At 40.9% G+C, this 72,089-nt stretch overlaps 2 protein-coding genes across 4 annotated transcripts; one reads left to right on the top strand and one right to left on the bottom strand.

The window, feature by feature from the left end:
- Positions 1–12,392: 12,392 nt before the first annotated feature.
- On the bottom strand, positions 12,393–66,583 carry LOC306996823 (uncharacterized protein). Of its 3 annotated transcripts, none has more exons than XM_079609725.1 (3): positions 66,514–66,583; positions 64,762–65,080; positions 12,393–14,791 (listed from the first exon to the last, which is right to left on the bottom strand). In XM_079609725.1, the coding sequence occupies exons 2-3, from the start codon at positions 64,793–64,795 to the stop codon at positions 13,332–13,334; spliced, it is 1,494 nt and encodes a 497-aa protein (XP_079465851.1). In that variant the 5' UTR covers positions 64,796–65,080; positions 66,514–66,583; the 3' UTR covers positions 12,393–13,331. The 3 variants fall into 3 exon arrangements, with proteins under 3 accessions (XP_079465851.1, XP_079465852.1, XP_079465853.1); XM_079609726.1 differs by having other exon boundaries at positions 12,393–14,761; XM_079609727.1 differs by having other exon boundaries at positions 12,393–14,761; positions 66,250–66,535.
- On the top strand, positions 57,258–58,744 carry LOC307002743 (piggyBac transposable element-derived protein 4-like; the record flags this gene model as incomplete). Its single annotated transcript, XM_079620654.1, has 2 exons — positions 57,258–58,529; positions 58,646–58,744. The coding sequence occupies 2 exons, from the start codon at positions 57,258–57,260 to the stop codon at positions 58,742–58,744; spliced, it is 1,371 nt and encodes a 456-aa protein (XP_079476780.1).
- Positions 66,584–72,089: the final 5,506 nt, after the last annotated feature.

Here is a 72,089-nt window from a genome sequence, read left to right as displayed (position 1 = left end):
GCGCGCGGCCACACATGAGAGGACAACGAACAAACATGTCGACTGCACCGACCGCTTTACATGTGCTTCATGAGGCACACGCGCGCAGTCTCTTGCTCTCTCTCCCTCTCTGCTGTGCAGTCTCTGTCTCGCGGGCGCGCTCGCTCTAGATTCCTGGAGATTTTAACTAATTTGCGGACTTCAGTGAGCATATCAATATGCGGGAGACTCCCGTAACTTCATGTATTTCTATAAAATTCAATAATATTGCACTATTTAATATCATTTTTACAATATAATTTTAGATTTTTCATTAGGCTATTTTTTGGTGCCCACTCAGCACTCAGTGCTTACCCCTCATTTACACTGCACATGTCTGCGGCACATTACGACTCCGACAAGGTTTTATTCCGTCCTCCAAGCAGTGCCAACTCACACCAGGAGCATTTCAGAAGCGAAGCGCGAGACCACGTGATTTGCCTGTCCGACGTGTTTTCTCTTGATTTTAGGGTTTCTACCTTACAGTCTATGATTTCTACCAAGGATATTGGTGTGCAATACAATTGGGAGTCTGCACAGGGTGTTTATTTAGAAATTGACAGGTTTTTTTAACTTTTATTTTGTATTTACGGTGCGACTTGGACGCGCGTCCGTCAAAAATAGACTAGGCGCCTATATTTAGCGAAGCGGCGCGGAGAGCCATTTCTGGGAAGCTTCTGAAACGCGCCACTTCATTTACACTGCACACGTCTACGGCGCATTACGGCTGCAACACGGCTACCGGAGCTGATCGCGCCAATTCTAGTTAATGCTTGTGTTTACACCGGCCGCGATGCGGCGCGCTTCAGAAGCTACCCAGAAGCGGCTCTCCGCGCCACATCGCTAAATGTAGGCGCCTAGTCTATTTTTGACGGACGCGCGTCCAAGTCGCACCGGAAATACAAAATGAAGTTCCTAAACGTAAGTTAGGGAGGAGTAAGCCAATCTAATCTTTCAATCATCAGCCGAGTACAGTATATAAGCAGCCGCTTACCTCTCCCCATAGCATCAGCTGTTCCAGTATCCCTCCACCTCCCCAAACTCCACCTTCATCTTAGGTACCTTGCCCCTTAATTAGCATATCCTACATTTTAGCCACTGGGGGGGTATATCAGAGCTCGAGTTGAAGCTGCTTCATCGAGCCCCTCTCCAGTGGACAGCAAGCCAAATAAGTTTAACCTAATATCTTAAAGATTTTATGGGCAAACAAACTCGTTAAATAAAAGTAGGAAAACCCTGTCAATTTCAAAATAAACACCCTTTGCAGACTCCCAATTGTATTACATACCAATATATCCTTGGTAGAAACCCAAAAATCAAGAAAAAACACGTCGGACAGGCAAATCACGTGGTCTCGCGCATCCAGTCGCTTCGCTTCTGAAATTCTCCTGGTGTGAGTTGTCACACCAACAACTCGGAATAAAGAGGACGGAATAAAACCATGTCGGAGCCATGATGCGCCGCACACGTATGCAGTGTAAATGAGGGTTTACGCACAGCGCGTGGGAGCGGCGGCACTGCCAGTAAACCACGCGCGTGTGTGTGTGAGAGTGAGTGCAAAAGTGAGTTTTGTTTCATTATATACCAAAATCAAAGCTGATACTGTATGCTAATAGATAACGGAGTCATAATAACGTAGTACATGCTTTGAATTCCTATATATAGCTATGCAGTGTTCTAAGCAGCCTGGATGGGCCGCTGTATGTGATGCAACACTTATTATAACCAGAGACTTATTAAAATAAAGAGACTTGAGACTTGACTTGGACTCTAGCTCAGAGACTTGAGACTTGACTTGGACTCTAGCTCAGAGACTTGAACTTGACTTGGCCTCTAGCTCAGAGACTTGAACTTGACTTGGACTCGAGCTCAGAGACTTGAGACTTGACTTGGACTCTAGCTAAGAGACTTGGACTTGAACTTGACTTGGACTCTAGCTCAGAGACTTGAGACTTGACTTGGACTCTAGCTCAGAGACTTGAGACTTGAACTTGACTTGGACTCTAGCTCAGAGACTTGGACTTGAACTTGACTTGGACTCTAGCTCAGAGACTTGAGACTTGACTTGGACTCTAGCTCAGAGACTTGAGACTTGACTTGGACTCTAGCTCAGAGACTTGAGACTTGACTTGGACTCTAGCTCAGAGACTTGAGACTTGACTTGGACTCTAGCTCAGAGACTTGAGACTTGACTTGGACTCTAGCTCAGAGACTTGGACTTGACTTGGACTCTAGCTCAGAGACTTGAGACTTGACTTGGACTCTAGCTCAGAGACTTGGACTTGAACTTGACTTGGACTCTAGCTCAGAGACTTGAGACTTGACTTGGACTTTAGCTCAGAGACTTGAGACTTGACTTGGACTCGAGCTCAGAGACTTGAGACTTGACTTGGACTCAAGCTCAGAGACTTGAGACTGGACTTGGACTCAAGGTCAAAGACTTGAACTTGACTTGGACTCTAGCTCAGAGACTTGAGACTTGACTTGGAATCGAGCTCAGAGACTTGAGACTTGACTTGGACTCTAGCTCAGAGACTTGAGACTTGACTTGGACTCTAGCTCAGAGACTTGGACTTGACTTGGACTCTAGCTCAGAGACTTGAGACTTGACTTGGACTCTAGCTCAGAGACTTGAGACTTGACTTGGACTTTAGCTCAGAGACTTGAGACTTGACTTGGACTCGAGCTCAGAGACTTGAGACTTGACTTGGACTCTAGCTCAGAGACTTGAGACTGGACTTGGACTCAAGGTCAAAGACTTGAGACTTGACTTGGACTCAAGGTCAAAGACTTGAACTTGACTTGGACTCTAGCTCAGAGACTTGAGACTTGACTTGGAATCGAGCTCAGAGACTTGAACTTGACTTGGACTCTAGCTCAGAGACTTGAGACTTGACTTGGACTCAAGCTCAGAGACTTGAGACTGGACTTGGACTCAAGGTCAAAGACTTGAACTTGACTTGGACTCTAGCTCAGAGACTTGAGACTTGACTTGGAATCGAGCTCAGAGACTTGAGACTTGACTTGGACTCTAGCTCAGAGACTTGAGACTTGACTTGGACTCTAGCTCAGAGACTTGGACTTGAACTTGACTTGGACTCTAGCTCAGAGACTTGACTTGGACTCTAGCTCAGAGACTTGAGACTTGACTTGGACTCGAGCTCAGAGACTTGAGACTTGACTTGGACTCTAGCTCAGAGACTTGAGACTTGACTTGGACTCAAGGTCAAAGACTTGAACTTTGATTTGGACTCTAGCTCAGAGACTTGAGACTTGACTTGGACTCGAGCTCAGAGACTTGAGACTTGACTTGGACTCTAGCTCAGAGACTTGGACTTGAACTTGACTCGGACTCTAGCTCAGAGACTTGAGACTTGACTTGGACTCTAGCTCAGAGACTTGAGACTTGACTTGGACTCTAGCTCAGAGACTTAAGACTTGACTTGGACTCGAGCTCAGAGACTTGAGACTTGACTTGGACTCTAGCTCAGAGACTTGAGACTTGACTTGGACTCAAGGTCAAAGACTTGAGACTTGACTTGGACTCGAGCTCAGAGACTTGAGACTTGACTTGGACTCAAGGTCAAAGACTTGAGACTTGACTTGGACTCTAGCTCAGAGACTTGAGACTTGACTTGGACTCTAGCTCAGAGACTTGGACTTGAACTTGACTTGGACTCTAGCTCAGAGACTTGAGACTTGACTTGGACTCGAACTCAGAGACTTGAGACTTGACTTGGACTCGAACTCAGAGACTTGAGACTTGACTTGGACTCGAGCTCAGAGACTTGAGACTTGACTTGGACTCAAGGTCAAAGACTTGAACTTGACATGGACTCTAGCTCAGAGACTTGTGAGCATCTCTGACGGACAATGATGTACCTGATTTAAGGTCTAAGTCTGATAAGACCCAAGCAGCAGATTTCACAGCGATCTAGATTTGTCACTAGACGCAATCCAGCTCCTGAAATAACCTCTATGCTAAGTTCCATGTATATTTCTGATGATGACGAAAAAAAGTGATGATGACGATGACGATGATAAAAGCTGTGGATTGAAGGTTAATGTTGTACAAACAATGCACACAGAAATTGATTAACTAAAGGTGGATTTATTGGCCCTTAGTTCAAAAGTACAGTCTAATGAACAGGATGTTAAACAGTCTGTGGAAAGTTCACTTAATCGTAAAACAAATTTCAGCGAAGCAGTGGACGCTGGTTTGGCAGATTTGCAAGATTATTTTTTTTTGTAATCCCTAAGGTGTCTAGAAAATGAATTTTGATGTTCCCCACACAAATTATTGCCCCATATGTGATTTTTTGTATCATCTTTTTCGTCCGTGCTTGATTTTCGGCTGTGAAAAATTAAAACTTTAAATCTACATAGAATCTGAACAATACATCCTAGACACAATCCACCCCATTTTATCTTCATCTTTGCATTGATAGATATGAGGATTGTCATGATTAGATGATGTATAGTGCATAAAAACTCAAATAAACACCAAACAATTTAAAAAAATGGTGACATTGGATCACTTGAACTCCTCCCCTATGGACCCTATTAATATATGTTTTCTAACTTTTGTATTTTTAGGCTGTAAGATGTCTAATAAACAAACGTTGATGATCCCCAACTGAAATATTATCACATGTATGTCTTTTCTGGCTATATTGTTTGCCTCCCTGGATTTCCAAAAAACAAAAAAGAACATTTACATAATCTTTACATAATTACTTGACTCTGTACATTATGTAATGACAAATGTCTTTTTCAAACTGTTATATATTTGTAATGCTTTAGGTGTCTGATAAACATATTCCCCACTTTAAAATATTGTGCCAAGTTTTTAATTTAGATTTGAATCAATTTGAAACTTAGAGCAATAAGTGTGGTCGAGTCAATAACACTGAAGGCCATCAGAAAGTCCAGACTTAGCAAGCCTGTTGTGGCAAAAACTTTGTCTTTAATCATCATCACTGCGTAAGAGACACTCCGAGTCAAATTGTCTTTTATAAAAGTATTTATTCTCGCAAGAAGTTCCCCGTTACCACACATAAATTACGATGTGAAGTGAGTGAGACCCAAATAGCCTAAAGCAGGGGTCGGCAAGTAACTTTGGCCGCGGGCCAATATTTTTTTTATCCAGTAGATGGCGGGCCAGCTACATGGAATAGGCCTATTCGTTACGGTGAAATCACATAATATAATGCACACAAACGTGTCCCTACCACTTGATATACAACCACTGATGAGCATAATCGGTTTTGATGAAGAAGAAAAAACAAAACAAAAAAAAAACTATACAAATGCAGATTAGAACCCAGAACCTTTTACACACTTGACGAAAGTTCTACCACTGGACCATTTAAGCACACAAGAAAATGCCCACTTAAACCCCATGTACTATTTAAATCGATTGTTGGACATGTTATTGTACATATATCTGATTTAGCATTGTATTACCAATGGACTGTACAACTTTTGAACTTTATTCCTTTTTTAAAATTATTATTTATTCGGGACACAAGAGGTCTGCGCGGGACTGTTTTTTTCCGTCCCGCTCCCACAAGGTTCAATTCAGCAACCGCTTAAAATACTTAAAAGTAAAAGCTTAAAAGTGTTCACCTGCTTTAAAAATTTAGATTTCGTTTTCAGAATCTCAAATCTCAAAAACAAGTCGTTTTTCATTTTTTTATTTTTTATTTTAATTTGGGGGGGAAAAAACGATTGAACGAATGATACACGGCAGTGATGCGCGGGTCAATGTATAAACAACCCGCACCCGACCGACGTTTTCAACCCGCCCGCAACTCGGACCGCAAACAAAAGAAAGAAAATTGTACCCGACCCGCTTCCTGGCCCGCATATTGGGCCATAGACGGAGGAACTAGGGGTGCGCATTTTTCTGAATCCTGTGTTTTGTAATAAAGGCTTGATTTATTCATTTATTTCGTTTAATTTTCTTAACAATTAAGATGCTGCATGTGTTTATCCAGTCTAATCGACGTGTGCGTCTCTCCTCCGAATTTCCCAACAAAAATCCCGCCCCCTCTCAGAAAATACATAAAACTCGCATTACTGAGCTATATACGTTTAAAAGTAGCCTATTAAAATGGCACAATGGCATTGCTCAGTTCAACGTTTTGGGAAATCGGGCATTTTGTCCCGATTCAGCTCTTATTCAAAAGTTAATAACGCGCTCAACATTCAAAAGGTAAATAAGGATTTCCCACTGTCATCTCTGCAGACTGAGCTCGTGCGTCATCCTCGCGCAGTTATTCAGCCAATAAAGTGTAGACCTATGTATTTCATAGAACATTATGTCTAGTACTATATAAATTACAAAGGTTTAATTGGCATCTTTATTTCAAACGACCCGACCGACCGCGACCCGAATATCATTAAAAATATTTTTGGATGACTCGTAACCGCGGGTGACCGCAGGCACTCGTCGCTCATTTTGGATCATCCCGCGCATTACTTATTCACGGGGCCTATTTGTAAAGCGTTATAGTAAAAACGGACTTCCAAAATAATCCGGCGGGCCAGAAAATATTGCTGGCGGGCCAGTTTTGGCCCACGGGCCGCCAGTTGCCGACCCCTGGCCTAAAGTATACACTCAACCCAAGATCCCTGTGTCAAAAGAGAACCTACTCACTCACCATGATCTTGAAAAATGGCCTTATTTGAATGAAATCGAACTGAAAAGAATCAACGCTGACATTGAAATCTTGTTTGGAATTAAAATATTTAAGATCTGCTTATCAGGCAATATAATCATGACTTTCCTGAAAAGGATGAGGAGAAAATAATATGTTTATAATAGGTAAATGTCAGCTGAAGACTAAATATTCAGGGGGCTTAAGGATCAGCTAGCAATAAATCAAAGCTAGCAGTAATGGGTTCTTGGTCTGTGGAAAACTACTAGGAAGAGCAACTGAAGACCTTGAAATGGGTATAAAATGTGCGCAGTCCTGTGAGCTCATAGCTTGTTCTCAGAAGAATTTCAGTTCTTTGGCATTCAGCTGATTCATGAGATTCTCAGTGCAGAACGTCACCAAACTGCCTGGATCAAGAAAGACGTACGTTTTGATGATCTTATTGCCTTTAGCAACTTTAACTTGGACTGGCACGATTTCTAGTGCACGTTCCCAACTGGCCCCTGTTGCACGATCAGCTGATAATAGTCCACTATTGACTGGCGTTTCTTTTGGTTCTGTGAAGTTCGGGTTTGCAAAATCTGCTTTTTTGAATTTCCATTGACAATAGCCGCGTTTCCACCGAAATTACCCGGAACAATTTGTCCCATGAACTTTTTTTGCCCCAGACCGGTTGCTTTCTGCGTTTACACCGCGGTCTAAAGTACCGGAAAGATTATAAACTGCGCGCGTCTGCTCCTCCCAGTCTGCGACGGACAGTAATCAGTTTTGAGCGCCACATTTATAATAAGTATGGAGGAGATTAAAATTGTGCTGCAGTTGTGTTTGTGATGTATTGCGGACATGAATATGAGATGGCTGGGACGAACGTGCAGAAAATTTCCTGTTACACAAATACGTAACCTCGTCGTCGGTCCAGCGGAGTTTAAAAAAAATAATTAAATTCCATATTTGCAGACGGACAACTTCATCGCGCATGAAGCCACGAACCGCAATAGATTTTTAAAAATGCCGGTTAAAATAGAATGCTGCGTGGAGTCATCCAGTCAAAATGCGGCGTGAACACAACCAATCAGCATGTTCAGCGCACAAGTCCCGCCCCCGAAAGTTCCTGAACTTTGAAAAAGTACTACCTCGCCAATAGGGACTTTCTGAGGGGGAAATATTTACCCGGAACTTCATTTAGACCCTGGTTCCTGCGGTGTAAACACACCGAGTACCACCCCAAAGTTCCTAGTTCCTGGGGAAAGTTCCCGCGGTGGAAACGCGGCTAATGGTAAAGATGTATGTGCATAGATGTACTGGTTTGTCAACATCTAATCCTCAACCTCGATCAGAAGGTTTGTAAGCAAGAAGAGTTCATGACAGCTTCAATTCCCACGCATTGATTTATTCCAATCAATCCACAAGTAGTTTCTTTCAAATGTAGATTTATGTGTATGTGTGTGTATTTTGCAGTCAGTTAGTGCATGGTTACCTTTGCAAAAACTACATGAGGTCAAAACAGCAACATGGGTGCCTGCTTGCAGATACACTTTAGATGCCTCTCTGCTAGTTTGGTCATCGTCTCGTTTCACTGTAGTAACGAAGCTGCTGCCCCTTGTAGGTATCCTCACGCTGGTTGCTCTGATTTTTACAACTGTACCTTTAGCAGGAGTAGGATCTTTGATATCTCCGAAGACTGGATGGCGTAAAATCTCAGACTGATTTTCCAGAAATTCTACAAGATTTAGAAATCTAATATGAGTATTCATTCTTTGGAATGACTCAAAAGTTACTGTCCGCCACCTTTGCGGAGCTTGTATGGGAGTTTGGATACAATCAATTTCAAGTTTGATACAAGGTCCAGTTCAACCATGTACAGGTGCTGGTCATGAAATTAGAATATCATCAAAAAGTTGATTTATTTCAAGAATTCAACTTAACAGGTGAAACTAATATATTATATTCATTACATGCAAAGTGAGATATTTCAAGCCTTTATTTGTTATTTTGATGTTTATGGCTTACAGTTTATGAAACCCACGAAATGAAAATCCCAGAAAATTAGAATATTACATGAAATCACACAGTACTTACACAGTAATACCATGGTCATTGAACCAGGTTTTAGTTCTTTGGGCAGTGTGGGCAGGTGCAAATCCTGCTGGAAAATGAAGGAAGCATGAAGTGCTGTGAAAATGTCCTGGTTGACGGCTGCGTTGACTCTGGATTTAATAAAGCACAGTGGACCACAGTTCTCTTTTCTGATGAGAGCAAATTTTGCATCTCATTTGGAAACCAAGGTCCCAGAGTCCGGAGGAAGAATAGAGAGGCACACAATCCACGTTGCTTGAAGTCCAGTGTAAAGTTTCCACAGTCAGTGACTGTGACTGTTCCTGCACACAGTGCCAAAGCTACCAGTACCTGATGGTTTAAGGACCATGGTATCCCTGTTCTTACATTTACATTTACATTTAGTCATTTAGCAGACGCCTTTATCCAAAGCGACTTACAACTGAGGACTACAACAAGCGAGTCATCGTGAAGAAGCAAAAATAACGCAAGAAGTGCTCAAAATACAAAGTTCTGGAATTGTTTAGAGTAGCATAAGCCAAAACAAGGGAGGGTAAAGGAGAGGTTTTTTTTTTATTTTTTTTTTATTTTTTCTTTTATGTCAAGTGCTCACGGAAGAGATGAGTTTTCAGTTGTCTTTTGAATGTGGTCAGGGATTCTGCATTCCGGACGAGGGTAGGGAGATCATTCCACCAGCAAGGAACCGTGAATGAGAATGTTCTGGAGAGTGATTTTGTGGCTCTCTGTGATGGTACCACGAGTCGTCGCTCATTGACCGATCGCAGGCTTCTGGTAGGGATGTAGACTCGTAGGAGCGAGTGAAAGTAGGAGGGAGCTGAGCCTGTGGTCGATCTGTAAGCAAGCGTCAATGTCTTGAACTTGATGCGAGCAGCGAGTGGTAGCCAGTGCAGAGAGATGAACAGAGGAGTGACGTGGGCCCTTTTGGGCTCGTTGAAGACAAGACGGGCTGCAGCATTCTGGATCATTTGTAGAGGTTTAATTGCACATGATGGAAGACCAGCCAGAAGAGCATTGCAGTAATCAAGCCTAGAGATAACCAAGGCCTGGGCGAGAAGTTGTGTTGCATGCTCGGTTAGGAAGGGCCTGATCTTCCTGATGTTGTGCAGTGCAAACCTGCATGATCGAGCTGTCTTTGTGATGTGGTCTGTGAAGGTCAGATGCTCATCAAATGTTACTCCAAGGTTTCTGACCGACCTTGATGGGGTGATTAAAGTTGAATCTAGCTGGATAGTGAAGTCGTGCTGTAGTGACGGATTGGCAGGGAGGACGAGAAGCTCAGTCTTTGCCAGGTTGAGCTGCAGGTGATGTTCCTTCATCCATGCCGAGATGTCCGCCAGACAGCTTGAGATACGTGTAGCTACTGTGGGATCATCAGGTGGAAATGAGAGGTAGAGCTGGGTGTCATCAGCATAGCAATGGTAAGAGAAGCCATGTGCCTGTATGATGGGTCCCAGTGATGTGGTGTAAATGGAGAAGAGGAGCGGTCCAAGAACTGAACCCTGAGGAACCCCTGTAGTCAGTTGATGTTCTTTGGATACCTTGCCACTCCATGCGACCCTGAAGGACCTACCTGTGAGATAGGACTCAAACCAGTGGAGAGGAGTTCCTGTGATGCCCAGTGATGAGAGGGTGGACAGGAGGATCTGATGATTCACAGTGTCGAAGGCAGCAGACAGATCCAGGAGAATGAGAACTGATGATTTGGAGGCAGCTTTTGCGATCCGTAGGGCTTCTGTGACTGACAGCAATGCAGTCTCGGTTGAATGCCCTTTCTTGAAGCCAGATTGGTTTACGTCTAGTTGGTTGGTCAGAGAGAGGAAGGATGTTACTTGGTTGAAGGCAACTCGTTCAAGTGTTTTCGCAATGAACGGTAGGAGAGAGACAGGTCTGTAATTCTCTAAGAGTGATGTGTTTAATGTGGGTTTCTTAAGCAGTGGAGTTACCCGAGCCTGCTTGAATGCTGTAGGGAAAGTGCCAGTGTGGAGGGATGAGTTGATGATGTGTGTGAGTGCTGGTAGAAGTGTGGGAGAGATGGCTTGTAGAAGGTGTGAGGGGATGGGATCTAGAGGGCAGGTGGTGGGGTGACTGGAGAGGAGAAGTTTAGATACTTCTTCCTCGGTCAGTGGAGAGAATGAGGAGAGAAGGTGTTTCGGATTGGGAGGGGTTGGACTGGGTTCCTGTGTGTGTGGAGTTGAGAACTGACTGCTGATGGTTGTTGTTTTGTTGGTGAAGAAGTTGGCAAAATCATCAGCAGTTAAAGAGGAGGTGGGTGGTGGTGGAGGTGGACAGAGGAGAGAGTTGAATGTCTTGAAAAGTGTTCGTGTGTTAGCGGTGCTGTTGATCTTGTTGTGAAAATAAGAAGATTTTGCAGCATGAACATCAGCAGAAAAGGAAGAGAGCAGAGATTGATACATCCTAAGGTCAGTTGTGTCTTTTGATTTGCGCCATTTCCTCTCTGTTGCCCTGAGTTTAGTCCGGTGATCACGAAGAACCTCAGATAACCAGGGGTTAGAGGGAGTAGTACGTGCTGGCCTGGAGGAGATAGGGCAGATATTGTCTAAAGAAGAAGTTAAAGTGTAGCATAAAGTATCTGTTGCGGTATTAACATCCAGAGATGAGAAGTGTGAGTGTGAGGGAAGAGAAGATGACACAGCAGAGGAGAGATGGGACGGAGAGAGTGAGCGCAGGTTTCGTCTGAAAGTAGCTGGTAGGGGGGTTGGTGGAGCATGGGTAGTGAGTTGTAGATTGAATGTAATGAGGAAATGATCAGAAACATGGAGAGGTTTCACCAAAATGTTGTCAGTGATGCAGTTGCGTGTGTAAACCAGGTCCAGTTGGTTGCCTGATTTGTGAGTACCTGAGGTGATGAGCCGTTTGAGATCGAATGAGGCTAGGAGAGAGATGAAGTCTGTTGCATGCGGCTTCTCTAGATGAATGTTGAAATCACCGAAGACTACAAGTGGGGTGCCATCCTCAGGGAAAGAAGACAGCAGCACATCCAGCTCCTCTACAAAGCTTCCCAGTTGACCTGGGGGGCGATATATGACTACAATATGGATCTTAATGGGAGTTGTAAGAGTAATAGCATGATATTCAAACGAGTAGTTATTGCAGAGAGAAGAGAGAGTTGAGTAATTCCAATTGTTAGAAATGAGAAGACCTGTGCCCCCACCCCTCCCAGACTGGCGAGGAGTGTGAGAGAAGGAGAAGTTGTTCGAGAGAGCAGTCGGGGTTGCTGAGTCTTCTGGACGAATCCAGGTCTCAGTTAAGCCTAAAATATTAAGAGTAGAGTGAGATGCAAAGGCTGGAATGAAGTCAGCTTTGTTGACTGCTGACTGACAGTTCCATAGACCCATAGAAATGGAGAGAGGTGTGTGAGAGGATGGGAGAATGGGACGCAGATTAGCAGTATTGCGCTGCCTTCTGTGCGTGATGAGAGAGCGTCGTCGAGAGACAACAGGAATGTATTGAAAGCACATATTCAGTAGGGAAATACTATACCACTGTGAAAGGAAGAGGGAGAATAGGATACTTAAGTGCCTTTTAGGTGTCCTTGCTTAATTGTCCTTCCTTGCTTTTAGGTGTCCTTCTTAATTGGCCAGCAAACTCGCCTGACCTTAACCCTATAGAAAATCTATGGGGTATTGTGAAGAGGAAGATGCGATACGCCAGACCCAACTATGCAGAAGAGCTGAAGGCCACTATCAGAGCAACATGGGCTCTCCTAACACCTGAGCAGTGCCACAGACCGATCGACTCCAGGCCACGCCGCATTGCTGCAGTAATTCAGGCAAAAGGAGCCCCAACTAAGTATTGAGTGCTGTACATACTCATACTTTTCAGTTGGCCAGCATTTCTAAAAATCCTTTTTTTTTGTATTGGTCTTAAGTAATATTCTAATTTTAGAGCCCCAACTAAGTATTGAGTGCTTTCTGGCAACCGGTCTGGGGCAAAAAAAAGTTTAAAAGGTAATTTCGGTGGAAACGCAGCTAAAGATTCATTGATCAGTTGTGCTGCTTGTTTACATTCTCGTACTCACAGCTGATGCGTTGTTTATTCATAAATCGCCTCCATTCAATTTGGCTGTGAACAGCACAGCTTCAAAGATTTCTTTAGAAGATAATTCATAGTACAGTCCTTTCGATCTCGTCGATCGATCTCTAGTGCGAGTTTTCTTCAATAATTGTTGAGGCTAATCTTCTTTAAAACTTTCTTTAGCCCTTTGAGGTTAGCGGAGCAGTCTCTCCCGATACACATGTCCATGAAGCACACACAGAGATGCAGTCAAAACAACAAAAACCTGCGGTTTATTGATCACAATCTCCGGTTTACATTCAAGCAAATACAGTGGGGATTTTGCAGGCTTTCCTACTTACACAGCATGTAGAGGTCTGTCATTTGTATCATAGGTACTCTTCAACTGTGAGAGACGGAATCTAAAACAAAAATCCAGAAAATCCCATTGTATGATTTTTAAATAATTAATTTGCATTTTATTGCATGACAAGTATTTGCTACATCAGAAAAGCAGAACTTAATATTTGTTACAGAAACCTTTGTTTGCAATTACAGAGATCACAGTTTCCTGTAGTTCTTGAACAGGTTATAGTTCTTATGTGGTTTCTCCACTGTATGGATCTTAATGTGTCGCTTCAGGTTCATTTTAATAGAGAAACTCATCCCGCACTGATCACACGTGTGCGGCTTCTCTCCAGTGTGGATCCTCTCATGTGTTTTCAGATATGATGACTGACTGAATCTCTTGTCACAGTGTGAACACTTGGAAGGTTTTTCTCCAGTGTGGATCCTCTCATGTCTTTTCAGAGATGATGACTTACTGAATCTCTTGTCACAGTGTGAACACTTGTAAGGTTTTTCTCCAGTGTGGATCATCTCATGTGTTTTCAGAGATGCTGACAGACTGAATCTATTGTCACAGTGTGAACACTTGTAAGGTTTTTCTCCAGTGTGGATCCTCTCATGTCTTTTCAGAGATGATGACTTACTGAATCTCTTGTCACAGTGTGAACACTTGTAAGGTTTTTCTCCAGTGTGGATCATCTCATGTGTTTTCAGAGATGCTGACAGACTGAATCTCATGTCACAGTGTGAACAATTGTAAGGTTTCTCTCCAGTGTGGATCATCTCATGTGTTTTCAGAGATGATGACACACTGAATCTCTCGTCACAGTGTGAACACTTGTAAGGTTTCTCTCCAGTGTGAATTCTCTGGTGCAGTTTTAAACTGTTTGCTGTAGTAAAAGTCTTCTCACACTCAAAGCACATGTACTCTCTCACACCAGTGTGAGTTTTCTCATGTGCACGTAAAGTGTTCAGCCGTGAAAAACTCTTTCCACACACAGAACATGAATGCGGCTTCTCCTCCGTATGAACTGTCAGGTGTATCTTCAGGGCTGCTGCACAGAGAAATGTTTTGCCGCATTGATCACATGTGAACGGCTTCTCTCCGGTGTGGATCCTCATGTGAAGATTAAGGGATGATGATCGACTGAAACTCTTCCCGCACTGATCACATGAGAACGGCTTCTCTCCGGTGTGGATCCTCATGTGAAGATTAAGGGATGTAGATTGACTGAAACTCTTCCCGCACTGATCACATGTGAACGGCTTCTCTCCGGTGTGGATCCTCATGTGTTTCTCAAGATTTTGTTTGGTTGTGAAACTGTTTCCACACTGAGTGCAGGTGAAAGATTTCTTGGCTCTTCTTTTCTTTAGAAATTTATTTTTAGTCCGTTTAGTCTTTGAGCGACTCAAAGGTTTTTCTCCAGGTTGGACATGATGTTCCTCCTCCACTTCTCTCAGTTCTTCACTCTCCTCCTCCACTTCTCTCAGTTCTTCACTCTCCTCCTCCACTTCTCTCAGTTCTTCACTCTCCTCCTTCACTTCCATCAGTTCTTCACTCTCCTCCTCCACTTCTCTCAGTTCTTCACTCTCCTCCTTCACTTCTCTCAGTTCTTCACTCTCCTCCTTCACTTCTCTCAGTTCTTCACTCTCCTCGCTCTCTTCCATCAGGTCTAAAATCAAAGAAAATGTTTTACATTTAATTTTTAGTACATCAAAATAATTATCTTCAAATAGAGAATATAAAGTAAAAGGACATGAAAGTGAGCCCTGATGTAATGGTAGAAAGTAGACAACTGTTATAATAAATTATGATAATTTCATGCCTTTTTATAATTTGATTATATGTCTTTGAAACTTTCCATGAATGAGGGTAATTTATCTTCCAATTATTATTTTTAAAACATTATAGGCACAGATCCCATGTTTCTTTAGCAAGAACTATTAAATATATTTGATCAATGACACAATTATCTAACATGATATTAACATTAAAATATACAATACAGCCATGTTTTGACACCAACTTTGAGATTGATATTTATTTTACTAAAAACGTTTTTATTATTAATGGCCGTTCACACTAGACTTTTCCTTCATAGACTTCCATTCATGCGCATGTGAAAGTGGGACACCAGAAACACAAGCTCAAGTGAACAACCCTGTGAGAAATAACAAGCATTTAGCATTCAAGTGGCATTGTTTATTTTTAGGGCCCAAGCCTTGAAAAGGCGAAGGCCCTATTGTTTTTCTTAGGATTATTATTCTTCTTTATTAGGGCCCAAGCCTTGAAAAGGCGAAGGCCCTATTGTTTTTCTTAGGATTATTAGGGCCCGAGCACCGATGGTGCGAGGACACTATTGGAATTGCTCTGTTTATTATTATTATTAGGGCCCGAGCACCGATGGTGCGAGGACACTATTGGAATTGCTCTGTTTATTAGGGCCCGAGCACCGATGGTGCGAGGACACTATTGGAATTGCTCTGTTTATTAGGGCCCGAGCACCGATGGTGCGAGGACACTATTGGAATTGCTCTGTTTATTATTATTATTATTATTATTATTTTCCGCATTTGATCGCATTTTTGAGGGCCTAAACATGCACGAAAACTCACGAAAATTTGCACACGCGTCAGAACTGGCGAAAATTTACATCTGATATGCGTTTCAGAATTGGGCGGGGTAAAATGGCTCGATAGCGCCACCTATAAAGGTTCAACGGAGTGCGCCTCCCGCTACGTTTCACGTACGTGTACGAAATTCGGTACATACATGTAATGACCCAATACCTACAAAAAAGTCTCTTGGAGCATAGCCTTAAACACAACAGGAAGTCAGCCATTTTGAACTTCCTCTCTGATTTTTGTGCAGTTTTTGGCATTTTCAGGCCTCGTACTTTAACGAACTCCTCCTACAGTTTTAATCTGATCATCTTCAAATTTGGTGAGTGTAATCTTAAGGCCTTTGCGACGTTAAATTGCGAAGATCTAGAGTTTTCGTCGAAGGGCGTGTCCTCGGCGGCCTGACAAATTTTGATGTTTCGCCATGAAACAGGAAGTTGCTGTAACTCAGGCAAACAATGTCCAATCTGCCCCAAACTTCACACGTTTGATAAGCGTTCTGTCCTGAACACATGACCATGCTCAAATTCAGTTACAGTCATAGCGCCACCTGCTGGCAACAGGAAGTGACATGTTTAACACCGTTTTGGACTCCTAATTAACATATACAAAATTGCCAGCAAGTGCTAAACATGTTAACACCATACTAGAAACATGCTAAAACATGCTAGCAAACATTAGCTAAGTGCTAAAGCATGCTATTACTGCAATTAAATAGGAATTTGCTGTAACTCAGGCATTGAATGCCCAATCTGCCCCAAACTTCACACGTTTGATAAGAGTTCTGTCCTGAACACATTTACATGAGAATATTCAGTTATAGTAATAGCGCCACCTATTGGCAACAGGAAGTGACATGTTTAACACTGTGATGCTGTACTAGCAACATATTAAATAAACCATTGAGTTATATACATGTTAGAAACATGTTAAAACATGCTAGCAATTCTTAGCTAAGTGCTAAAGCATGCTAATGCAATGAAACAGGAAGTTGTTGTTACTCAAGTAGGCAATGTCCAATCTGCCCCAAACTTCACAGGTTTGATAAGAGTCCTGCCCTGAACACATCTACATGAGAATAATCAGTTAGAGTAATAGCGCCACCTGCTGGCAACAGGAAGTGTCATGTTTAACACCATTTTGGACTCCTAATAACATATAAAAAATTGCCAGCAAGTGCTGAACATGTTAACAACACACGGGAACCATGCTAAAACATGCTAACAAACATTAGCTAAGTGCTAAAGCATGCTATTCCTGCAATTAAATAGGAATTTGCTGTCAGGCATTGAATGTTCAATTTGCCCCAATTTCACACGTTTGATAAGAGTTCTGCCCTGAACACATCTACATGACACTTTTCAGTTATAGTAATAGCGCCACCTACTGGCAACAGGAAGTGACATGGTTAACACTGTGATGCAGTACTAGCAACATATTAAATATGCCATTGAGTAATAAACATGTTAGAAACCTGTTAAAACATGCTAGCAATTCTTAGCTAAGTGCTAAAGCATGCTAATGCAATGAAACGGGAAGTTATTGTTACTGAAGAAGACAATGTCCAATCTGCCCCAAACTTCACATGTTTGATAAGAGTCCTGCCCTGAACACATCTACATGCCAATTTTAAGTTAAAGTAATAGCGCCACCTACTGTCGACAGGAAGTGACACGTTTTAAACTGTGATGCATTGCTAGCGACATATTTAATATGCCATTGAGTTCTAAACATGCTAGAAACATGCTAAAACATGCTAGCAACACTTATCTGAGTGATAACGCATGCTATTATACCCATGATAAAGGACATTTTTGTAACTGACTTTGACATACTACTCCTATTTTTACCTACTTAAATGCACATTGCCCACCGTGCTCTGTCTTCCTAAAGCCACCGGGTGGCGGTGGCACGGGTGCGAGGGCCCTTTCATCGCTGCTTGCAGCTTTAATTAGGGCCCGAGCACCGATGGTGCGAGGACACTATTGGAATTGCTCTGTTTATTATTATTATTATTATTTTCCGCATTTAATCGCATTTTTGAGGGCCTAAACATGCACGAAAACTCACGAAAATTTGCACACGCGTCAGAACTGGCGAAAATTGACATCTGATATGCGTTTCACAATTGGGCGGGGTAAAATGGCTCGATAGCGCCACCTATAAAGGTTCAACGGAGTGCGCCTCCCGCTACGTTTCACGTATGTGTACGAAATTCGGTACATACATGTAATGACCCAATACCTACAAAAAAGTCTCTTGGAGCATAGCCTTAAACACAACAGGAAGTCAGCCATTTTGAACTTCCTCTCTGATTTTTGTGCAGTTTTTGCCATTTTCAGGCCTCGTACTTTAACGAACTCCTCCTACAGTTTTAATCTGATCATCTTCAAATTTGGTGAGTGTAATCTTAAGGCCTTTGCAACGTTAAATTGCGAAGATCTAGAGTTTTCGTCGAAGGGCGTGTCCTCGGCGGCCTGACAAATTTTGATGTTTCGCCATGAAACAGGAAGTTGCTGTAACTCAGGCAAACAATGTCCAATCTGCCCCAAACTTCACACGTTTGATAAGAGTTCTGTCCTGAACACATGACCATGCTCAAATTCAGTTACAGTCATAGCGCCACCTGCTGGCAACAGGAAGTGACATGTTTAACACTGTTTTGGACTCCTAACAACATATAAAAAATTGCCAGCAAGTGCTTAACATGTTAACAACATACTAGAAACATGCTAAAACATGCTAGCAAACATTAGCTAAGTGCTAAAGCATGCTATTACTGCAATTAAATAGGAATTTGCTGTAACTCAGGCATTGAATGTCCAATCTGCCCCAAACTTCACACGGTTGAATATTCTCATGTTCAACACATTTACATGAGAATATTCAGTTATAGTAATAGCGCCACCTACTGGCAACAGGAAATGACATGTTTAACACTGTGATGCTGTACTAGCAACATATTAAATATGCCATTGAGTTATAAACATGTTAGAAACCTGTTAAAACATGCTAGCAATTCTTAGCTAAGTGCTAAAGCATGTTAATGCAATGAAAGAGGAAGTTGTTGTTACTAAAGAAGGCAATGTCCAATCTGCCCCAAACTTTACACGTTTGATAAGAGTCCTGTCCTGAACACATCTACATGACACTTTTCAGTTATAGTAATAGCGCCACCTACTGGCAACAGGAAGTGACATGTTTAACACTGTGATGCAGTACTAGCAACATATTAAATATGCCATTGAGTTATATACATGTTAGAAACATGTTAAAACATGCTAGCAATTCTTAGCTAAGTGCTAAAGCACGCTAATGCAATGAAACAGGAAGTTGGTGTTACTGAAGAAGGCAATGTCCAATCTGCCCCAAACTTCACACGTTTGATAAGAGTCCTGCCCTGAACACATCTACATGACAATTTTAAGTTAAAGTAATAGCGCCACCTACTGTCGACAGGAAGTGACACGTTTTACACTGTGATGCATTACTAGCGACATATTTAATATGCCATTGAGTTCTAAACATGCTAGAAACATGCTAAAACATGCTAGCAACACTTATCTGAGTTATAACGCATGCTATTATCCCCATAATCAAGGACATTTTTGTAACTGACTTTGACATACTCCTACTATTTTTACCTACTTAAATGCACATTGCCCACCGTGTTTTGTCTTCCTAAAGCCACCGGGTGGCGGTGGCACGGGTGCGAGGGCCCTTTCATCGCTGCTTGCAGCTTTAATTATTATTATTATTTTCCGCATTTAATCGCATTTTTGAGGGCCTAAACATGCACGAAAACTCACGAAAATTTGCACACGCGTCAGAACTGGCGAAAATTGACATCTGATATGCGTTTCAGAATTGGGCGGGGCAAAATGGCTCGATAGCGCCACCTATAAAGGTTCAACGGAGTGCGCCTCCCGCTACGTTTCACGTATGTGTACGAAATTCGGTACATACATGTAATGACCCAATACCTACAAAAAAGTCTCTTGGAGCATAGCCTTAAACACAACAGGAAGTCAGCCATTTTGAACTTCCTCTCTGATTTTTGTGCAGTTTTTGCCATTTTCAGGCCTCGTACTTTAACGAACTCCTCCTACAGTTTTAATCTGATCATCTTCAAATTTGGTGAGTGTAATCTTAAGGCCTTTGCGACGTTAAATTGCGAAGATCTTGAGTTTTCGTCGAAGGGCGTGTCCTCGGCGGCCTGACAAATTTTGATGTTTCGCCATGAAACAGGAAGTTGCTGTAACTCAGGCAAACAATGTCCAATCTGCCCCAAACTTCACACGTTTGATAAGAGTTCTGTCCTGAACACATGACCATGCTCAAATTCAGTTACAGTCATAGCGCCACCTGCTGGCAACAGGAAGTGACATGTTTAACACTGTTTTGGACTCCTAACAACATATAAAAAATTGCCAGCAAGTGCTTAACATGTTAACAACATACTAGAAACATGCTAAAACATGCTAGCAAACATTAGCTAAGTGCTAAAGCATGCTATTACTGCAATTAAATAGGAATTTGCTGTAACTCAGGCATTGAATGTCCAATCTGCCCCAAACTTCACACGGTTGAATATTCTCATGTTCAACACATTTACATGAGAATATTCAGTTATAGTAATAGCGCCACCTACTGGCAACAGGAAATGACATGTTTAACACTGTGATGCTGTACTAGCAACATATTAAATATGCCATTGAGTTATAAACATGTTAGAAACCTGTTAAAACATGCTAGCAATTCTTAGCTAAGTGCTAAAGCATGTTAATGCAATGAAAGAGGAAGTTGTTGTTACTAAAGAAGGCAATGTCCAATCTGCCCCAAACTTTACACGTTTGATAAGAGTCCTGTCCTGAACACATCTACATGACACTTTTCAGTTATAGTAATAGCGCCACCTACTGGCAACAGGAAGTGACATGTTTAACACTGTGATGCAGTACTAGCAACATATTAAATATGCCATTGAGTTATATACATGTTAGAAACATGTTAAAACATGCTAGCAATTCTTAGCTAAGTGCTAAAGCACGCTAATGCAATGAAACAGGAAGTTGGTGTTACTGAAGAAGGCAATGTCCAATCTGCCCCAAACTTCACACGTTTGATAAGAGTCCTGCCCTGAACACATCTACATGACAATTTTAAGTTAAAGTAATAGCGCCACCTACTGTCGACAGGAAGTGACACGTTTTACACTGTGATGCATTACTAGCGACATATTTAATATGCCATTGAGTTCTAAACATGCTAGAAACATGCTAAAACATGCTAGCAACACTTATCTGAGTTATAACGCATGCTATTATCCCCATAATCAAGGACATTTTTGTAACTGACTTTGACATACTCCTACTATTTTTACCTACTTAAATGCACATTGCCCACCGTGTTTTGTCTTCCTAAAGCCACCGGGTGGCGGTGGCACGGGTGCGAGGGCCCTTTCATCGCTGCTTGCAGCTTTAATTAGGGCCCGAGCACCGATGGTGCGAGGACACTATTGGAATTGCTCTGTTTATTAGGGCCCGAGCACCGATGGTGCGAGGACACTATTGGAATTGCTCTGTTTATTATTATTATTATTATTATTTTCCGCATTTAATCGCATTTTTGAGGGCCTAAACATGCACGAAAACTCACGAAAATTTGCACACGCGTCAGAACTGGCGAAAATTGACATCTGATATGCGTTTCACAATTGGGCGGGGTAAAATGGCTCGATAGCGCCACCTATAAAGGTTCAACGGAGTGCGCCTCCCGCTACGTTTCACGTATGTGTACGAAATTCGGTACATACATGTAATGACCCAATACCTACAAAAAAGTCTCTTGGAGCATAGCCTTAAACATAACAGGAAGTCAGCCATTTTGAACTTCCTCTCTGATTTTTGTGCAGTTTTTGCCATTTTCAGGCCTCGTACTTTAACGAACTCCTCCTACAGTTTTAATCTGATCATCTTCAAATTTGGTGAGTGTAATCTTAAGGCCTTTGCGACGTTAAATTGCGAAGATCTAGAGTTTTCGTCGAAGGGCGTGTCCTCGGCGGCCTGACAAATTTTGATGTTTCGCCATGAAACAGGAAGTTGCTGTAACTCAGGCAAACAATGTCCAATCTGCCCCAAACTTCACACGGTTGATAAGAGTTCTGTCCTGAACACATGACCATGCTCAAATTCAGTTACAGTCATAGCGCCACCTGCTGGCAACAGGAAGTGACATGTTTAACACTGTTTTGGACTCCTAACAACATATAAAAAATTGCCAGCAAGTGCTTAACATGTTAACAACATACTAGAAACATGCTAAAACATGCTAGCAAACATTAGCTAAGTGCTAAATCATGCTATTACTGCAATTAAATAGGAATTTGCTGTAACTCAGGCATTGAATGTCCAATCTGCCCCAAACTTCACACGTTTGATAAGCGTTCTGTCCTGAACACATGACCATGCTCAAATTCAGTTACAGTCATAGCGCCACCTGATGTCAACAGGAAGTGACATGTTTAACACTGTTTTGGACTCCTAATAACATACAAAAAAGTGCCAGCAAGTGTTAAAACATGTTAACAACATACTAGAAACATGCTAAAACATGCTAGCAAACATTAGCTAGGTGCTAAATCATGCTATTAATGCAATTAAATAGGAATTTGCTGTAACTCAGGCATTGGATGTTTAATCTGCCCCAAACTTCACACGTTTGAATATTCTCATGTTTAACACATTTACATGAGAATATTCAGTTATAGTAATAGCGCCACCTACTGGCAACAGGAAATTACATGTTTAACACTGTGATGCTGTACTAGCAACATATTAAATATGCCATTGAGTTTTAAACATGTTAGAAACCTGTTAAAACATGCTAGCAATTCTTAGCTAAGTGCTAAAGCATGCTAATGCAATGAAAGAGGAAGTTGTTGTTACTAAAGAAGACAATGTCCAATCTTTCCCAAACTTTACACGTTTGATAAGAGTCCTGTCCTGAACACATCTACATGACACTTTTCAGTTATAGTAATAGCGCCACCTACTGGCAACAGGAAGTGACATGTTTAACACTGTGATGCAGTACTAGCAACATATTAAATATGCCATTGAGTTATATACATGTTAGAAACATGTTAAAACATGCTAGCAATTCTTAGCTAAGTGCTAAAGCACGCTAATGCAATGCAACAGGAAGTTGGTGTTACTGAAGAAGGCAATGTCCAATCTGCCCCAAACTTCACACGTTTGATAAGAGTCCTGCCCTGAACACATCTACATGACAATTTTAAGTTAAAGTAATAGCGCCACCTACTGTTGACAGGAAGTGACACGTTTTACACTGTGATGCATTACTAGCGACATATTTAATATGCCATTGAGTTCTAAACATGCTAGAAACATGCTAAAACATGCTAGCAACACTTATCTGAGTTATAACGCATGCTATTATCCCCATAATCAAGGACATTTTTGTAACTGACTTTGACATACTCCTCCTATTTTTACCTACTTAAATGCACATTGCCCACCGTGCTCTGTCTTCCTAAAGCCACCGGGTGGCGGTGGCACGGGTGCGAGGGCCCTTTCATCGCTGCTTGCAGCTTTAATTATTATTATTATTATTATTATTATTATTATTTTCCGCATTTAATCGCATTTTTGAGGGCCTAAACATGCACGAAAACTCATGAAAATTTGCACACGCGTCAGAACTGGCGAAAATTGACATCTGATATGCGTTTCAGAATTGGGCGGGGTAAAATGGCTCGATAGCGCCACCTATAAAGGTTCAACGGAGTGCGCCTCCCGCTACGTTTCACGTACGTGTACGAAATTCGGTACATACATGTAATGACCCAATACCTACAAAAAAGTCTCTTGGAGCATAGCCTTAAACATAACAGGAAGTCAGCCATTTTGAACTTCCTCTCTGATTTTTGTGCAGTTTTTGCCATTTTCAGGCCTCGTACTTTAACGAACTCCTCCTACAGTTTTAATCTGATCATCTTCAAATTTGGTGAGTGTAATCTTAAGGCCTTTGCGACGTTAAATTGCGAAGATCTAGAGTTTTCGTCGAAGGGCGTGTCCTCGGCGGCCTGACAAATTTTGATGTTTCGCCATGAAACAGGAAGTTGCTGTAACTCAGGCAAACAATGTCCAATCTGCCCCAAACTTCACACGTTTGATAAGAGTTCTGTCCTGAACACATGACCATGCTCAAATTCAGTTACAGTCATAGCGCCACCTGCTGGCAACAGGAAGTGACATGTTTAACACTGTTTTGGACTCCTAATAACATATACAAAATTGCCAGCAAGTGCTTAACATGTTAACAACATACTAGAAACATGCTAAAACATGCTAGCAAACATTAGCTAGGTGCTAAATCATGCTATTACTGCAATTAAATAGGAATTTGCTGTAACTCAGGCATTGAATGTCCAATCTGCCCCAAACTTCACACGTTTGATAAGAGTTCTGTCCTGAACACATGACCATTCTCAAATTCAGTTACAGTCATAGCGCCACCTGCTGGCAACAGGAAGTGACATGTTTAACACTGTTTTGGACTCCTAATAACATACAAAAAAGTGCCAGCAAGTGTTAAACATGTTAACAACATACTAGAAACATGCTAAAACATTCTAGCAAACATTAGCTAGGTGCTAAATCATGCTATTAATGCAATTAAATAGGAATTTGCTGTAACTCAGGCATTGGATGTTTAATCTGCCCCAAACTTCACACGGTTGAATATTCTCATGTTTAACACATTTACATGAGAATATTCAGTTATAGTAATAGCGCCACCTACTGGCAACAGGAAATTACATGTTTAACACTGTGATGCTGTACTAACAACATATTAAATATGCCATTGAGTTATAAACATGTTAGAAACCTGTTAAAACATGCTAGCAATTCTTAGCTAAGTGCTAAAGCATGCTAATGCAACGAAAGAGGAAGTTGTTGTTACTAAAGAAGGCAATGTCCAATCTTTCCCAAACTTTACACGTTTGATAAGAGTCCTGTCCTGAACACATCTACATGACACTTTTCAGTTATAGTAATAGCGCCACCTACTGGCAACAGGAAGTGACATGTTTAACACTGTGATGCAGTACTAGCAACATATTAAATATGCCATTGAGTTATATACATGTTAGAAACATGTTAAAACATGCTAGCAATTCTTAGCTAAGTGCTAAAGCACGCTAATGCAATGAAACAGGAAGTTGGTGTTACTGAAGAAGGCAATGTCCAATCTGCCCCAAACTTCACATGTTTGATAAGAGTCCTGCCCTGAACACATCTACATGACAATTTTAAGTTAAAGTAATAGCGCCACCTACTGTCGACAGGAAGTGACACGTTTTACACTGTGATGCATTACTAGCGACATATTTAATATGCCATTGAGTTCTAAACACGCTAGAAACATGCTAAAACATGCTAGCAACACTTATCTGAGTTATAACGCATGCTATTATCCCCATAATCAAGGACATTTTTGTAACTGACTTTGACATACTCCTCCTATTTTTACCTTCTTAAATGCACATTGCCCACCGTGCTCTGTCTTCCTAAAGCCACCGGGTGGCGGTGGCACGGGTGCGAGGGCCCTTTCATCGCTGCTTGCAGCTTTAATTATTATTATTATTTTCCGCATTTAATCGCATTTTTGAGGGCCTAAACATGCACGAAAACTCACGAAAATTTGCACACGCGTCAGAACTGGCGAAAATTGACATCTGATATGCGTTTCAGAATTGGGCGGGGCAAAATGGCTCGATAGCGCCACCTATAAAGGTTCAACGGAGTGCGCCTCCCGCTACGTTTCACGTATGTGTACGAAATTCGGTACATACATGTAATGACCCAATACCTACAAAAAAGTCTCTTGGAGCATAGCCTTAAACACAACAGGAAGTCAGCCATTTTGAACTTCCTCTCTGATTTTTGTGCAGTTTTTGCCATTTTCAGGCCTCGTACTTTAACGAACTCCTCCTACAGTTTTAATCTGATCATCTTCAAATTTGGTGAGTGTAATCTTAAGGCCTTTGCGACGTTAAATTGCGAAGATCTTGAGTTTTCGTCGAAGGGCGTGTCCTCGGCGGCCTGACAAATTTTGATGTTTCGCCATGAAACAGGAAGTTGCTGTAACTCAGGCAAACAATGTCCAATCTGCCCCAAACTTCACACGTTTGATAAGAGTTCTGTCCTGAACACATGACCATGCTCAAATTCAGTTACAGTCATAGCGCCACCTGCTGGCAACAGGAAGTGACATGTTTAACACTGTTTTGGACTCCTAACAACATATAAAAAATTGCCAGCAAGTGCTTAACATGTTAACAACATACTAGAAACATGCTAAAACATGCTAGCAAACATTAGCTAAGTGCTAAAGCATGCTATTACTGCAATTAAATAGGAATTTGCTGTAACTCAGGCATTGAATGTCCAATCTGCCCCAAACTTCACACGGTTGAATATTCTCATGTTCAACACATTTACATGAGAATATTCAGTTATAGTAATAGCGCCACCTACTGGCAACAGGAAATGACATGTTTAACACTGTGATGCTGTACTAGCAACATATTAAATATGCCATTGAGTTATAAACATGTTAGAAACCTGTTAAAACATGCTAGCAATTCTTAGCTAAGTGCTAAAGCATGTTAATGCAATGAAAGAGGAAGTTGTTGTTACTAAAGAAGGCAATGTCCAATCTGCCCCAAACTTTACACGTTTGATAAGAGTCCTGTCCTGAACACATCTACATGACACTTTTCAGTTATAGTAATAGCGCCACCTACTGGCAACAGGAAGTGACATGTTTAACACTGTGATGCAGTACTAGCAACATATTAAATATGCCATTGAGTTATATACATGTTAGAAACATGTTAAAACATGCTAGCAATTCTTAGCTAAGTGCTAAAGCACGCTAATGCAATGAAACAGGAAGTTGGTGTTACTGAAGAAGGCAATGTCCAATCTGCCCCAAACTTCACACGTTTGATAAGAGTCCTGCCCTGAACACATCTACATGACAATTTTAAGTTAAAGTAATAGCGCCACCTACTGTCGACAGGAAGTGACACGTTTTACACTGTGATGCATTACTAGCGACATATTTAATATGCCATTGAGTTCTAAACATGCTAGAAACATGCTAAAACATGCTAGCAACACTTATCTGAGTTATAACGCATGCTATTATCCCCATAATCAAGGACATTTTTGTAACTGACTTTGACATACTCCTACTATTTTTACCTACTTAAATGCACATTGCCCACCGTGTTTTGTCTTCCTAAAGCCACCGGGTGGCGGTGGCACGGGTGCGAGGGCCCTTTCATCGCTGCTTGCAGCTTTAATTATTAGGGCCCAAGCCTTGAAAAGGCGAAGGCCCTATTGTTTTCCTTCGGATTATTCTTCTTTATTATTTATTATTATTTATTATTATTATTATTATTATATTACTACCTTTTGGGCACTTTTGGGGGCCTTAACGTGCTCAAAAACTCTTGAAACTTTGCACACAGGTCAGAACCGGCGGCCATTAGAGCCGGACTGAAGCTGGGACCCGGGCGTGGCAGGGTGGCTCGACAGCGCCCCCTGGAACGCGGTCCGAAAACTTGGTCCATAAATCAAACACGCTTGCGTGGAATAATATGAAACTCGGTACACTTATAGATCTCATCGGTTCATATATCCTTCATGCTCTGACTTTTTACGCCAGCCCAACAGGAAGTCGGCTATTTGGCGTAGTTTAAAAAACACATGCAATGGAATTTAAAATACTCCTCCTAGACGATTCAAACAATCACCACGAAACTCGGTGTGCATGAAGCCAAGACATGGAGGATGATAAATTGCCAGGGGATTTTTGATATCTCGAACGGTTTGGCCGTGGCGAGGAAACAAATTTATGGCGAATATTGGAAACAGGAAGTGTGTTATAACATCCTCATACATTAATTGATCTTGATGAAACTTCAGCAGTGTGTTCGTTGTAAGAGGCCGATCATATGGATGTGACTATTGTGAGTCAAAGTTATAGCGCCACCAACTGGCAGCAGGAAGTGTGTCACTTTCAAAATGCTTTGAATTCACTGTCTTATTTTTACCCGATTTGCTTCAAACTTTATGTGTATAATGTAAACACACGGCAGATGTAGACCTGTGAAAGAATTATTGATATCTTAAATACTGTTGCCATGGCAACGCTTTAAACTTTTATATTCTTTTTGGGTGCATTTGAGGCTCTTAACATGCTTCAAATTGCATGAAACTCAACATGCATATCACATTTATTAGGTACTAGGCATGTGTGAAGTTTCAGAAACGGGCGCGGTGGAGGGGCTCAGTAGCGCCACCTTTAGTCAAAAATGGGGTATTAGTTTTACCTACAGTAACAAAAATCGGTATTTATATTTATCTCCCCGAGCCGGACAACTTTCTAATTTACAGTCATTAGCTCCGACCAACAGGAAGTCAGATATTTTTGTTTGAATGTGATTTGATGGGAATTTTGCCAGTCTCTCTCAGTGTCTGTGTGTGTGAGAGAGGAGGGGGGCTTTATTTTAACCCTTTCTCTGCTGTGTGGGACTTCTCGGGCACTTTTGGGGCCCTTAACGTGCTCGAAAACTCTTGAAACTTTGAACACAGGTCAGAACCTGCGGCCATCAGGGCTGGGCTGAAGCTGGTACCCGGGCGTGGCAGGGGAGCTCAACAGCGCCCCCTTGAACGTGGTCCGAAAAACTTGGTCCATATATCAAACACGTTTGCATGTAATAATATGAAACTCGGTACACATATAGATTTAATCGGGCCGAACAACTTTCGTGCTCTAAGTTTTACGCCAGTCCAACAGGAAGTCGGCTATTATGGGCTGTATGAAAATGCATGCCCCTGGAATTTGATATACTCCTCCAAGAAAAATTATCCTATCGCCACCAAACTCGGTCAGCATGAAGTCAAGACATTGAGGACGCTAAATTGCGGACAGATTTTTGATATCTCGAACGGTTTGGCCGTGGCGAGGAAACGAAGTTATGGCGAGAAAAGAAAAACACAATGTGTTATAACGTCTTCATACATTTATTGATCTTGATGAAACTTCAGCAGTGTGTTTGTTGTAAGAGGGCGATCACATGGATGTGACTATTGTGAGTCAAAGTTATAGCGCCACCAACTGGCAGCAGGAAGTGTGTTACTTTCAAGATACTTTTGACTAAAGTGGGTGGGTTATTTTTACCTACAGTCACAAAACTCGGTCTGTATATTGTGCTTATCGATCCGGACAACTTTCTCATTTACAGTCATTAGCTCCGACCAACAGGAAGTCAGATATTTTGGTTTGAATGTGGTTTTGTCTCTCTCTGACAGAGTTCCCCCTGCCATTCTCTCTGTGTGTGTGTGTGTGTGTGTATGTGTGTGGGGGGGAGGGAGGGAGGGAGGGCACACACACAGACAGCCCCCCCTTTTCTGTGTGTGTTTGGAGGGGAGCAGAAAGACTCACACTGATGCAAGCTCTAAAGCAGACTTCTTCTCGACAGTCAAAGCGGGGTTACATTTTTGCCCGTCGTGCACAGGAACCCCAAAGGCAACGGGGTGGCGGCTTTATATATATATATATATATATATATATATATATATATATATATATATATATATATATAAATATAGCTGCAAGCAGCGATGGAGGGCCCAAGCCGGTGGCAGCGCCAGCCCGGTGCCTTTAGTGTAACTAAAGGCACCAGGGTGGCGGTGCCACCGGCTTGGGCCCGTAATCGCTGCTTGCAGCTATATTTAGGGCCCGAGCACCGATGGTGTGAGGACCCTCTTGGAATTGCTCTGTTTATTATTATTATTATTATTATTCTTCTTCTTCTCCGCATTTAATCGCATTTTTGAGGGCCTAAACATGCACGAAAACTCACGAAAATTTGCACACGCGTCAGAACTGGCGAAAATTGACATCTGATATGCGTTTCAGAATTGGGCGGGGTAAAATGGCTCGATAGCGCCACCTATAAAGGTTCAACGGAGTGCGCCTCCCGCTACGTTTCACGTACGTGTACGAAATTCGGTACATACATGTAATGACCCAATACCTACAAAAAAGTCTCTTGGAGCATAGCCTTAAACACAACAGGAAGTCAGCCATTTTGAACTTCCTCTCTGATTTTTGTGCAGTTTTTGCCATTTTCAGGCCTCGTACTTTAACGAACTCCTCCTACAGTTTTAATCTGATCATCTTCAAATTTGGTGAGTGTAATCTTAAGGCCTTTGCGACGTTAAATTGCGAAGATCTAGAGTTTTCGTCGAAGGGCGTGTCCTCGGCGGCCTGACAAATTTTGATGTTTCGCCATGAAACAGGAAGTTGCTGTAACTCAGGCAAACAATGTCCAATCTGCCCCAAACTTCACACGTTTGATAAGCGTTCTGTCCTGAACACATGACCATGCTCAAATTCAGTTACAGTCATAGCGCCACCTGCTGGCAACAGGAAGTGACATGTTTAACACTGTTTTGGACTCCTAATAACATATAAAAAATTGCCAGCAAGTGCTAAACATGTTAACAACATACTAGAAACATGCTAAAACATGCTAGCAAACATTAGCTAAGTGCTAAAGCATGCTATTACTGCAATTAAATAGGAATTTGCTGTAACTCAGGCATTGAATGCCCAATCTGCCCCAAACTTCACACGTTTGATAAGAGGTTCTGGTCTGAACACATTTACATGAGAATATTCAGTTATAGTAATAGCGCCACCTATTGGCAACAGGAAGTGACATGTTTAACACTGTGATGCTGTACTAGCAACATATTAAATAAACCATTGAGTTATAGACATGTTAGAAACATGTTAAAACATGCTAGCAATTCTTAGCTAAGTGCTAAAGCATGCTAATGCAATGAAACAGGAAGTTGTTGTTACTCAAGTAGGCAATGTCCAATCTGCCCCAAACTTCACAGGTTTGATAAGAGTTCTGTCCTGAACACATTTACATGAGAATAATCAGTTAGAGTAATAGCGCCACCTGCTGGCAACAGGAAGTGACATGTTTAACACCATTTTGGACTCCTAATAACATAAAAAATTGCCAGCAAGTGCTAAACATGTTAACAACATACAGGAAACATGCTAAAACATGCTAACAAACATTAGCTGAGTGCTAAAGCATGCTATTACTGCAATTAAATAGGAATTTGCTGTAACTCAGGCATTGAATGTTCAATTTGCCCCAATTTCACACGTTTGATAAGAGTTCTGGTCTGAACACATTTACATGAGAGTATTCAGTTATAGTAATAGCGCCACCTACTGGCAACAGGAAGTGACATGTTCAACACTGTGATGTTGTACTAGCAACATATTAAATAAACCATTGAGTTATAAACATGTTAGAAACCTGTTAAAACATGCTAGCAATTCTTAGCTAAGTGCTAAAGCATGCTAATGCAATGAAACAGGAAGTTGTTGTTACTCAAGAAGGCAATGTCCAATCTGCCCCAAACTTCACACGTTTGATAAGAGTCCTGCCCTGAACACATTTACATGACACTTTTCAGTTATAGTAATAGCGCCACCTACTGGCAACAGGAAGTGACATGTTCAACACTGTGATGTTGTACTAGCAACATATTAAATAAACCATTGAGTTATAAACATGTTAGAAACATGTTAAAACATGCTAGCAATTCTTAGCTAAGTGCTAAAGCATGCTAATGCAATGAAACAGGAAGTTGTTGTTACTCAAGAAGGCAATGTCCAATCTGCCCCAAACTTCACACGTTTGATAAGAGTCCTGCCCTGAACACATTTACATGACACTTTTCAGTTATAGTAATAGCGCCACCTACTGGCAACAGGAAGTGACATGTTCAACACTGTGATGTTGTACTAGCAACATATTAAATAAACCATTGAGTTATAAACATGTTAGAAACATGTTAAAACATGCTAGCAATTCTTAGCTAAGTGCTAAAGCATGCTAATGCAATGAAACAGGAAGTTGTTGTTACTCAAGAAGGCAATGTCCAATCTGCCCCAAACTTCACACGTTTGATAAGAGTCCTGCCCTGAACACATTTACATGACACTTTTCAGTTATAGTAATAGCGCCACCTACTGGCAACAGGAAGTGACATGTTCAACACTGTGATGTTGTACTAGCAACATATTAAATAAACCATTGAGTTATAAACATGTTAGAAACATGTTAAAACATGCTAGCAATTCTTAGCTAAGTGCTAAAGCATGCTAATGCAATGAAACAGGAAGTTGTTGTTACTCAAGAAGGCAATGTCCAATCTGCCCCAAACTTCACACGTTTGATAAGAGTCCTGCCCTGAACATATTTACATGACACTTTTCAGTTATAGTAATAGCGCCACCTACTGGCAACAGGAAGTGACATGTTCAACACTGTGATGTTGTACTAGCAACATATTAAATAAACCATTGAGTTATAAACATGTTAGAAACATGTTAAAACATGCTACCAATTCTTAGCTAAGTGCTAAAGCATGCTAATGCAATGAAACAGGAAGTTGTTGTTACTCAAGAAGGCAATGTCCAATCGGCCCCAAACTTCACACGTTTGATAAGAGTCCTGCCCTGAACACATCTACATGACACTTTTCAGTTATAGTAATAGCGCCACCTACTGGCAACAGGAAGTGACATGGTTAACACTGTGATGCAGTACTAGCAACATATTAAATATGCCATTGAGCAATAAACATGTTAGAAACATGTTAAAACATGCTAGCAATTCTTAGCTAAGTGCTAAAGCATGCTAATGCAATGAAAGAGGAAGTTGTTGTTACTCAAGAAGGCAATGTCCAATCTGCCCCAAACTTCACACGTTTGATAAGAGTCCTGCCCTGAACACATCTACATGACACTTTTCAGTTATAGAATAGCGCCACCTACTGGCAACAGGAAGTGACATGTTTAACACTGCAATGCATTACTAGCAACATATTAAATATGCCATTGAGTTATATACATGTTAGAAACATGTTAAAACATGCTAGCAATTCTTAGCTAAGTGCTAAAGCACGCTAATGCAATGAAACGGGAAGTTGTTGTTACTGAAGAAGGCAATGTCCAATCTGCCCCAAACTTCACACGTTTGATAAGAGTCCTGCCCTGAACACATCTACATGACAATTTTAAGTTAAAGTAATAGCGCCACCTACTGTCAACAGGAAGTGACACGTTTTAAACTGTGATGCATTGCTAGCGACATATTTAATATGCCATTGAGTTCTAAACATGCTAGAAACATGCTAAAACATGCTAGCAACACTTATCTGAGTGATAACGCATGCTATTATCCCCATAATAAAGGACATTTTTGTAACTGACTTTGACATACTCCTATATTTACCTACTTAAATGCACAATGCCCACCGTGCTCTGTCTTCCTAAATCCACCGGGTGGCGGTTGGCACGGGTGCGAGGGCCCTTTCATCGCTGCTTGCAGCTTTAATTATTATTATTTTCCGCATTTAATCGCATTTTTGAGGGCCTAAACATGCACGAAAACTCACGAAAATTTGCACACGCGTCAGAACTGGCGAAAATTGACATCTGATATGCGTTTCAGAATTGGGCGGGGCAAAATGGCTCGATAGCGCCACCTATAAAGGTTCAACGGAGTGCGCCTCCCGCTACGTTTCACGTATGTGTACGAAATTCGGTACATACATGTAATGACCCAATACCTACAAAAAAGTCTCTTGGAGCATAGCCTTAAACACAACAGGAAGTCAGCCATTTTGAACTTCCTCTCTGATTTTTGTGCAGTTTTTGCCATTTTCAGGCCTCGTACTTTAACGAACTCCTCCTACAGTTTTAATCTGATCATCTTCAAATTTGGTGAGTGTAATCTTAAGGCCTTTGCGACGTTAAATTGCGAAGATCTAGAGTTTTCGTCGAAGGGCGTGTCCTAGGCGGCCTGACAAATTTTGATGTTTCGCCATGAAACAGGAAGTTGCTGTAACTCAGGCAAACAATGTCCAATCTGCCCCAAACTTCACACGTTTGATAAGAGTTCTGTCCTGAACACATGACCATGCTCAAATTCAGTTACAGTCATAGCGCCACCTGCTGGCAACAGGAAGTGACATGTTTAACACTGTTTTGGACTCCTAACAACATATAAAAAATTGCCAGCAAGTGCTTAACATGTTAACAACATACTAGAAACATGCTAAAACATGCTAGCAAACATTAGCTAAGTGCTAAAGCATGCTATTACTGCAATTAAATAGGAATTTGCTGTAACTCAGGCATTGAATGTCCAATCTGCCCCAAACTTCACACGGTTGAATATTCTCATGTTCAACACATTTACATGAGAATATTCAGTTATAGTAATAGCGCCACCTACTGGCAACAGGAAATGACATGTTTAACACTGTGATGCTGTACTAGCAACATATTAAATATGCCATTGAGTTATAAACATGTTAGAAACCTGTTAAAACATGCTAGCAATTCTTAGCTAAGTGCTAAAGCATGTTAATGCAATGAAAGAGGAAGTTGTTGTTACTAAAGAAGGCAATGTCCAATCTGCCCCAAACTTTACACGTTTGATAAGAGTCCTGTCCTGAACACATCTACATGACACTTTTCAGTTATAGTAATAGCGCCACCTACTGGCAACAGGAAGTGACATGTTTAACACTGTGATGCAGTACTAGCAACATATTAAATATGCCATTGAGTTATATACATGTTAGAAACATGTTAAAACATGCTAGCAATTCTTAGCTAAGTGCTAAAGCACGCTAATGCAATGAAACAGGAAGTTGGTGTTACTGAAGAAGGCAATGTCCAATCTGCCCCAAACTTCACACGTTTGATAAGAGTCCTGCCCTGAACACATCTACATGACAATTTTAAGTTAAAGTAATAGCGCCACCTACTGTCGACAGGAAGTGACACGTTTTACACTGTGATGCATTACTAGCGACATATTTAATATGCCATTGAGTTCTAAACATGCTAGAAACATGCTAAAACATGCTAGCAACACTTATCTGAGTTATAACGCATGCTATTATCCCCATAATCAAGGACATTTTTGTAACTGACTTTGACATACTCCTACTATTTTTACCTACTTAAATGCACATTGCCCACCGTGTTTTGTCTTCCTAAAGCCACCGGGTGGCGGTGGCACGGGTGCGAGGGCCCTTTCATCGCTGCTTGCAGCTTTAATTAGGGCCCGAGCACCGATGGTGCGAGGACACTATTGGAATTGCTCTGTTTATTAGGGCCCGAGCACCGATGGTGCGAGGACACTATTGGAATTGCTCTGTTTATTATTATTATTATTATTATTTTCCGCATTTAATCGCATTTTTGAGGGCCTAAACATGCACGAAAACTCACGAAAATTTGCACACGCGTCAGAACTGGCGAAAATTGACATCTGATATGCGTTTCACAATTGGGCGGGGTAAAATGGCTCGATAGCGCCACCTATAAAGGTTCAACGGAGTGCGCCTCCCGCTACGTTTCACGTATGTGTACGAAATTCGGTACATACATGTAATGACCCAATACCTACAAAAAAGTCTCTTGGAGCATAGCCTTAAACATAACAGGAAGTCAGCCATTTTGAACTTCCTCTCTGATTTTTGTGCAGTTTTTGCCATTTTCAGGCCTCGTACTTTAACGAACTCCTCCTACAGTTTTAATCTGATCATCTTCAAATTTGGTGAGTGTAATCTTAAGGCCTTTGCGACGTTAAATTGCGAAGATCTAGAGTTTTCGTCGAAGGGCGTGTCCTCGGCGGCCTGACAAATTTTGATGTTTCGCCATGAAACAGGAAGTTGCTGTAACTCAGGCAAACAATGTCCAATCTGCCCCAAACTTCACACGGTTGATAAGAGTTCTGTCCTGAACACATGACCATGCTCAAATTCAGTTACAGTCATAGCGCCACCTGCTGGCAACAGGAAGTGACATGTTTAACACTGTTTTGGACTCCTAACAACATATAAAAAATTGCCAGCAAGTGCTTAACATGTTAACAACATACTAGAAACATGCTAAAACATGCTAGCAAACATTAGCTAAGTGCTAAATCATGCTATTACTGCAATTAAATAGGAATTTGCTGTAACTCAGGCATTGAATGTCCAATCTGCCCCAAACTTCACACGTTTGATAAGCGTTCTGTCCTGAACACATGACCATGCTCAAATTCAGTTACAGTCATAGCGCCACCTGATGTCAACAGGAAGTGACATGTTTAACACTGTTTTGGACTCCTAATAACATACAAAAAAGTGCCAGCAAGTGTTAAAACATGTTAACAACATACTAGAAACATGCTAAAACATGCTAGCAAACATTAGCTAGGTGCTAAATCATGCTATTAATGCAATTAAATAGGAATTTGCTGTAACTCAGGCATTGGATGTTTAATCTGCCCCAAACTTCACACGTTTGAATATTCTCATGTTTAACACATTTACATGAGAATATTCAGTTATAGTAATAGCGCCACCTACTGGCAACAGGAAATTACATGTTTAACACTGTGATGCTGTACTAGCAACATATTAAATATGCCATTGAGTTTTAAACATGTTAGAAACCTGTTAAAACATGCTAGCAATTCTTAGCTAAGTGCTAAAGCATGCTAATGCAATGAAAGAGGAAGTTGTTGTTACTAAAGAAGACAATGTCCAATCTTTCCCAAACTTTACACGTTTGATAAGAGTCCTGTCCTGAACACATCTACATGACACTTTTCAGTTATAGTAATAGCGCCACCTACTGGCAACAGGAAGTGACATGTTTAACACTGTGATGCAGTACTAGCAACATATTAAATATGCCATTGAGTTATATACATGTTAGAAACATGTTAAAACATGCTAGCAATTCTTAGCTAAGTGCTAAAGCACGCTAATGCAATGCAACAGGAAGTTGGTGTTACTGAAGAAGGCAATGTCCAATCTGCCCCAAACTTCACACGTTTGATAAGAGTCCTGCCCTGAACACATCTACATGACAATTTTAAGTTAAAGTAATAGCGCCACCTACTGTTGACAGGAAGTGACACGTTTTACACTGTGATGCATTACTAGCGACATATTTAATATGCCATTGAGTTCTAAACATGCTAGAAACATGCTAAAACATGCTAGCAACACTTATCTGAGTTATAACGCATGCTATTATCCCCATAATCAAGGACATTTTTGTAACTGACTTTGACATACTCCTCCTATTTTTACCTACTTAAATGCACATTGCCCACCGTGCTCTGTCTTCCTAAAGCCACCGGGTGGCGGTGGCACGGGTGCGAGGGCCCTTTCATCGCTGCTTGCAGCTTTAATTATTATTATTATTATTATTATTATTATTATTTTCCGCATTTAATCGCATTTTTGAGGGCCTAAACATGCACGAAAACTCATGAAAATTTGCACACGCGTCAGAACTGGCGAAAATTGACATCTGATATGCGTTTCAGAATTGGGCGGGGTAAAATGGCTCGATAGCGCCACCTATAAAGGTTCAACGGAGTGCGCCTCCCGCTACGTTTCACGTACGTGTACGAAATTCGGTACATACATGTAATGACCCAATACCTACAAAAAAGTCTCTTGGAGCATAGCCTTAAACATAACAGGAAGTCAGCCATTTTGAACTTCCTCTCTGATTTTTGTGCAGTTTTTGCCATTTTCAGGCCTCGTACTTTAACGAACTCCTCCTACAGTTTTAATCTGATCATCTTCAAATTTGGTGAGTGTAATCTTAAGGCCTTTGCGACGTTAAATTGCGAAGATCTAGAGTTTTCGTCGAAGGGCGTGTCCTCGGCGGCCTGACAAATTTTGATGTTTCGCCATGAAACAGGAAGTTGCTGTAACTCAGGCAAACAATGTCCAATCTGCCCCAAACTTCACACGTTTGATAAGAGTTCTGTCCTGAACACATGACCATGCTCAAATTCAGTTACAGTCATAGCGCCACCTGCTGGCAACAGGAAGTGACATGTTTAACACTGTTTTGGACTCCTAATAACATATACAAAATTGCCAGCAAGTGCTTAACATGTTAACAACATACTAGAAACATGCTAAAACATGCTAGCAAACATTAGCTAGGTGCTAAATCATGCTATTACTGCAATTAAATAGGAATTTGCTGTAACTCAGGCATTGAATGTCCAATCTGCCCCAAACTTCACACGTTTGATAAGCGTTCTGTCCTGAACACATGACCATTCTCAAATTCAGTTACAGTCATAGCGCCACCTGCTGGCAACAGGAAGTGACATGTTTAACACTGTTTTGGACTCCTAATAACATACAAAAAAGTGCCAGCAAGTGTTAAACATGTTAACAACATACTAGAAACATGCTAAAACATTCTAGCAAACATTAGCTAGGTGCTAAATCATGCTATTAATGCAATTAAATAGGAATTTGCTGTAACTCAGGCATTGGATGTTTAATCTGCCCCAAACTTCACACGGTTGAATATTCTCATGTTTAACACATTTACATGAGAATATTCAGTTATAGTAATAGCGCCACCTACTGGCAACAGGAAATTACATGTTTAACACTGTGATGCTGTACTAACAACATATTAAATATGCCATTGAGTTATAAACATGTTAGAAACCTGTTAAAACATGCTAGCAATTCTTAGCTAAGTGCTAAAGCATGCTAATGCAATGAAAGAGGAAGTTGTTGTTACTAAAGAAGGCAATGTCCAATCTTTCCCAAACTTTACACGTTTGATAAGAGTCCTGCCCTGAACACATCTACATGACACTTTTCAGTTATAGTAATAGCGCCACCTACTGGCAACAGGAAGTGACATGTTTAACACTGTGATGCAGTACTAGCAACATATTAAATATGCCATTGAGTTATAAACATGTTAGAAACCTGTTAAAACATGCTAGCAATTCTTAGCTAAGTGCTAAAGCATGCTAATGCAACGAAAGAGGAAGTTGTTGTTACTAAAGAAGGCAATGTCCAATCTTTCCCAAACTTTACACGTTTGATAAGAGTCCTGTCCTGAACACATCTACATGACACTTTTCAGTTATAGTAATAGCGCCACCTACTGGCAACAGGAAGTGACATGTTTAACACTGTGATGCAGTACTAGCAACATATTAAATATGCCATTGAGTTATATACATGTTAGAAACATGTTAAAACATGCTAGCAATTCTTAGCTAAGTGCTAAAGCACGCTAATGCAATGAAACAGGAAGTTGGTGTTACTGAAGAAGGCAATGTCCAATCTGCCCCAAACTTCACATGTTTGATAAGAGTCCTGCCCTGAACACATCTACATGACAATTTTAAGTTAAAGTAATAGCGCCACCTACTGTCGACAGGAAGTGACACGTTTTACACTGTGATGCATTACTAGCGACATATTTAATATGCCATTGAGTTCTAAACACGCTAGAAACATGCTAAAACATGCTAGCAACACTTATCTGAGTTATAACGCATGCTATTATCCCCATAATCAAGGACATTTTTGTAACTGACTTTGACATACTCCTCCTATTTTTACCTTCTTAAATGCACATTGCCCACCGTGCTCTGTCTTCCTAAAGCCACCGGGTGGCGGTGGCACGGGTGCGAGGGCCCTTTCATCGCTGCTTGCAGCTTTAATTATTATTATTATTTTCCGCATTTAATCGCATTTTTGAGGGCCTAAACATGCACGAAATCTCACGAAAATTTGCACACGCGTCAGAACTGGCGAAAATTGACATCTGATATGCGTTTCAGAATTGGGCGGGGCAAAATGGCTCGATAGCGCCACCTATAAAGGTTCAACGGAGTGCGCCTCCCGCTACGTTTCACGTATGTGTACGAAATTCGGTACATACATGTAATGACCCAATACCTACAAAAAAGTCTCTTGGAGCATAGCCTTAAACACAACAGGAAGTCAGCCATTTTGAACTTCCTCTCTGATTTTTGTGCAGTTTTTGCCATTTTCAGGCCTCGTACTTTAACGAACTCCTCCTACAGTTTTAATCTGATCATCTTCAAATTTGGTGAGTGTAATCTTAAGGCCTTTGCGACGTTAAATTGCGAAGATCTTGAGTTTTCGTCGAAGGGCGTGTCCTCGGCGGCCTGACAAATTTTGATGTTTCGCCATGAAACAGGAAGTTGCTGTAACTCAGGCAAACAATGTCCAATCTGCCCCAAACTTCACACGTTTGATAAGAGTTCTGTCCTGAACACATGACCATGCTCAAATTCAGTTACAGTCATAGCGCCACCTGCTGGCAACAGGAAGTGACATGTTTAACACTGTTTTGGACTCCTAACAACATATAAAAAATTGCCAGCAAGTGCTTAACATGTTAACAACATACTAGAAACATGCTAAAACATGCTAGCAAACATTAGCTAAGTGCTAAAGCATGCTATTACTGCAATTAAATAGGAATTTGCTGTAACTCAGGCATTGAATGTCCAATCTGCCCCAAACTTCACACGGTTGAATATTCTCATGTTCAACACATTTACATGAGAATATTCAGTTATAGTAATAGCGCCACCTACTGGCAACAGGAAATGACATGTTTAACACTGTGATGCTGTACTAGCAACATATTAAATATGCCATTGAGTTATAAACATGTTAGAAACCTGTTAAAACATGCTAGCAATTCTTAGCTAAGTGCTAAAGCATGTTAATGCAATGAAAGAGGAAGTTGTTGTTACTAAAGAAGGCAATGTCCAATCTGCCCCAAACTTTACACGTTTGATAAGAGTCCTGTCCTGAACACATCTACATGACACTTTTCAGTTATAGTAATAGCGCCACCTACTGGCAACAGGAAGTGACATGTTTAACACTGTGATGCAGTACTAGCAACATATTAAATATGCCATTGAGTTATATACATGTTAGAAACATGTTAAAACATGCTAGCAATTCTTAGCTAAGTGCTAAAGCACGCTAATGCAATGAAACAGGAAGTTGGTGTTACTGAAGAAGGCAATGTCCAATCTGCCCCAAACTTCACACGTTTGATAAGAGTCCTGCCCTGAACACATCTACATGACAATTTTAAGTTAAAGTAATAGCGCCACCTACTGTCGACAGGAAGTGACACGTTTTACACTGTGATGCATTACTAGCGACATATTTAATATGCCATTGAGTTCTAAACATGCTAGAAACATGCTAAAACATGCTAGCAACACTTATCTGAGTTATAACGCATGCTATTATCCCCATAATCAAGGACATTTTTGTAACTGACTTTGACATACTCCTACTATTTTTACCTACTTAAATGCACATTGCCCACCGTGTTTTGTCTTCCTAAAGCCACCGGGTGGCGGTGGCACGGGTGCGAGGGCCCTTTCATCGCTGCTTGCAGCTTTAATTATTATTATTATTTTCCGCATTTAATCGCATTTTTGAGGGCCTAAACATGCACGAAAACTCACGAAAATTTGCACACGCGTCAGAACTGGCGAAAATTGACATCTGATATGCGTTTCAGAATTGGGCGGGGCAAAATGGCTCGATAGCGCCACCTATAAAGGTTCAACGGAGTGCGCCTCCCGCTACGTTTCACGTATGTGTACGAAATTCGGTACATACATGTAATGACCCAATACCTACAAAAAAGTCTCTTGGAGCATAGCCTTAAACACAACAGGAAGTCAGCCATTTTGAACTTCCTCTCTGATTTTTGTGCAGTTTTTGCCATTTTCAGGCCTCGTACTTTAACGAACTCCTCCTACAGTTTTAATCTGATCATCTTCAAATTTGGTGAGTGTAATCTTAAGGCCTTTGCGACGTTAAATTGCGAAGATCTAGAGTTTTCGTCGAAGGGCGTGTCCTAGGCGGCCTGACAAATTTTGATGTTTCGCCATGAAACAGGAAGTTGCTGTAACTCAGGCAAACAATGTCCAATCTGCCCCAAACTTCCCACGTTTGATAAGAGTTCTGTCCTGAACACATGACCATGCTCAAATTCAGTTACAGTCATAGCGCCACCTGCTGGCAACAGGAAGTGACATGTTTAACACTGTTTTGGACTCCTAATAACATATAAAAAATTGCCAGCAAGTGCTTAACATGTTAACAACATACTAGAAACATGCTAAAACATGCTAGCAAACATTAGCTAGGTGCTAAATCATGCTATTACTGCAATTAAATAGGAATTTGCTGTAACTCAGGCATTGGATGTTTAATCTGCCCCAAACTTCACCCGTTTGATAAGCGTTCTGCCCTGAACACATGACCATGCTCAAATTCAGTTACAGTCATAGCGCCACCTGCTGGCAACAGGAAGTGACATGTTTAACAATGTTTTGGACTCCTAATAACATACAAAAAAGTGCCAGCAAGTGTTAAACATGTTAACAACATACTAGAAACATGCTAAAACATGCTAGCAAACATTAGCTAGGTGCTAAATCATGCTATTAATGCAATTAAATAGGAATTTGCTGTAACTCAGGCATTGGATGTTTAATCTGCCCCAAACTTCACACGGTTGAATATTCTCATGTTTAACACATTTACATGAGAATATTCAGTTATAGTAATAGCGCCACCTACTGGCAACAGGAAATGACATGTTTAACACTTTGATGCTGTACTAGCAACATATTAAATATGCCATTGAGTTATAAACATGTTAGAAACCTGTTAAAACATGCTAGCAATTCTCAGCTAAGTGCTAAAGCACGCTAATGCAATGAAACAGGAAGTTGTTGTTACTAAAGAAGGCAATGTCCAATCTTTCCCAAACTTTACACGTTTGATAAGAGTCCTGTCCTGAACACATCTACATGACACTTTTCAGTTATAGTAATAGCGCCACCTACTGGCAACAGGAAGTGACATGTTTAACACTGTGATGCAGTACTAGCAACATATTAAATATGCCATTGAGTTATATACATGTTAGAAACATGTTAAAACATGCTAGCAATTCTTAGCTAAGTGCTAAAGCACGCTAATGCAATGAAACAGGAAGTTGGTGTTACTGAAGAAGGCAATGTCCAATCTGCCCCAAACTTCACACGTTTGATAAGAGTCCTGCCCTGAACACATCTACATGACAATTTTAAGTTAAAGTAATAGCGCCACCTACTGTCGACAGGAAGTGACACGTTTTAAACTGTGATGCATTGCTAGCGACATATTTAATATGCCATTGAGTTCTAAACATGCTAGAAACATGCTAAAAAATGCTAGCAACACTTATCTGAGTGATAACGCATGCTATTATCCCCATAATCAAGGACATTTTTGTAACTGACTTTGACATACTCCTCCTATTTTTACCTACTTAAATGCACATTGCCCACCGTGCTCTGTCTTCCTAAATCCACCGGGTGGCGGTGGCACGGGTGCGAGGGCCCTTTCATCGCTGCTTGCAGCTTTAATTATTATTATTTTCCGCATTTAATCGCATTTTTGAGGGCCTAAACATGCATGAAAACTCACGAAAATTTGCACACGCGTCAGAACTGGCGAAAATTGACATCTGATATGCGTTTCACAATTGGGCGGGGTAAAATGGCTCGATAGCGCCACCTATAAAGGTTCAACGGAGTGCGCCTCCCGCTACGTTTCACGTACGTATACGAAATTCGGTACATAAATGTAAAGACCCAATACCTACAAAAAAGTCTCTTGAAGCATAGCCCTAAACACAACAGGAAGTCAGACATTTTGAACTTCCTCTCTGATTTTTGTGCAGTTTTTGCCATTTTCAGGCCTCGTACTTTAACGAACTCCTCCTACAGTTTTAATCTGATCATCTTCAAATTTGGTGAGTGTAATCTTAAGGCCTTTGCGACGTTAAATTGCGAAGATCTTGAGTTTTCGTCGAAGGGCGTGTCCTCGGCGGCCTGACAAATTTTGATGTTTCGCCATGAAACAGGAAGTTGCTGTAACTCAGGCAAACAATGTCCAATCTGCCCCAAACTTCACACGTTTGATAAGAGTTCTGTCCTGAACACATGACCATGCTCAAATTCAGTTACAGTCATAGCGCCACCTGCTGGCAAAAGGAAGTGACATGTTTAACACCGTTTTGGACTCCTAATAACATATAAAAAATTGTCAGCAAGTGCTAACCATGCTAACAACATACTAGAAACATGCTAAAACATGCTAGCAAACATTAGCTAACTGCTAAAGCATGCTAATGCAATGAAACAGGAAGTTGTTGTTACTCAAGTAGGCAATGTCCAATCTGCCCCAAACTTCACACGTTTGATAAGAGTCCTGCCCTGAACACATCTACATGACACTTTTCAGTTATAGCAATAGCGCCACCTACTGGCAACAGGAAGTGACATGTTTAACACTGTGATGCAGTACTAGCAACATATTAAATATGCCATTGAGTTATATACATGTTAGAAACCTGTTAAAACATTCTAACAATTCTTAGCTAAGTGCTAAAGCATGCTAATGCAATGAAAGAGGAAGTTGTTGTTACTCAAGGCAATGTCCAATCTGCCCCAAACTTTACACGTTTGATAAGAGTCCTGCCCTGAACACATGACACTTTTCAGTTATAGCAATAGCGCCACCTACTGGCAACAGGAAGTGACATGTTTAACACTGTGATGCAGTACTAGCAACATATTAAATATGCCATTGAGTTATATACATGTTAGAAACATGTTAAAACATGCTAGCAATTCTTAGCTAAGTGCTAAAGCACGCTAATGCAATGAAACAGGAAGTTGGTGTTACTGAAGAAGGCAATGTCCAATCTGCCCCAAACTTCACACGTTTGATAAGAGTCCTGCCCTGAACACATCTACATGACAACTTTAAGTTAAAGTAATAGCGCCACCTACTGTCGACAGGAAGTGACACGTTTTACACTGTGATGCATTACTAGCGACATATTTAATATGCCATTGAGTTCTAAACACGCTAGAAACATGCTAAAACATGCTAGCAACACTTATCTGAGTGATAACGCATGCTATTATACCCATAATAAAGGACATTTTTGTAACTGAATTTGACATACTCCTCCTATTTTTACCTACTTAAATGCAAATTGCCCACCGTGCTTTGTCTTCCTAAAGCCACCGGGTGGCGGTGGCACGGGTGCGAGGGCCCTTTCATCGCTGCTTGCAGCTTTAATTATTATTATTTTCCGCATTTAATCGCATTTTTGAGGGCCTAAACATGCACGAAAACTCACGAAAATTTGCACACGCGTCAGAACTGGCGAAAATTGACATCTGATATGCGTTTCAGAATTGGGCGGGGTAAAATGGCTCGATGGCGCCACCTATAGAGGTTCAACGGAGTGCGCCTCCCGCTACGTTTCACGTACGTTTACGAAATTCGGTACATACACGTAATGACCCAATACCTACAAAAAAGTCTCTTGGAGCATAGCCTTAAACACAACAGGAAGTCAGCCATTTTGAACTTCCTCTCTGATTTTTATGCAGTTTTTGCCATTTTCAGGCCTCGTACTTTAACAAACTCCTCCTACAGTTTTAATCTGATCATCTTCAAATTTTGGTGAGTGTAATCTTAAGGCCTTTGCGACGTTAAATTGCGAAGATCTTGAGTTTTCGTCGAAGGGCGTGTCCTCGGCGGCCTGACAAATTTTGATGTTTCGCCATGAAACAGGAAGTTTCTGTAACTCAGGCAAACAATGTCCAATCTGCCCCAAACTTCCCACGATTGATAAGAGTTCTGCCCTGAACACATGACCATGCTCAAATTCAGTTACAGTCATAGCGCCACCTGCTGGCAACAGGAAGTGACATGTTTAACACCGTTTTGGACTCCTAATAACATATAAAAAAGTGCCAGCAAGTGCTAAACATGTTAACAACATACTAGAAACATGCTAAAACATGCTAGCAAACATTAGCTAAGTGCTAAAGCATGCTATTACTGCAATTAAATAGGAATTTGCTGTAACTCAGGCATGGAATGTCCAATCTGCCCCAAACTTCACACGTTTGATAAGAGTCATGGCCTGAACACATCTACATGACACTTTTCAGTTATAGTAATAGCGCCACCTACTGGCAACAGGAAGTGACATGTTTAACACTGTGATGCAGTACTAGCAACATATTAAATATGCCATTGAGTTATATACATGTTAGAAACATGTTAAAACATGCTAGCAATTCTTAGCTAAGTGCTAAAGCACGCTAATGCAATGAAACAGGAAGTTGGTGTTACTGAAGAAGTCAATGTCCAATCTGCCCCAAACTTCACACGCTTGATAAGAGTCCTGCCCTGAACACATCTACATGACAATTATAAGTTATAGTAATAGCGCCACCTACTGTCGACAGGAAGTGACATGTTTTACACTGTGATGCATTACTAGCGACATATTTAATATGTTGTTGAGTTCTAAACATGCTAGAAACATGCTAAAAAATGCTAGCAACACTTATCTGAGTGATAACGCATGCTATTATCCCCATAATAAAGGACATTTTTGTAACTGACTGACATACTCCTCCTATTTTTACCTAATTAAATGCACATTGCCCACCGTGCTCTGTCTTCCTAAAGCCACCGGCTGGCGGTGCCACGGGTGCGAGGGCCCTTTCATCGCTGCTTGCAGCTTTAATTATTTATTATTCTTCTTTATTATTATTATTTTACTACCTTTTGGGCACTTTTGGGGGCCTTAACGTGCTCAAAAACTCTTGAAACTTTGCACAAATGTCAGAACCCGCGGCCATCAGGGCCGGACTGAAGCTGGTACCCGGGCGTGGCAGGGGGAATGGGCAGCGCCCCCTGGAATGGGATTCAAAAACATGTCCATATATCAAACACGCTTGCATGTAATAATATGAAACTCGGTACACATATAGATCTCATCGGGCCGAACAACTTTCGCACTCTAAGTTTTACGCCAGTCCAACAGGAAGTCGGCTATTATGGGTTGTATGGAAACGCATGTTCTGGCATTTGAAACACTTCTCCTAGAGAATTCATCCGATGACCACGAAACTCGGTGTGCATGAAGCCAAGACATGGAGGATGATAAATTGCGAGGGGATTTTTGATATCTCGAACGGTTTGGCCGTGGCGAGGAAACAAATTTATGGCGAATATTGGAAACAGGATGTGTGTTATAACATCCTCATACATTAATTGATCTTGATGAAACTTCAGCAGTGTGTTTGTTGTAAGAGGCCGATCACATGGATGTGACTATTGTGAGTCAAAGTTATAGCGCCACCAACTGGCAGCAGGAAGTGTGTCACTTTCAAAATGCTTTGAAATCACCCTCTTATTTTTACCGATTTGCTTCAAACTTCATCTGTATAATGTAAACACACGGCAGATGTAGACCTGTGAAAGGATTATTGATATCTTAAATACTGTTGCCATGGCAACACATCAAACTTTAATATTCTTTTTTTAAAGTTTTTGAGACTCTTAGCATACTTGAAATTGCATGAAACTCGACAGACACTTTACATTTATTGCCTAGTACACTTGTGCAAAGTTTCAGAAACGGGCGTGGTAAGGGGCTCAGTAGCGCCACCTTTAGTCAAAAATGGGGTATTAGTTTTACCTACAGTAACAAAAATCGGTATTTATATTTATCTCCCCGAGCCGGACAACTTTCTAATTTACAGTCATTAGCTCCGACCAACAGGAAGTCAGATATTTTGGTTTGAATGTGATTTGATGGGAATTTTGCCAGTCTCTCTCAGTGTCTATGTGTGTGAGAGAGGAGGGGGGCTTTATTTTAACCCTTTCTCTGCTGTGTGGGACTTCTCGGGCACTTTTGGGGCCCTTAACGTGCTCGAAAACTCTTGAAACTTTGCACACAGGTCAGAACCTGCGGCCATCAGGGCCGACCTGAAGCTGGTACCCGGGCGTGGCAGGGGAGCTCAACAGCGCCCCCTTGAACGTGGTCCGAAAACTTGGTCCATATATCAAACACGTTTGCATGTAATAATATGAAACTCGGTACACATATAGATTTAATCGGGCCGAACAACTTTCGTGCTCTAAGTTTTACGCCAGTCCAACAGGAAGTCGGCTATTATGGGTTGTTTAAAAACGAATCCCCCTGGAATTTTATATACTCCTCCTAGAAAATTATTTCGATCGCCACCAAACTCGGTCAGCATGAAGTCAAGACATTGAGGATGCTAAATTGCGGACGGATTTTTGATATCTCGAACGGTTTGGCCGTGGCGAGGAAACAAATTTATGGCGAGAAAAGAGAAACACGATGTGTTATAAGTAACGTCTTCATACATTAACTGATCTTGATGAAACTTCAGTAGTGTGTTTTTTGTAAGAGGCCGATCACATGGATGTGACTATTGTGAGTCAAAGTTATAGCGCCACCAACTGGCAGCAGGAAGTGTGTTACTTTCAAGATGCTTTTGACTAAAATGGGGGGGTTATTTTTACCTACAGTCACAAAACTCGGTATGTATATTGTGCACATCGAGCCGGACAACTTTCTCATTTACAGTCATTAGCTCCGACCAACAGGAAGTCAGATATTTTGGTTTGAATGTGGTTTTGTCTCTCTCTGACAGAGTTCCCCCTGCCATTCTGTGTGTGTGTGTGTGTGTGTGTGTGTGTGTGTGTGTGTGTGTGTGCGTGTGTGTGCGTGTGTGTGTGTCCGTCTGTCTGTCTGATTAATTTAAATGAATATATATACCACACTTCATAGGAATTTTCGGTGTTGTGTACTTACAATGGCTGCTGATTTCATGTGTCCGTTAAGTCCATGAGACTGTAGGGTGTCTAATTTTTCATTTTAGGTTTCAGAAGGGTGCTCACGCATACTTTGTGGTTGATATGTGCCCTCGATGCGCACTTTTGCAGAACCCACACTGATGCAAGTTCTAAAGCAGACTTCTTCTCGACAGTCAAAGCGGAGTTACGTTTATTGCCCGTCGTGCACAGGAACCCTAAAGGCACCGAGGTGGCGGTGCCACCGGCTTGGGCCCTCCATCGCTGCTTGCAGCTATATTTATTATTATTTTACTACCTTTTGGGCACTTTTGGGGGCCTTAACGTGCTCAAAAACTCTTGAAACTTTGCACTAATGTCAGAACCCCCGGGCGTGGCAGGGGGGCTCGACAGCGCCCCCTGGAAATGGGATTCAAAAACATGTCCATATATCAAACACGCTTGCATGTAATAATATGAAACTCGGTACACATATAGAATCTCATCGGGCCGAACAACTTTCGTGCTCTAAGTTTTACGCCAGTCCAACAGGAAGTCGGCTATTATGGGTTGTATGGAAACGCATGTTCTGGCATTTGAAACACTTCTCCTAGAGAATTCATCCGATGACCACGAAACTCGGTCAGCATGAAGTCAAGACATGGAGGATGCTAAATTGCGGACGGATTTTTGATATCTCGAACGGTTTGGCCGTGGCGAGGAAACAAATTTATGATTAAAAAAGGATGCATAAAGTGTGTTATAACTTAGTTATAGTTTTACCTACAGTTACAAAACTCAGCGTGTATATTGATATTATCAAGCCGAACAACTTTCTAATTTACAGTTATTAGCTCCGACCAACAGAGAGTCAGATATTGTGGTTTGAATGTGTATTTTCTCTCTCTCTGTCTCTCTGCCATTCTGTGTGTGTGTGTGTGTGTGTGTGTGTGTGTGTGTCTGTCTGTGTGGGGAGGGGAGGGGAGGGGGGATGTGTGTGTGTGAGTGTGTGTGTGTGTGTGTGTGTGTGTGTGTGTGTGTGTGTGTGTGTGTGTGTGTGTGTGAGATTTTGGTTGGGTGACAGTTGTAGGTTACAGTTTGACAAGAGTTTATAGTTTAACAAAAGCACAATGTTGTGTTTCATTGCGAGTGTACACAAATATAAGGAAACACTTTGCATTTTGAATGATGTTCTGTATGAACAAAATGACGGAGTATGCTTTTATGTCTCCATTGTTCGATCGAGCCACACACACACACACAGCATTCCAGCATTGCAATCTTGACATCGCAGCATGTTCATTATAGCCTTAATAAAATATAATAATAAAATAGTCAACCTTACATCTAAAAATTACACTGCTCTGTTTAAATAGTCAGTTGTACAGTTGGTGCCGTTCATAGTAAGCACTGCTCCACTGTGATGTTTCCAAGCACATTTTTGCGCATTTGAAGAGTATAATTTTTCTATATTGGAACGTGAGTGTACAAAGTGTACAAAGTACAAAGCCTATAATAAAGAATAGTTTAGCATCCAAAAATGTTAATATATATATTATTATTATATATATAATAATATATATGTTAAAAATAGGGGGAAAAAAGAATTTACATAATATATATATATATATATATATATATATATATATATATATATATATATATATATATATATATATATATAATTAAAGCTGCAAGCAGCGATTGCGGGCCCAAGCCGGTGGCACCGCCACCCGGTGCCTTTAAAGGCGAAAATCTCTGGCACTTTTGAGGGCCTTAACGTGCTCGAAAACTCTTGAAATTTTGCACACAGGTCAGAACCCGCGGCCATCAGGGCCGTGCTGAAGCTGGTACCCGGGCGTGGCAGGGGGGCTCGACAGCGCCCCCTGGAATGGGATTCGAACACTTGTCCGTATATCAAAAACGCTTGCATGTAATAATATGAAACTCGGTACACATTTAGATCTCATCGGGCCGAACAACTTTCGTGCTCTAAGTTTTACGCCAGCCCAACAGGAAGTCACCCCGTGTGGGGCTGGGTGTCTGTTACAGTGACAAGATTTGAACCTTTTCATATATATATATATATATATATATATATATATAGAAATAAATATAGCCGCAAGCAGCGATAGAGGGCCCAAGCAGGTGGCACCGCCACCCTGGTGCCTTTAGTGCAACTAAAGGCACCGGGGTGGCGGTGCCACCGGCTTGGGCCCGTAATCGCTGCTTGCGGCTATATTTATTATTATTATACGTTCAATTTATGTTTGTGAAAAAGCTGCCACAGAATGTGACGTCATTTCACGATCATTGCAGTGTCTGTAGAAAACTTCACATGCTCAAAGTGTAGAGCGAAGTGAGTGGCTGTGGCTTTAACTAGTTTTAAATGAACATGTTAGTCCTACATGTTTCACTCAACACTGTTACTCCTGGCATGATTTTCCTCTTTTCAAAAACAGAGCATTTCTTAAAACTGTGACACTCAGGAAGTGACATCATCTGGGCTCTTTCTGATGCATGATGGGAAGACAAGAAAATAATCTCAGTCCATTTTACACAAATTGCATGTAACCCAGGTCACGGACTAAATTAAAAGTAATTATAATTATTTTATTTTTATTATTGGGGATATTCAATTTAATTAATCAATGAATAATACTATTGATTAGCATTACCAAACATGGACGTTTTATTATTTTTAATACTGTGAAGCTGTTTTTAATACTGTGAAGCTGCTTTGATACAATCTGTATTGTGAAAAGCGCTATACAAATATCCTTGACTTGACTATTAATATCTGTTTAGTATTAATAACAAAAGAACACAGATAAGAAATGTAAGTTTTATATGATATTACAAAAGTAAATCTAGAAAAAGAAATTGGCCAAAGAAAGATTTGATTGGATGAGGACGGAGGTTAGTCCCGCCTCCGGGAAGTGAGTTCGTTTTTACAGCGCGAAGAAACCAAAACGAGAGCAGCAGAGAGTGTGACTAATGAGAAAAAGACGCAGATTGACGCAAGACAGTGCATCTTGTTCATAACTCCTGAAAGACAATCAAAATAATTTTACAAATAGATTATTTTAGTGAAAAATATCCTTACAAGTCACACTTTAAATGTAGTGGAAGCCGACAGAAGAAGAGATCGAGACGAATGGGAAAAGTTAGAAACGCACATTAAAAGAAGACTGAAACCATCTAGATTAAGGCCAAACCAAAAGAAAACTATTTTATTTTTCTCTTTCACTTTTTACTTGGTGAGTACCATTTTTGCTATTGTAGGCTATATATCAAGTGGTTTTGAAATATGGAAAGTTATCATTTGAAATGTAATGTGACAGACATGCATCTAAAGACGGTTTCATGATAACTGTGTAAATAATGTTTAACGGTTCATATTATTATGTATATTTGTTTAAGTAGTTATGTTATTTATGAAGACATGTTACATGGGACGCTAGCTTTGCTAGCTGTGTACATAGGTTTCAATGTACTAAAAGTGTACATATGGTTGATTAGCATGTATGTTAAGTGCATAGGAAATTGAGTGATAAACCAGACAATTTATTTAATCTAAAGTTTATTGAACAGCTGAATAATGATCATTTTTGGCTTTGTTTCTGCAAGGCCAGGTTTTTTTTGTTTTCTCTCGTTTTTCTTCTGTTTCTGAATTCATCGAGATCGTTGCGTATTGAGTCCTGATCTGTCCCTGCCGTGGATGTTCTGTCTGTGGTTTGGACATGGCGAGCCAACCATCTACTTGAGCGTACCTGGAAAATTAAAACATCTATTGTTTTGCTGAACTGGTAGGACAAAATATTAGGGGTGCGCCGATCCGATATTCGGTATTAGTCCGATACTGGCCAAAATCACTGGATCGGATATTGCATGAATCGCGGGAGTATAACCCGATCCGATACGATCACGTCCCTTAGTCCTAAATTGTCATACAAATGCTTAACAACACCTGAGAGACATGCCGTAAAGAGAGATGAGCAACATGCGTGTGTCACACAGGGTTGCCAGATTTTCACATACAAATCCCGCCCAATTGCTTCTTAAAAATAGCTAATTGCGTTTCGGGGTGGGAGAGACCGCAGACTTGGCAACACTGGCATCACGTGAACGGTAGCTAGAGGTGAGTGAGGTAAGCGAGCCCTCTCAGCAATTGTCCCTCCAGAAAAACGCGATTATGCGATCGCATGATCCAATGCAAAATCAGTTAAAGTCCGCATATTTATGCGGGGGGTGCATTTTTTCAAATACGCCGCACTTTCGCAGCATAAATTGCAGATTTCCGCGCGCAAAATATGCGGGCTTGCATGATTTCATAATCCCCGCATTTTCGTTGCAAAAAGTCACATATCTTAGCAGAAAGTTGAAAAATGATGCGTTTACTTCACACAGGGCCGGATTAACCATACGGGCAACTGGGCAATTGCCCAGGGGCCCAAGACCTCTAAAGGGCCCAGGGCAGCAAGGGCACGAGCAAAATACTGTATCTGGTAATCTCCCACTTTATATTAAACAAACTGTCAAAACGGGCTTTTGCGCTGCACAGAGAGACGCTGCGCTGCCTATGACTTTGAACGTGAGTTGAGAGCGGTTGAGAATCAAGTCTCACGCGGACTGACCAATGAAGAGAGGGCCTCAAGTTAAGACCCTCTCCTCATTGGTCAGTCCGCATGAGGTAGATCAAAGGTTACGCCGAGCGGGTTACGTGACGTCAGGCGTTGCTACAACAGAAAAAAATCAGACATGGAGAAGCGAAGTGGGAGCGCGAAACGGAAATTAAAAAAGGAAAAGGACATCAGAAACGCAGAAAATTTAAAGTATATACCTAAAATAGGTAATTTCTTCACTCCTGTTAATGTTGCCGACAGTTCTGTTAAGTCAGCTTCCGTCAACGACGAGGACAACTCAGCTAGCCAGTACTTTTCTACACCGCCAGTTTACAGCCCGGAGAGCGAAGAGCCAGCAGCAACTTCAAGCAACAACCCACAGGCAGCGAGTCTGATCGTAGAGGGAAGCGGTGATGGCGGGTCTCCAGTGTCACCGCCAGCGCCACCTGAGCCGCTTGTCGAGTCTGGGAGCAGCCCCTGCATCTCAACACCTCTACTCCCTGGGGATCCTGCACTGTGGGGGGCCGTTACGGAGCGGCTCCGGGAAGAAGCGATTTACCGAGGGCCTGCAGCTTTCCAGAACCGGGCCGTCAAGTATCCTGCATCGGTAAGGGAGTCCGGACTTGGAAGTTGGACACGCTCCCTCACCAATGATTTGCTTCACTGCCGGCTCCCAAACAATCAAATTGTGCCAAGGGAATGGCTTCTTTACTCGCCATCAACTGGATCAGTTTATTGTTATGCCTGCAAAATTATGTCATCCCAAAAGCATGCATTTATCACCGGATTATGTGATTGGAAACATCCAGAGAGGGTTAGTGATCACGAAAAGAGTGCAGAACATAGACAAAACATGCTGTCTTTATTGCACAGATCTAAATATGCATGCAAAGTGGACGCTTCTCTTGCACGACAGTGTAAGTCAGAACAGCAGTACTGGAAAGAAGTCCTCAGACGTGTGGTGGCTGTGATTACATTTTTGGGAGCGAGAGGACTGCCATTTCGAGGTGACCATGAACTGCTGGGCTCAGCGCACAATGGGAACTATTTGGGACTGCTTGAATTGATAGCGGAGTTTGACCCCTTTTTAAAGGAGCATCTTGAGAAACATGGCAATAAGGGTAGAGGTAAGCCATCTTACATGTCATCAACTGTGTGCGAAGAATTTATTTCATTAATGGGTGAAAAAACTAAGCAAGTGATTGCAGAGGAAATCAAACATGCAAAATATTTCTCTGTAATAATTGATTCAACACCAGATTTAGCACATGTAGATCAGCTCACATTTGTTTTTCGTTTTGTCAGTGCAGATGGCAGAGTAGTGGAAAGATTCCTCGGGTTTGAGCCCATCCACAGCCACACAGGTGTCAGCCTAGCTGAATCTGTGATTGAAATGGTGCGTCGCTTGGGGTTAGAATTGTCAAACTGTCGTGGCCAAAGTTACGATAATGCTAGCAACATGGCTGGCAAATACAACGGGCTCCAGACGCACTTGAAAAAACAAAACCCGCTAATTCATTATACACCGTGTGCTGCCCATTCTCTGAACCTCGTAGGTGTTAACTGCGTTGAAAATTGCTGTGAGGAGGTTAACTCTTTTTTTGAACTGCTGCAGTCTCTGTATAGATTTTGTAGTGCATCAACACATCGCTGGAATACAGTTTTCAATAACAGCGAACATAACATTAAATACACTTTTAAATCCCTCAGCACCACCCGATGGAATTGCAGAGCAGACTCCACAAAAGCTCTCAAAGAAAATTACGGGGCAATTAGAGATATATTAGCCAAAATATCTTTAGACTGTGATGAGAAAACACAAACTAAACTCGAAGCTGCTGCATTGGTCGCAAAACTTGATAAACTGGAGATGGTAATAATGACTATGCTGTGGGACCGGGTACTGCATAGATTTAAGGCAACAAGTGACCAACTCCAAAAAAGTGATATGGATTTAGCTACTGCTCTTGGCCTTTTGCGCTCACTGCTTTCATATGATGGCACTCTACGAGAACAGTTTTCAGAGCTCGAAGAATCAGCACGCGCGGTCAGTGTGACACAAAACTACCACTTTGACACTAAACGTGTGAGAAAAAAAAAAGAGATTTGCAGATGAGTCTGCTGATGACAGCAAAGTAGATTTTAATGACAGCAGTCAGAAATTTAAAGTTGAAACATATGTCATCATTGACAGACTTTGTTCATGCCTATCCAAGCGCATAGAAGCCTACACACATGTGTGTGACCTCTTTGGAGTTTTATTTGAGAGGGACTGTGATGATTGTGATGTGCGTGTAAGAGCTGCTAAGCTGAGCTCCACTTATCCAACAGATCTGGATAGTTCCTTGTCAGATGAACTTATTCAGTTCAAGCACTTTGTGCAGAATGAGACTTCACCTGTACAGCTGCTGCAAGCTCTTGACAGACATGGACTTAAGACAACATTTCCGAATGTTTATGTTGCACTAAGGCTATGTTCACACTTAGCGTCTTTTTTCAAACTGCCAGCGTCTGTTCTACATTAGAACCCTATGGAGTAAACCGTTTTTTCAAAAAAGTTCTGAGCGCTTTTTTAAACGCCACCGCCGGCGTCTTTTTCTGCAGCTCAGAGCGTCTTTTTAAGTTGAAAAAAGTTTAAATTTTCTGAAAAGAACGCCCTACGTCAAGCGCCTTTTTGACAGCTGACCAATGACAAGCGAGTAGCGAGACCTGTCGTTTCCATAACAACAAGAAAAATGGACACGGTGCCGGTAGAAAAACTAATCGTCCTTGTTTAGGAGCACAAGGAGCTGTTTGATATGAGTACACAACTCTATCATAACATACATCACAAAGAGGCTGTTTTGCATCACACAGCACTAGCTACTGTTGCAGCTGTTGTTATAGCAACAAAAGACGCGCTCGGCTGCTATTTGTAACCGAACGCGCAGCGGTTTTTTTTTTTTTGCTAAAAAAACGCCGTTGTTAACTTTTTTTGTCAAAAAAGACGCTAAGTGTGAACATAGCCTAAGACTGTTTTTAACCTTACCTGTGTCTAACTGTGAGGGCGAGAGGTCATTTTCTGTTTTGAAACGGGTTAAAAATGAGCTGAGGACCACAATGTCACAGACACGGCTCTCTGCACTTTCTCTCTTAGCCATTTAACCCTCATTTGTGCTTTGGGGTCTATATGACCCCAATCGACTTTTCTTTCATTAAAAATAATGGTTCCCTTTATCTCAGTGGAATAAAATCTTGTGACTTTTTCTAAATGATCTATCCATACATGCACAAAAAAACTGGGATTGATTCGGTTGTTCTAAAGGTGTGTAAAAAAAAAAAGTAACACTCATGACCTTTGGGGTCAATATGACCCCACATTGAAATGAATGGGAAAATCGAAAAAAAATAGTTTTTTATTTTTCATTTGTAAAAAAAAAACTCTAAATCCAGAATAAATCTGAAAATTTTCATACCACAATGAAGTCATGGTACTAGAGCACAAATGCAATGTGGAACGAACATGATCACTTGAACACACACATGCTCGCACACACAAACACACACACAGGTGTGACTCCAATTGAAAGCATTTTTTTTAGAAATTGACAAATAAAATAAATAATTCCAGCATAAATCTGGAAATTTCCACACAGAAATGAAGGCCTGGTACTAGTGCAAAAATGCAATGTAGAAAAGACATGCTCACTCAAACACACACACACGCACACACACACACACACACAAACAGGTATGACTGCCACAGCCAAATAAAATCAGCCACAAATGCAGAATAAAGATAAAAGGGGTGAGACCGAACACACACACACACACACACACACACACACACACACACACACACACACACACACACACACACACTGACTGTCACAGAGAGCATCTGTATGGAATTTGTCAAATAAAATCAGCCACAAATGCAGAGCACGTGTGAGCTAATCAGTGAGACCTAATGCATGCACTCACACACACACATGCAGAGAGAGCAAGGGAGAGATGAAAGACAACTGACCTGTTCAACTTTGAGAAAGTTTACTCTCAGATCTAAGAGCTGCAACTTTGTTTTGAAAACAAAGAAATTATTCCCACACTAAAGGTATAAAAGAGGGTATTTGGTGTCCTGCACACAGTTCTGTGGCAGTATGGCAAAGAGTTACACTCTCCTGGAGACCCTGGATTACCTGCTTGATTCAAGTGAAACTGAATCATGCCCGGAAGACACTGAAGCAGATGACTCTGAGCCAGAGGACTGCATTCCTCCTGAAGAAAACACAGGGTTGGAAGAGGAGTGCCAGGAATCGGAGGAGGACTGTGAGGAGGCAGATGCAGACCAAACCTTTGTATCTAAAAATGGAAACATAACCTGGACTGCTTCTCCACCTCCACAGGGACCAGGGAGAGCTTCAGCTGCACGAGTGATAAAGCTGACACCTGGACCAACAAGGTTTGCAATTTCTCGTGTAGAGGACATAAAATCATCTTTTTTGTTATTTTTTCCATCAACAATTCAAAATATCTTGGTGGAAATGACAAATCTGGAAGGAAATCGTGTGTTTGGTGATGACTGGAGGGATGTGGACTGGACCGACATGGAAGCATATATTGGTCTACTCCTCCTAGCAGGAGTTTATCGCTCCAACAATGAGGCCCTGTCCAGTTTGTGGGAAGCTGAAACTGGGCGGGCAATTTTTCGGGCTGTCATGTCGCTTAGAAGATTTAGGAGATTGTCTAAAGTCATTCGATTCGATGACAGGGCCACAAGACCTGCTCGGCGCGAAAGTGACAAGCTGGCACCCATTCGTGATGTGTGGAATTTATGGGTTGAACGTCTCCCACTAATGTGCAACCCTGGCCTGGACATTACAGTGGATGAGTGCCTGGTGCCATTCAGAGGTCGCTGCTCCTTCAAGCAGTACATGCCCAGCAAGCCTGCGAAGTATGGAATAAAAATCTGGGCAGCATGTGACGCCAGGACAAGCTATGCATGGAACATGCAAGTTTACACCGGCAAGCCACAAGATGGGCAGCCAGAAAGAAATCAGGGCATGCGTGTGGTCCTTGATTTGACCACTGGTCTCCAGGGACACACAGTAACATGTGATAATTTCTTCACATCATATGCTCTTGGCCAGGAGCTCCTGAGAAGAAAGTTGACAATGGTTGGCACAGTTAGGAAAAACAAGCCTGAACTCCCACCTGCCCTTCTGACAACGAGAGACCGAGTTTGTTTTTCCTCGATCTTTGCCTTTACTGAGACACACAGTCTTGTGTCATACTGCCCCAAAAAGGGTAAAAATGTGCTGCTGATGAGCACATGCCACAAAGATGCCAAAGTGAGTGACAGGGAGGACAAGAAGCCTGATGTCATCTTAGATTACAATCACTGCAAAGGTGGAGTTGACAACCTTGACAAGGTATTTACAAATTGTATTTTATTTTACTCATTTTTATTCAAAGTTTGTGTTAGAGTGGCATTTATTTTGCCAGCAGATATACTAATTTGTGTGTGTGTGTGTTTGCAATATTGCAGATGGTTGCAAGCTACAGTTGCAAACGTAAAACAAATCGTTGGCCAATGGTTGTCTTTAGAGGTCGACCGATAGTGGATTTTACCGATAACGATAGCTAGGTTGGGCCATACTTGCCGATAACCGATTAATGAACCGATAGTTTTTAAAATTGATACTGGATAAAAACAAACATAACACTCCAAGTAAAACAGTGCTGAACTTTATTATAAAAATAAAAAAACTGTATTGAACCATGAAAACATGCTAAATGAAATAAATATATAAATGTGAATAAATATTTAAGTCAATAAAAGACATTCATTCAAACTGAAACTAAAAGTAATACTCTAAATAACAAATAAAACCAGTTACATTCGAAATGTAACTATTTAACTGTTCTTTTCAAGCCAAACAGTCATACTTAAAGATGGCCAAATTTAAATATCTACAATGCCAGAGCATTGAAATTACATATTACATGTATAGTCAGTCTCACACTTTTGCTTCTATTTTATAAACACTTGATGATTATCTAATCAAAATAACAAAATATGTATTAAAGTCAAGATGAAAAAAAAAAAACCGAAATCGAATATGCTTTTCTGATTCGTTTATGTTTCTGTCGGCTGTATGAACATATCATTTTGCTTACGTCTCTAGCTTTAAATATGCAACTTCTCTGCATATTTAATGCACAAAAGTGACCAGCTGGATATGAACTAATGCAAATAGAGGTAACAATTGTGACATTAAACATTCGGGTCGGACTTACGTTTATGTTTGTCAGTGTTTTAACCGCTTGAGGTACTACTAATGTTAGCGTCCTCTCAGCCTCGAAGGCAAACAAACATAGCCTACTGTTGTGCTGTTCTTTCTCTACTAATGCAGCATTTAGTCAACAAATTAATCACTTTATAATGATATGACAAAATGTAGGCTACTGTATATATACCTTTTAGCTGTCGGTGCTTTAAACGCGCGTCTGATGTCAGCGCTCTCCCGCAGCATGTGCTCTCAGTGCAGCACACAGAATCACGTGTCGAAATAAACAACACGAGCGATAGTTTATTACACCTCTAGAGGCCGCTCTTGTACTGCATCATGCCAGAAGAGCCTTCTCAGCTCTTACATGTGTAATGAATGACAGCGCGCGCTTCTCAGCTGCTCCAGCAATGGCCGCAACCAGGAAAAACTATCGGTATATATTTTTGCCGATAACGATAGTTCCACCAGTCAACAATCGGTGCCGATTAATCGGCAAAACCGATGAATCGGTCGACCTCTAGTTGTCTTCTCTACCATCCTGGATGTATCTGCCATAAATGCATTTGTGGTTTGGAGGGAAGTAAATCCATCATGGGAGAGAGGGAAGAATTTCAAGAGGAGGCTCTTTCTAGAAGAGCTGGGGAAAGCTCTGGTGTCCCCTCACATGGAGCGACGAAAAAGCCTGCCTCATGAACCAGTCTCTGCAGCAATACTGAAGAGAAAACAAGATTCTTCCAACGCTCCAGGCCCCTCCACTGAAACTCCATCATCCAAAAGAAAAAGATGTCAGGTTTGTCCACGGGCCAAGGATACAAAAACGGATAAGCGGTGCGCAAACTGCGAAAGAGCCATTTGTGCTGCTCACACCGTGTACTTGTGCCAGATGTGCGTGGACTGATTTTTGTTCATGATACTTGTTCATTCACAACATTCTGACTGTGCTTTTTTACCATGTGTATTATGTAATCATTTTTTTTTGTAGCTTGTTATTGCTTTTATGTTCAGTGTTCAGAATGTGATTATCAAATAATTGTTTTCTTATTCAGTGTTCACTCCTGTTCATTTCTGCATATTGCTGCTGTTTTTTTTATATATATATATATATTATTAAATTAAATTCTTCTAAATTCTAAAGTTAATTATTTTTTTCACATTTGGTTCATTAAAATAAATAATATGCAACTACAATCTGATTCTAAGTCTTGTCCTTAAATTTAGGTGTTTCTTATGTGGCAATTTATGTGGTATTTTGTAAAAACAGACATTTCAAAACACATCAAAAACTACCAAAATTCTACTATTTGAAAGAATATTTATTTTTAATGTCTTGTATAATGTTTATATATATATAAATTCACAAAATGTATCACAAAAATATGATATGAGCAGTTGGCCACATCCAGTAAAATGAATGGATCTCTATTGCCCTCTGCTGGGTATCTATGGACAAAGCCATTTCTTTCTTAAATTGTATTTCCTTCAGGATTTTCTTTGACCAGCAGATGGCAGAATTATACAGCTAACACCTAGATCAATATCCAGAAACAACTTATATTTAATTTAGATCATCATTTAAGTATTTTTTTCATAAAAATGTAATATTTTACATGCAAGCTAATGGTATAGTTGAGGAATTGTGTGGTAAATAGGTACAAAAGTACTTTAAATATCCAAAAACACAGCATTACTGTATAGATAAGAAGTAAACAAAAAAAATAATATATTATATGTGTTATTAAAAATGTACATTTTTTTTACAATCACTCATTAAATTTTGGGGTCATATAGACCCCAAGTGCACTGAGTGTAAACAGGAAACTAAGACCATATTAGGGTTAACATGAACTTGTATGTGGCCTTGATTTTGAAGATATTATACATCAGTTTGCACAGTCAAAGTCCAGAAAAAAGCCAGTATAAGATGTATTAAAGCAAACATGCACTTTCTCGCCAGGTTTTGTAGTATTTATTTTTATCTTGTCTTCTAGAGAGAAATTGTGTCACAGACACGGCTCTGCACTTTCTATTTTAGCTATTGGACATGAACTTGTTAGTGGCCTTGATTTTGAAGATGTTATAGGCTACAACAGTTTGCACAGTCAAAGTCCAGAAAAAAGCCTTCCTCATGCATTCCTCATTATTTAGGACTAAAATTTGTGTTTTGCTAGATTATATAGCATTTATTTCTGTCTTGTCTTCTTCAGAGAAATGGACAGATTTCTAAATGTTTATGTAGCACTAAAATGTTTAACTGGTTAATTTTGCTGTGATATGTTGTCGTTCTATTTTAAAACAAGTTAAAATGAGATTAGGATAAAAATGTTTATGAGCAGATAATAGTGATACTGCATTTTATTTATTTATTTTTTCCTTGAGGTGCCAGCTTTATTATTAAAATGCTGTAAATTGTTGTTGTCTGTGGTCTTCTGTTATAGCTCTATCAATTCAATACATTTCTAATGGGAATAAATGTTGTTAAATAAACGATGGTTTGAAAGTGGTAGCTTTTTTTTTTTTTTGAAAATGGAGGATATTTCCCTCCCTCTCAATGTAGTGGGTCAATTTTACCAGATTATACAGATGCTGATGTGTTTTGTTTTCATAGCATCATATGTGAGTGAATGTCTTTGATAGGGGACATAGTAGCTAGCAGGGGCGGAGCCAGTCGATGTCAACAGATTTTTTTCCCATTTACGTCAGCTAAATGCACTATTTTTCAGGCTGTTTGAGATAATAGAATGGCTAAAAATCTATACACTATCTGGGAAAATTATGATAGTTAGGCCTACTCAATAAAAAATAAAAAAACTGGACGCGCGAAAGAGGTGAATTCACCGCGCCGCGCTAGTAAACGCCTCATTCACCCCGCAGGACCTCAAGACGCGCGTAAACGCGTCTTCACATTGAAATCACTCACGCCAGACGCTCTATTCGCGTTTGGTGTGAACGCAGCATACACTTGTCCGCGGTTTGTCTGACGCTGCTTCTGAATCTCTCTCCGGCCAGTGAGGTTTACTGTTAGTGTTCCATAGGCTATAAAAAACTTTGTCCATATTTACTTCAGCCGGTTAGCCAGTAAGCTTGCTACGACGCCGGTGTAACATACAATACCCCGCCAGCCACTGATGACAACGACGAAGAAGAAGATTTATATTCTTCGTTAGTTTAATTGGCAGTTGTCAAACAAGCTGAGTGATGCGCGATGCATTACCGTCCGCCACCACGCACGGTAATATAGCTTTTGTTTCATTTTTTGCCGCTCCAGTCAGAAAGACTGAGAGGAAATGAAACAAAGTTAAATTTTTTTTTTTTTTTTTTACTAAAAGATTCGGGGCTTTTGACAAAACATTCGGGGCTTAAGCCCCCTTAGCCCACCCCTAGCGCCGCCCCTGGTAGCTAGTGCATTTGTAGTTCTATGAGCATTTAAATATTTGTAAATCAAAATACACCTGATGACAGTTAGAATTTGAAGTATTGAGTATATTTACTGTGTATTACAGTAATATATTATGTATATGACCATATTATGGTGATCCTGGGGTCGTGATGATGGGGCCCTTGAATATTGTTGCCCAGGGTACAACAAAGTGTTAATCTGGCCCTGACTTCACACAAGCGCAGTCATTTGCCCTGTTGCCATGGGAACGTTATGAAGTGATGTAATTGCGCGACATCATTGAAAAGCTGCAAACCCCGTAATGCTGATGAAACCATGATGAAGCTCGCAAATCATTCTCATTTGCCAACAAACATAAGCGCAAAAGACCGCGCAAAGCAGTTTCCCAGTGTGTTACATGACAGTGGGGGCAAATAATTTTGCACTCCGTGCAACTGTGTGTCGGACTACAGGCGGACGTCGACGCTGGACAACCACTTTGTCATTTTTATAGAAGTTGTAGCATATTCATTTTGTAAAGCTACAGAACTTGTTCGACTCATCAATGTTTTGTAAGTTTGAGCCATGTGTTTATTAAGGTCTGAAATAAAACAAGATGAGAACTGAAATATTCCCAGCACTTTATGTGAGGTAGTATGCTTGCTTATCATAGGATGTAATAAGAAATTACTCTTTACATTAAAGTAGTAGCCTAGTGAATAGGGTGTTGGGGGAAAAAAATTTTCTCTCTTTTTCATCAAACCGCAATTTTTGCAAGTTCCCGCAATTTCATCGCATAAAATTGCATAAATATCCCGCATATTCCATCACATTTTTTTCAAGAAAACGTGCCGCATAATCAAGGATTTTTACCCGCAACAATCACAAAAAAACTCAGCATTTTTCTGGAGGGACTTAATTATTAAGTTATCATGTCAGCTGTGTGGAATATATGGTATTGTATCGGTATAGATCGGTATCGACAGATACTCAAGTGTGTGGTATCGGTATCGGACATGAAAAAGTGGTATAGAGCCACCCCTACAAAATATACTCACCCTGAACTGTGCTATATTGTTTTTTTTTTTTTGCTCTTCTGGATTTTCCCTGGATCAATCGTTGGATTTTTCCTATTGAACCGGAACTGAACTAAAAATATTCAGTGACAGCTGAACATTGAATCTGATTCCCGAAGTTGTTTTTCTTTTGTTAATCTGGACACTGTTTTTTGAATTGTGAAATCTGGTTTTAAATCTTGATTTTTGAAATCTAAATGTCCAAATTGAACTGAGGTGTCAATTGTGAACTGAACTACTGTTTATTATTGCTGTTTATTTGTTTATTTATATCATTTTATTTGTCAAAAGATTCAATTCATTTTTTTCCGTAATAACAATATATTTAATTTCTTAGTAATTAACATTTACATTCGAGTCTGAGTTGCTTTCTTTCTTTAGTTTCTGTTATAAATTTCCTATACTCCAGTGAGTCGAACCTACCTTCTGTAATCTGGTCCGAGACACAAATAGATCACATGTACCCAAGTTATTACGCCATAAAACGGGTAGCTGCGGGTTACATGTAGCATTGACTACATGCATCGACCCTGTTACCAAAGTTACTGTAAGAAGAATCTCTATAACTATGAATAACTTGTATGATATTTGACAAATACAACTTTATCAGTAACTTGGTGTTTACTGATTGTTCCTAAAAAAAATAAAAATTATGTTGAAAATGACTAAAATTCTGGTAATGCTGTTGCAAATTGGAAACCAGATATAAAATAACTGTAAAATAGTATTTAGTTTGATCTGATGTTAACAATCAATATAAAAATGTCTCAAATCTCCCTTTACTGACCATTTGTTGAAGAAAAACTCAGAACATTCTGTACCATTAGTTGAACTGTTTATCTAAATGTGATGAAGTGCTTGAATGTTTCTAACATGAATGTTCTCCAGCATCATGAATGAATGAAGAATAAACACCAACCTCTTTGTTCTTCAGGATCTTCAGTGTGTTTCATTCTGCAGGGTTCTGGATCACTCGTGTTCTCACTGTCCTCTTTAATAAACTCAGTCTCTGCAGATTTCAGCTCTTCCTGATGCTTTCATGCTCGTCTCCACTTGTAGCTGATAGGAATTTACAGCATTTATTGGAGAATTGCAGTGGGAGGAGCTTCACTGATGACGAATTACTGTGGGAAGAGCTTCACTGATGATGAATTCCAGTGTGGGAGGAGCTTCACTGATGATGAATTCCAGTGTGGGAGGAGCTTCACTGATGATGAATTCCAGTGGGAGGAGCTGATCTGCCAAAATCAAAAATATAAAGTTTGTTTTTATAATAAATTACACTTCTAAGCATTTATCTCTGTCTATCTATTCATCGTACACAGTGATGCCAATTAATTCATTATTTTTATTGCTAATCCTAACTTTATTCTGCTTCTTCATTAAAATACAGGTGTCTAGAAATATAGAAAATAATAAATAATTTAAATTCTTCCAAATATAAATAATGGTAAGAAAAACAGTTAAAAACATAAACGTACATAGTAGCCAACACTCAGTATTAGTAAGAAAACACACAGAAATAAACGTATATAGTAGCCAACAAATCCCCTCAGTCTGCTGACACCAATGAAATGAGCTTTAAGTGACAATTTACAGGAGATCTGAAGACATCAGCATAATAAATGAGGTGAAAACAGGAACTATTGTCATGAAATAAAGAGTGTTTTCAGCAGATCTGTTAATATTGATGAGCCTCAGACTATCAACACTCATTCAACAAGCCATTCAGGATCATCAGCAGATCATCTCACTTTATTCTGAGTGTTTGCTGTTAGAAACACATTATTTGAGTCAGGATACATGATAAAAGCCTGTAAAACTGCTCTACTGAAAGAAAAAATATGACATTGATAAAACATCAATCACTAATATGATATTTATCTTCATAAACCACTACAGATAAATAATCACAGCAGCATAATATGTACATTTGAATTTAAATATAGTTAGATTTTATGACAATCACGAAGTACTTAGCCTAAATCATTAAAATATTACATTTTATGGGCGCTGAAACTGATAACGATCATAAAACGTTTAAAAATGAATAGCATCACAAAGCAATATTGTTCCAAGAGTAAAACGCTATTCATTTATTAACATTTAAGAGTTGATTTAAATGTCTCACGTTGGCTCAATCAATGTAAAGTAACTTATATCAATGACTACGTTTACATGCAGCCAATAACCCGTTCAAAACCGGGATATTAGCAATAACCCGGTCGTTCACGGCCATGTAAACACCGGCAAAAACCCGGATATGCTCATAACCCGATTTTTAAAAACCGGGATATTATACCTGGGGTACCCCTTTACTAACCCGAATATTTGGTCTTGTAAACGCGTTTAGTATAACACTTGAGATCGTTTTCCATCAATTTCCCTCACAGATCTCAAACTTTACCTCTTGACTTGACATTCAGGAACAGTTTTCAGTCCAAACATCGAGACAATCACACACACGAACACACACTCGCTCAGGTCTGAATGAACTCAACATGTTCTCCTCATGCTCGCTGCTGCTGCACTACATGTTTATTTCAGAAGGAAGACGCCAGAAAAGACGCTCAAGTATCGCTGTGATCGATGAAAACAACACAGAAATGAGCCTGTCGCTTAAACAAACTGTATAAAGTGTGTTTGATGGGTGTGTAAATATGAGAAATACCGTGAACTGCTCTCCTCGCCTCAGAAGTCTCGACGCTGAAGAGTCGGCGTGAGCGAGCGGTGACGTCATCGGCCTCCAACGCACGCGCGCACGGGAAACCCCTGCAGCCAATCAGGGCCACGCAGATTCAGCTTTACTAGTAGCCTTCCATTATTATTATTTTAGAACTGAAGTGACTCCAGTTACTAAAGGTGGAAGGAACTTTTTTAAAGTTTAAAAAAGTCAAAAATGTATCAAATTCACAAATAAATAGATTAAGACCTGCAAATGAATGTAAAGAGTTTCTCACACACACACACACACACACACACACACACACACACACACACACACACAAACACACACACACAAAAAAAATCTAATTCACAAATAAATAGATTAAGATCCACAAATAAATGTAAAGAGTTTCACAAAAAATTATGAAATTCACAAATAAATTAAATGAGATTTGCAGATAAAAAAATATTTATTAATGTTTTATTATTTTACAAACACAACTCTGCCTGGCATTTATTTGTGAACCTGTGCATTTGTAAAAAGCTGCACGCATTTGTGGATTTTGAAACACTTCTAGCGTCCACGTGCAGAGAAATCCACAAATAAGTGGACTCCACCCACCGCGTACTCAAGCCAATCAGATAACGGCCACATTGAGCTGTCCAATCGCAGCACGTTCTCGCTACAACCAATCACGTTTGGCTTTACACTCGGGGTGATCTTGCTCTGAAATAACTTTGCTCATTCCTCATCCATCTGCATTGGCTCAAATAGGAATACGCATAAGGCCCATACAATTGCTACAGCAATTTTGAAAATTTTGATTATTTTAGAATTAGACCATTAGACTGTGTATCAAGTCAAGCCACAATTTTAATGAGCCTGGGAAAAAGCCAGAAAAACAGCGCTTTACTTCTCTGTTATGGGAAACAATGTGTTATGGAAACGCCACGTTATTTAAGATAGAAAAGCATCAATAGCCGTGTTTCCACTGTCGGGCCGGGCCGTGCTAGTGCGTGCCAGGGCCAGTTGCGTTTCCACTGCCACTTCCGGGGCTTGATCGGCCTTACTCGAGGCCAGCGGCCTCGTCGAATACCTTGGTCCAAAGCGGCCCAGCTCGGGCTAGAGGAGTGGCTACAAGCAGAGGCGGGGCTTCCCTGAGTCGGGAGACGGGAGCGCCTGATAATTCTGTCAGCATTAAAGACTTTTCAAATAATTTAACTCACTTTCATGTTTGAATGCCTTCTGTTTGTGATCCGATGTGAATTCTGTATAAGGTAGAAATATTTAATATAGTATAAATACGCGATGCAAAAGACTATGCGCGCTAACCATTACCATAGTAAACGCTTGAATATACGCATAGTAAAAAAACAGTGAACGCTTGAAATCAGACCAATCATGAAGGCCATCACAATCATGTTTTTATTTTATCTGTCAGTAGCCTACTCATCTCGTTATGCCGGACTATCATAAAATAAAATAAAATAAAATAAAATCATAAAATAAAGCAACATTTTTTTTTGGGAGCTTCCTCTGTTTCTCTGACTGGATATATCTGTAGCCTACTGGGAGAGAGTGCTAAAGCTCCTCAGCTCATATTTTTGGTGGCATATATTTGTAGAAATTATCATTCTTTCTAAATGTGACTGTAACTACCAAATAAACAGAAACAGACGCGACTGAAGAAGTAGCTAAGTGTGTCCTCTTTCTTTTGTGAAATAGACCAAACGGTAATTTATTTCTGTGTGACTAATGTGCAAAAGCTCTTTTTATTGTAAACTTGTGGTAAAACATGCTTGGGTTTTAAATATTCAAGTAAACAACAAAAACGCTTTTATCATGTTTGTTTTGCGATGCACGCGGTTTCCAGTGATTTCTTTCTGATTAGTTTTCTGATAAAACTTGCATTTGTTGGTGAAATGATGGGTTAGTGTGCCGTTGTCCCAGAGAGGCGTGTTACGGGCGTGTTTTAGGGAAGCGCTGTGAAGCTTCTGGCCCGACAGTGGAAACGCAGGCCCGGTGCTACTGGCCCGAGGCTATTAGCCCGGCATCAGCCTTAATTTTAACATTGAGCTCCATTTTTAGTAAATTTGGAGTGCTGTCAATACAGAGAACAACGACAAAAATCCTATTATCCTATTTTTAAAATTTGCACCCTATTGACTTGAATGGGGCAAATTTTAAACCTGCTTTTATTTCTCTTATCATCCTTGATGTGTCATTACAAGTGCCCAGCCGTGTTGAGTGATTCCTTCAGAGTGAACACGAGTGAATCTGACTGCAGTAGATTTGAAAGATATGAATAAAAATGATGTTATTTCAGCCAGCGCACAGACCTGTATTTTACATCCTGTTTTCGGTCGAAGTCCACAGTAGTCGATTGTCGAGTTCACGCGCGTGATCATAGGTAACTAAACCCATGAACTCACTCTGAGAAATTTCAAATGATACTAAACATAATACTCAATGATAATCATTCTAGTCAATGCTTGTGTTTACACCGGCCGCGACGCAGCGCGCTTCAGAAGCTTCCCAGAAGCGGCTCTCCGCGCCACATCGCTAAATGTAGGCGCCTAGTCTATTTTTGACGGACGCGCGTCCAAGTCGCACCGGAAATACAAAATGAAGTTCCTAAACGTAAGTTAGGGAGGAGTGAGCCAATCTAATCTTTCAATCATCAGCCGAGTACAGTATATAAGCAGCCGCTTACCTCTCCCCATAGCATCAGCTGTTCCAGTATCCCTCCACCTCCCCAAACTCCACCTTCATCTTAGGTACCTTGCCCCTTAATTAGCATATCCTACATTTTAGCCACTGGGGGGGTATATCAGAGCTCGAGTTGAAGCTGCTTCATCGAGCCCCTCTCCAGTGGACAGCAAGCCAAATAAGTTTAACCTAATATCTTAAAGATTTTATGGGCAAACAAACTCGTTAAATAAAAGTAAGAAAACCCTGTCAATTTCAAAATAAACACCCTTTGCAGACTCCCAATTGTATTACATACCAATATATCCTTGGTAGAAACCCAAAAATTAAATTCTCTGAAATTCTCCTGGTGTGAGTTGTCACACCAACAACTCGGAAAAAAGAGGACGGAATAAAACCATGTCGGAGCCATGATGCGCCGCACACGTATGCAGTGTAAATGAGGGTTTACGCACAGCGTGTGGGAGCGGCGGCACAGCCAGTAAACCACGCGTGTGTGTGTGTGTGTGTGTGTGTGTGTGTGTGTGTGTGTGTGTGTGTGTGTGTGTGTGTGTGTGTGTGTGTGAGAGTGAGTGCAAAAGTGAGTTTTGTTTCATTATATACCAAAATCAAAGCTGATACTGTATGCTAATAGATAAAGGAGTCATAATAATGTAGTACATGCTTTGAATTCCTATATATAGCTATGCAGTGTTCTAAGCAGCCTGGATGGGCCGCTGTACGTGATGCAACACTTATTATAACCAGAGACTTATTAAAAATAAAGAGACTTGAGACTTGACTTGGACTCAAGCTCAGAGACTTGAGACTTGACTTGGACTCTAGCTCAGAGACTTGAACTTGACTTGGACTCTAGCTCAGAGACTTGAGACTTGAGACTTGAACTTGACTTGGACTCTAGCTCAGAGACTTGAGACTTGACTTGGACTCTAGCTCAGAGACTTGGACTTGAACTTGGACTCTAGCTCAGAGACTTGAGACTTGACTTGGACTCTAGCTCAGAGACTTGGACTTGAACTTGGACTCTAGCTCAGAGACTTGAGACTTGACTTGGACTCTAGCTCAGAGACTTGGACTTGAACTTGACTTGGACTCTAGCTCAGAGACTTGAGACTTGACTTGGACTCCAGCTCAGAGACTTGAGACTTGACTTGGACTCTAGCTCAGAGACTTGGACTTGAACTTGACTTGGACTCTAGCTCAGAGTCTTGAGACTTGACTTGGACTCTAGCTCAGAGACTTGGACTTGAACTTGACTTGGACTCTAGCTCAGAGACTTGAGACTTGACTTGGACTCTAGCTCAGAGACTTGAGACTTGAACTTGACTTGGACTCTAGCTCAGAGACTTGGACTTGAACTTGACTTGGACTCTAGCTCAGAGACTTGAGACTTGACTTGGACTCCAGCTCAGAGACTTGAGACTTGACTTGGACTCTAGCTCAGAGACTTGAGACTTGACTTGGACTCTAGCTCAGACACTTGGACTTGACTTGGACTCTAGCTCAGAGACTTGAGACTTGACTTGGACTTTAGGTCAGAGACTTGAGACTTGACTTGGACTCTAGCTCAGAGACTTGAGACTTGACTTGGACTCTAGCTCAGAGACTTGAGACTTGACTTGGACTCGAGCTCAGAGACTTGAGACTTGACTTGGACTCTAGCTCAGAGACTTGAGACTTGACTTGGACTCGAGCTCAGAGACTTGAGACTTGACTTGGACTCAAGGTCAAAGACTTGAACTTGACTTGGACTCTAGCTCAGAGACTTGAGACTTGACTTGGACTCGAGCTCAGAGACTTGAGACTTGACTTGGACTCTAGCTCAGAGACTTGGACTTGAACTTGACTTGGACTCTAGCTCAGAGACTTGACTTGGACTCTAGCTCAGAGACTTGAGACTTGACTTGGACTCTAGCTCAGAGACTTGAGACTTGACTTGGACTCGAGCTCAGAGACTTGAGACTTGACTTGGACTCTAGCTCAGAGACTTGAGACTTGACTTGGACTCGAGCTCAGAGACTTGAGACTTGACTTGGACTCAAGGTCAAAGACTTGAACTTGACTTGGACTCGAGCTCAGAGACTTGAGACTTGACTTGGACTCAAGGTCAAAGACTTGAACTTGACTTGGACTCTAGCTCAGAGACTTGAGACTTGACTTGAACTCGAGCTCAGAGACTTGAGACTTGACTTGGACTCTAGCTCAGAGACTTGGACTTGAACTTGACTTGGACTCTAGCTCAGAGACTTGAGACTTGACTTGGACTCTAGTTCAGAGACTTGAGACTTGACTTGGACTCGAGCTCAGAGACTTGAGACTTGACTTGGACTCTAGCTCAGAGACTTGAGACTTGACTTGGACTCGAGCTCAGAGACTTGAGACTTGACTTGGACTCAAGGTCAAAGACTTGAACTTGACTTGGACTCTAGCTCAGAGACTTGAGACTTCACTTGGACTCTAGCTCAGAGACTTGGACTTGAACTTGACTTGGACTCTAGCTCAGAGACTTGAGACTTGACTTGGACTCTAGCTCAGAGACTTGGACTTGAACTTGACTTGGACTCTAGCTCAGAGACTTGAGACTTGACTTGGACTCGAACTCAGAGACTTGACTTGGACTCGAACTCAGAGACTTGGACTTGAACTTGACTTGGACTCTAGCTCAGAGACTTGAGACTTGACTTGGACTAAAACTCAGAGACTAGAGACTTGACCTGGACTCGAGCTCAGAGACTTGAGACTTGACTTGGACTCAAGGTCAAAGACTTGAACTTGACATGGACTCTAGCTCAGAGACTTGTGAGCATCTCTGACGGATAATGATGTACCTGATTTAAGGTCCAAGTCTGATAAGACCCAAGCAGCAGATT

Source organism: Phoxinus phoxinus, assembly GCF_949152265.1.
Source record: "Phoxinus phoxinus genome assembly, chromosome: 1".
NCBI lineage: Eukaryota > Metazoa > Chordata > Actinopteri > Cypriniformes > Leuciscidae > Phoxinus > Phoxinus phoxinus.
Note: the sequence above shows the minus strand (reverse complement) of the source record. Positions and strands in the feature narration are given on the sequence as shown.

Coding starts and splice junctions, on each gene's coding strand:
- LOC306996823 (XM_079609725.1), bottom strand. CDS start 64,795: ATGAAACACACTGAAGATCCTGAAGAACAAAGAG. Junction 14,792..64,761: donor AGATCCTGAAGAACAAAGAG/GTTGGTGTTTAT, acceptor CTTTGATTTTAG/ACCTGATGGAAGAGAGCGAG.